Source organism: Lycium barbarum, chromosome 12 (genome assembly GCF_019175385.1).
Source record: "Lycium barbarum isolate Lr01 chromosome 12, ASM1917538v2, whole genome shotgun sequence".
NCBI lineage: Eukaryota > Viridiplantae > Streptophyta > Magnoliopsida > Solanales > Solanaceae > Lycium > Lycium barbarum.
Genome location: NC_083348.1, coordinates 90,875,020 through 90,947,108, shown reverse-complemented (window position 1 = coordinate 90,947,108; position 72,089 = coordinate 90,875,020). Strand labels below are relative to the sequence as shown.

Sequence of the window (72,089 nt, the reverse complement as noted above, 5' to 3'; positions counted from 1 at the left end):
GTTTTGTTAGTGCTCATCTTCTCATTGATGATAGGTAACTAAAATAAGATTGAAAAAGGTACTCATATGCGCATGTTGAGATTTTGTTGCCTTTGCATGGTATATATTGGGGGGCTAGTTTTATTTATGTAACTGGAAGAGGGCAGACACGGAGATAATTTTTTTAAAGTGTCTCTTAAAGGGCGCAGGTTGTTGCTGTCATTAATCGTTTCCACGGACTTTGTTTTGAGTGTAACTCATCATATCTTGAAGAGGCGTGACTAGGTCAGATTATGATAATCTATCACTAGAGGGGCTAGAAAGGTCTTATCAAGTATTTTTGGTGTGCATTCACGGGAATAAATTAGACAGGATATGGCACAGTTTCAGCTCACCGAGGACATGACCTTAGATAGGAGGTTGTGGAGGACTCAGATTAGGATAGAAGGCTAGGTGGCCAATCCTTTCACCTTAGTAGTTGTAGTTTTGCTCATTTGTTTATTGCCATTTGATTTTTGCATTTGATTGCTGCTTATATTTGTTGGGCCGTTGTACTTTGGTGGCCTTAGTTATCTATAGTAGTTAATGCTCCTTTCTTTCCGGACTGTTCTAACATGACTTTCTCGCATTTGTTATTCCTTGATTTCATATTGGTTTTCGATATGCTTGATCCTATCTAACCTTTTTGTCTTGTTTTTCCTCTCTTGTTCTCCTCTCTTGAGCCGAGGGTCTTTCGGAAACAGCCGCCCTACCTTTCAAGGTGGAGGTTAGGTCTGCGTACACTCTACCCTTCCCTTCCCAGACCCCACATGGTGGGATTATACTGGGCTTGTTGTTATTCACGGGAATAAATTGTTCTATGTTTTAATGGTATCTCTACTCCAAACCACTCCATGAAAGCTAGGTGTCTTATGAGTCTCTATTTAGTCAATGCAAACTGTCCCTTGTAAATAACGTTGACCTTTTTTTTTTTTTAAAGATTTGGTAAGCTCCTAGTCTTAGCTTAATCCCCATCTAAGTGAGCTATCAGAATCACTTTTGTACTCTTTGCTTCTTTTTGATGACATCAATGAATACATTTACTTCATCAAAAAGATAGTCCCAAAGCCTGTTTGGCGCTTGAGTTCTATACTACTGCATGATAGTAGTATCTTTTGAAGTCTTAGGGTGTTCGATTAACTTTTCTCTTCTAATTAGCTTTATGTTGCTGAGCGGGCCTTGTCTTCCCTCATTCAGGATTAGAGATAGGCGGTGAGATGAATTTGGCTGCTGGAATCCAGGTAGCCCAGTTAGCTTTGAAGCATAGGCAAAACAAGAAGCAACAACAAAGGATCATTGTTTTTGCTGGCAGGTGATGTCCCGATGCTTTGTCTCTATTGTCTTTGCTGCTGCAACTTTTGATCCTTCTGTTAACATTTCACTTGCTTCAGCCCTGTTAAATACGACAAGAAGGTCTTGGAGATGATTGGGAGAAAGTTGAAGAAGAATAGTGTTGCTCTTGATGTCGTTAATTTTGGGGAAGATGATGAAGGGAAAGCTGAGAAGTTAGAGGCACTAGTTGCTGCGGTTAATAACAACGAGAGTAGTCACATTATTCATGTTCCTCCTGGTCCTAATGCTCTCTCCGATGTGCTTATAAGGTGATCCGTGATATGACCATCTTCTTATCATTAACCATCTCGTTATCATAACTAAATAAGATTTCATAGCATGTACTTGTGAAAAGCAATTCCTTAATAAGTTGTATCTCTCATCTGGCATTGTCAGTACTCCTATTTTCACTGGTGATGGTGAGGGTGGTGGAAGTGGATTTGCTGCTGCAGCTGCAGCGGCTGCCGCTGGTGGAGTATCTGGATATGAATTTGGTGTAGATCCTAATTTGGATCCTGAACTTGCTCTTGCACTCCGAGTGTCAATGGAGGAGGAAAGGGCGAGGCAAGAAGCAGCTGCAAAGAAGGCTGCAGAAGAAGCTGGTAAACAAGAGAAAGGAGAAAGTCAGTCTACTTCCCAGGATGTTGCTATGGCTGAAAATGCCAATGCAGGAACCCCTGAACCCGAAAACAAAGCACCTGATCTAATGGTACGTGTCATATCCATCTTCTTCATATCAGATATCTCTGAGTCAAAGTGGAAAAAAGGATAACTTTTCTTCTTTTGAATGTTGTTTAATTTAGTTAAATATGTTATGTCCTGTCAAGATTGTACTGGTTAGCCAAACCATGGATTGTTACACCTTGGTTTACTGGAATTGCATGAATCCTCTGTTTGCTTGAGCTTTCTTCTGATAAGTCTTATTGAGCCTTCTTAAATACCTTTGTAAGATTTGTTGTGGTATTGCACTTTACATCTATGCGAAAAGATATTGTTTCCTGTAATTTGTATAGGTTTAAATTTTCTTTAATAAAAACAGGTGTTAGCTTGAAGTTTTTGTGATGTCTGGCCTTTTGGAAGCCAAGATGAAATAACACCTTAATCATAATTGGATCCCTTACAGGAAGATGAGAATGCCTTGTTACAGCAAGCCCTTGCAATGTCGATGGATGATTCTTCCTCTAATGTTGCTACACGAGACACTGATATGTCAGAAGCAGCTTCTGAAGATCAAGACTTGGCGCTTGGTACGTTACGATCTCTGCAGGCTTAGAAATAGTTTTAACTGCTACAAACATACCTAACATAGTTTAGTGCATGTCACAATACTATTCCTTGTTTTCTTGCATTTCTCAGCATTTTCTAGTATTTGGTCGATTTATAGACAATATGTGGAGTAGAATGTGCCTAAGTAGTGACGTGGGTGACTGAGCACGGTGTTTAAGAAAGAAAGAAAGACTTTTAAAAACTCGTGGTTTGAAACAAGTCAGAGCCATTTGTGTGGCTATAAATCATCACATTAAGCATATAATGAGAAGTTTAAAGTTAAATTGTTTCTACTTATAGAAATATGTCATTCTTTTTGGACAAATCTAATAGGCAAGTGTGCCACATAAAATGAGACAGAGGGAGTATCATCCTGCGCAAGGATGACACGCTCAAATTGAGAAATGGTCCAAAGTTTTCTTGATATGGGAAGTATTATATTTTGAAAGGATGAAGTTTGAAGAGAGGGCGCTCCCACTCCCCTCCGGCCCAAAATTTTAAAAAACACCCATCTAATCTCCATTTGTTGCCCCTATATGAATGAGTAAGAGGGCTTGCGTAGTAGTTAAGGTTCATATTCTGAAGAAGTGCCTTCTAATCATGCTTTATTTGTCCTTTTTCGTCCTAAAATGGTTCTTTAAATGTCAAAAGGGGTTGTACTAAACTCTATTACTTAGGCTTTAGATGGTGTTGGCTTGGCCTATCAAATTCCTCGATTCTTTGAAATGGTTGACACCTGCACAGAATCCTTTATAGTTAGCCTACAAGGTTCACTCATGACTGTACACTTCTGATTTGCCCTTCGGGTGCTTGCAGCTCTTCAATTGTCTGTGCAGGAGAGTGCCAATGATCAGTCAAATCAGACAGATATGAGTAAGCTGTTGGCAGATCAATCATTTGTGTCATCAATCCTCGCCTCAGTAAGTCTTCTGTACGCAGAACTCTATTATATTACAGCAGAAAGTATGTGCTTTTCCTAAGGATCACACTTCATATCTTCTTTGAGTTCATTTAATTTGTCATTTAATTGACAGCTTCCAGGTGTTGATCCAAACGATCCTTCCGTTAAAGATTTGCTTGCTTCCATGCAAGGCCAGTCGTCTGAGGTCAGTTAATTAGTTTATTGATTACTATGATTTTATCGAAGAGCATGTAGGGTAAGTTCAAGTTTAGTGTCCTTTATAATTGTTTTTCTGTTTATGCATCTGTATTGTACATTTGATGGTCATTTTGTTCATTAAATCCTTGCATGTGCATACAATCTTTTTACCAAAATAGCATGTTTTCTGTTGTTTTTATAAAAAATCTTAGTTTGACAATGATCTAATTTGTCCTGGCAGAAGAAGGACGAGGACAATGATAAGGAACAGAAAGATGACAAGAAGTAAAGATGAGCACAACTATGTGCAGCTCAGGTATATAACTTTTTAACACTTGCGTTTGTGAGGAAGCCACATCTCTCTGAGATGCTCTGCATCTTTTCCACGTTTTGTATACTTCTAATATGCTGCTAATGTGAATGTTATTGTTATTGTTAACCTTTGTAGGCAAAGAAATTCAGAAGGTAATCAAGTATCGTGCTGCTGAAATTGCTCATTGGAATGGGGCTTGTTATGTCTGGGAAAGGACTGTATCCTGTTACTCTGAGGGACTAATTGAATTGTTCTTTAAAATACATTGTTATAAGATTATAAAACTCTTCGGTTAGTTTGATTTGTGGCTTTTAGATGACTTGTATTTATCTCAAAAAAAAAATGACGTAAAAACAGATCCTAGCAAACAAGAACATGGCGTTTATGACCTAACCTTAGGCCACACAGCCTTATCTTCTCTCTTTTCTTTTGTGAAAGATTATGCATGGCCAAAAGTCTATGAAGTGATAAAAGTAAAAAGTTTCGAGGGATCATACATTTTATTCGGCCTCTTGTTAATGTTATTTATTATCTCGGAAAATGAGATTTCAGAGTAGTTCAGGGGCATGGACAGTTTGTTTTATATTAGGTTTTATAGGTATGGACAGATGAACGGTCAGTGATTGTGGAAATTCGAAGTAGCATTAGGCTCACTGTTTGTTTGTGTGCTCTCTTTTGTTGAAAAGAGACAATATTTAACATTAGAGAATTAGTTCAGATTCGGGGTATATATACTTTTTTAGTGCTGAAGTCTGCCTTATATTGAACTTTTTATGCGCACCATTGTAGACTTTGGAGTATGCCATCTTTAGTTAAAAGAATTTAAGCATGTTCTATCATCTAAATGGAAACTGGATTGTCCCAATAAAGCTTCAGTACGTTGTTTCTAGAAAGGCTAAATACTTAGTCCCTTAAACTTGTCATAATTTATAGGTTAAGACACTTAGATAGTGATTAGATAGACTCCTTAACTTGTCTCTAGTGTGTCCTTTGAACAATCAGGTCAGCAAAATCAAGTGCGTGAACATTACTTGCTGATGATGTGTCAAAGAGTGAATGAGATCGAGACATGTGTCATAAGGAAGAAACCAAAAGAAGCATCCCCTAGTTCAAAACCCTTTTTGATCTTCTTCGTTCCAGAAGAATTAAACCTGACCCTCATTCTCCATTATTTGCTTCTGCAAGTTCACATGTCCTATAACAATCAATTAATATATTTTAGTCTTCTTCTCCAATGGATTTTTTTTGCAGTTAATTGTCCCTGCATTTTGTGATTAATTAGTAGGAGAGCCATGCAAATTTTTAAGATGACTAGTACTGTATTGATTGAAAAAAAAAAAAAAATTAAAAATCCTCCGAATACTTCACCTTAAATTTGACATTTTAAAATTGGCTCTGTTTATTATATAATAGCTTCTGAATAATACTTAGGCGTTTATTTGCTTCATTTTGTTGTCAAAGGAATATGAAGATCAAACGATATAAAAAAATATCTGGATTTTTTTAATAAAAGCAGGGCTTGGTTTTAAATGTCAGTCTTCGATTGTATTGTTTATAGATGGAGAAGAGAGTTTTGTGTTGGGGTTTCTTTTAACAATGGTGAAGGTCAAATTGAGGGAGATGAGGGTAAATTTGGGTTGTGAAAGACTTTTTTAGTGCTAAAATAGCTGATTCAACAACTTTAAAAAGATCCACGCGCCCATAATGGACAAAACAACACACAATATGCCATGTAGGATTCGTATGTTTAAAAGAAACACTTTTACTAAGTTCAAGTATCTAACCGGTCACTACGTAAGTTTATATGTCTATTTTACAATAATCTTTTGCGCGGAGAGCCCTTCTTTTGGGTTGGTCTTTATATTTTGCCCCTCATTTATGTCTTCTTTAAATTTTGCCCTTGCCGCCTGTTTAATGAAATTTTTTTGATAAAATTACCGTTATCCCATTAAAATCCTTTTTATTTCGTCATCTGCCCTTTTCTTTTCTTTTTTTGCTTGTTCTTTCCTCCTCTGTTTTGTGTTTGTCTCATCTGTTCTAAAACTAAGGTACGAATTTAGATCTTTTGCTCGTTTCAATATTTGTTTTTATGTTAAATTGTTATTTGTTGAATTGATATCCTTGTCTTCATCGTTTTTTATATTTAATTAATCCTTTTTTATTTAAAATTATAATGTTTTGTTATAGTGTCTGTATGATTTTTTGAACTTTAGTTTCATTCCCCATGTATATATTTTGATTTTTTGAATGTCATATTATGAATGTCGTAATATGTTTTAGTTGATTTTGATATGCGTTTTGGTTTTCTCTTTGTTGAATCGTTGAAGTTTTGCCTGTGAACAACTGTTTTATGTTGTTGCTGCTGTTTTTATTTAATAATTTGGTTTTTCTGAAGAATGTGTTTGTCTGAGGCAACATATGTCGGATCCGGCAGAGTTCTTGGTTTTTGAAACTGAAGTTATGCCGGTTCCGGCATAAAGTTATGCTTGTTCCGGCATAACTTCATGAATTAAGTTAATTTATGTGTGCTTGGTTTTTTGGTGTTGTCTGATTAATAATTTTGGTTTTTATGCAATCTTATGTGTTTTTGGTGTTTTGTTAATAATGTTTTGTTTTGGTTATGAAAAATGAAAGTTTGCCTCTCACGGCATACTTTGTAATTTTGTAAATTGAAGTTATGCCGGTTCCGGCATAAAGTTATGCTTGTTCCGGCATAACTTCATGAATTAAGTTAATTTATGTGTGCTTGGTTTTTTGGTGTTGTCTTGTTAATAATTTTGGTTTTTATGCAATCTTATGTGTTTTTGGTGTTGTTTTGTTAATAATGTTTTTGTTTTGATTATGAAAATGAAAGTTGCCTCTAACAGTATACTTTATTCTTTTGTAAAGTGAACTTCTGCCTCCTCCGGCATACTTTTCTAGTTCTTAACACTTGCGTAAATTTTTGTTTTGCTCATGAAAATAAAAGTTTGCCATTAACAGCATACTTTGTTCTTTTGTAACGTGAACTTCTGCCCCCTCCGGCAGACTTGTCTAATTCTTAACACTTGTGTACTTTTTTATTTTGCTTATGAAAATGAAAGTTGCCTCTAACAGCATACTTTGTTCTTTTGTAAAGTAAACTTCTGCCTCATCCGGCATACTTTTCTAGTTCTTAACACTTGTATACTTGATGTTTTGCTTATGAAAATGAAAGTTTGCCTCTAACAGCATAATTTGTTCTTTTGTAAAGTGAACTTCTTCCTCCTTCGGCAGACTTGTCTAATTCTTAACACTTGGGTACTTTTTTATTTTGCTTATGAAAATGAAAGTTGCATCTAACAGCATACTTTGTTCTTTTGTAAAGTAAACTTCTGCCTCATCCGGCATACTTTTCTAGTTCTTAACACTTGCGTAAATTTTTATTTTGCTCATGAAAATAAAAGTTGCCTCTAACAACATACTTTGTTCTTTTGCAAAGTAAACTTCTGCCTCCTCCGGCATACTTTTCTAGTTCTTAACACTTGTATACTTGATGTTTTGCTTATGAAAATGAAAGTTTGACTCTAGCGGCATACTTTGTTCTTTTGCAAGGTGAACTTCTGCCTCCTCCGGCAGACTTGTCTAATTCTTAACACTTGTGTACTTTTTTATTTTGCTTATGAAAATGAAAGTTGCCTCTAACAGCATAATTTGTTCTTTTGTAAAGTGAACTTCTGCCTCCTCCGGCAGACTTGTCTAATTCTTAACACTTGGGTACTTTTTTATTTTGCTTATGAAAATGAAAGTTGCCTCTAACAGCATACTTTGTTCTTTTGTAAAGTAAATTTCTGCCTCCTCCGGCATACTTTTCTAGTTCTTAACACTTGCGTAAATTTTTGTTTTGCTTATGAAAATAAAAGTTGCCTCTAACAGCATACTTTGTTCTTTTGCAAAGTAAACTTCTGCCTCCTCCGGCATACTTTTCTAGTTCTTAACACTTGTATACTTGATGTTTTGCTTATGAAAATGAAAGTTTGACTCTAGCGGCATACTTTATTTTTTGCAAGGTGAACTTCTGCCTCCTCCGACAGACTTGTCTAATTCTTAACACTCGTGTACTTTTTTATTTTGCTTATGAAAATGAAAGTTGCCTCTAACAGCATACTTTGTTCTTTTGTAAAGTAAATTTCTGCCTCCTCCGGCATACTTTTCTAGTTCTTAACACTTGCGTAAATTTTTGTTTTGCTTATGAAAATAAAAGTTGCCTCTAACAGCATACTTTGTTCTTTTGCAAAGTAAACTTCTGCCTCCTCCGGCATACTTTTCTAGTTCTTAACACTTGTATACTTGATGTTTTGCTTATGAAAATGAAAGTTTGACTCTAGCGGCATACTTTGTTCTTTTGCAAGGTGAACTTTTGCCTTCTCCGGCATACTTGTTCAGAACTTTGCCTGATTATTTTTTGTCAACTGAAGTTACTATAATTTCAAGTCTAAGTCATTGAGCATTGTATACTGATCAAATGGAACGTATAAACTAATCAAAATCAGAACAAAGCAATATATTTGATCAATTCTATGTTGTTGAGTAAAATTATGATTCGCAATGTTGAATCTCAACTGAATATCAGTTGTTTAGTTCATAGAAGACGATTTGTTGTTATTTTCAAATATTAACAAATCTAAACTTAATAAAGCATCAAATTGAGTTGAATTACGTTCAATTGAAACGCTATATATTATGTATTTATCTTTTCCGATGTTGTAGCAGCAAAATCAATGGAGATTTCTCCGGTGAAATGTTGGAACGATTGAAAGGTTTGTTGTTGGAATGATGGATAGGTTTAATTGGATGTTTGGAGTTCGTTACAGACTTTCAGATTTTTATAGGTGATGGGTAGGGATAGTAACGTCTTTTCTTATTATTTTTTAGCTTAGAAGGGCAAATATTAAAGATCACGCATTACGGGGGCAAAAATTAAAGACCAACGCATTTGAAGGGCATTCGCGCGAATTGCCCATTTTACAAAACATGATGAGTTTAATGGGCCATCTAGGTATTAAGCCTTCTGGAAATGTGGTTAAATTTCTACAGAACAGAGAATTGAAAATTTTGGGAACTGCCAGAGTTCTGGATTATATTGAATTGTTGCTTTTCAACCTTAAAATATAACGGTGGCCAGAAATATGGAAAAACTTAATGATAGGTAAAAGTAAAACCTAAATTCTGATAAAGTTTGACATCTTGAGAAATATGAAAACGTCCTTTTCCATGAGCAATTACCTCCCGATTTTCTTTATTCCCCTATCTGATTTCTTAACTGGAAAGTACTTCAAGGGGATAAGAATAGGGTTGGCAGAGGCCCCATATGTTTTTAACCAGAGGTGTTGAATTTTGGTAGGTGCGCATATTCGTTTAATCATTCATTTCTAGAATTTGAGGATGTCCTTGTGTATACTCAATTGAAAAGGCATTAACTGCAGATTAGCTACCAAAGGACAAACCAAGGAATACGTTCACTCTTAAGGAAGTCTTTGCACGAAGTGTTAATATCAATGGGTTGTAATGGGGCCCTGTTCTCATAAATGGGCTAATATAATGGACATCGAATAATTGGAACTACGGACTAAGGGGGGCGGATTTAGCCCTTAGTTATGGTTCACGGGAACCAGTGACTTTTATTCATATCCTGTATTTATAGTATGATAAAATGTTTATAAATTGTTGGTTGTGAACCCATTTATTATTTTATGTCAACTTGAATTCATTATAGGAACCCATAAACACCAAAATTTGGATCCGCCTCTGCGTACTAACATCACAGGAGAACAATGTATTGCTTAACTCAAAATGATTGTTGAATAATGGGAGAAATTCATCACTTGTTGGTTGTTTTGTAGTTCGATTTTATTCACATTCATAAAATGTTAAAAGGACATCGCATACATCCTTTTGACTAGCAGCTACTAAGTTCTTTGTGAATTTATATCAAATTTGGACGTCTCTCAGCGTGTCTTTTATCTTGTCATCAATAATTGCGCTATAATCGGTTGGAACCATTGAAACTGAACTATTATGTGCTTAATATCGATGTTGAACCTTTTGGCGTTATGACACTCGATTATGATTTATGACTATATTAAAAAATCATTAGGTAATTATTGGGTGTGCGAACAAAGTATCACATTAGTAGCTGAAAAGAAAAAAAAGTTACTTATAAGGTGTTGAATACTCTTAATGATATGAGACTTTTTGGATAAAATCGTGCGAGCTTGATCCAAAATGAAATATTTTTGGGCTAAGAGTATCTTTGGCCGTTTAGGTCGAAAAGTAATACTCAATCTGCATGCAACCTACTATACCTCAAAAAGCTATTACTATACAAAAGGTGGCGCCCACGACTTTAAAACAATGGTATAAAGTAGGGGTCTGTGTCACTATGACAAAAATATTTTGTTAGCCTGTCGCCTCATGGTCTAGTTGTGCATGTTGATAAATCTTGAATGGTCCTTCATTGCAGTAAGAAAATATATGTTCTGGCTAATTCACCCTAAAAAATTAAAGATCACAAGATACAAGAAAATAACAATTGTCCCTTACCCTCAACCTATGTGGGATGCTATAGCACCTCCCGAGCGCCTAGGACTAGGCATCTGAAGTGTGGACAATAATAATATCCCGAGAGTGGACAAGATAACATGGAGCCCAACAAAGAAATATGATTTTGAGACTAAATTAATCACAAAGCTAGCTGATGATGAGGTACGGATTTGACCAAGATCATATGAGAAGACAACAAGCCCATTCTCCCTTTTACAGTATTGGTTGTAACTGTAACTAATTGATTCTTGTTTGCTTTTCCATTTTGAGCAATGCCGTTACTGGTTTTCCTCTTTAGAATGACCCAAGTGTGGTAGCTTTTTCAATATTCTCTGAAGCTCTTTAGCTTTTTCCTCAAAAGTCATACTACTATAATATTAGACGTTTCATGGCATATGTAATATGACTAGGGTCTGCTGAATTCTCTACCGTATTGTTGGTTATGAAATAGAAAAAGTATAATTTATGACAGCTCTACTTAACGGTAATTTAACATTTTGGTTTCCTTTCCTCATTGGTTTCTTGCTTTCATAACATGATATATCGTTACTTTATAGTGTTTTTGAATTATTAATGTTTAATTAAATCCATATTAGTACTTAACAATTTATAAATTATTCTGTTATGTATATATAAGTTATATCCATCAAAATGTATTCACACATAATGGGGTTTGTTAAGGCAACTAATATGAGGATCAACACTATTAAAGAAGAGAAAATAACATTTGAAATGAAATAGATGCATGTGTCAAGGTTGAGGGAATGACACTTCAAATAGCCATAGTAATTGACTGTTCAAATGCACCTTTTATTTCTGTATAAGAATCTGGTCTATATAATTGTACCATTCAATTTAACTTTTCGAATTTCTATCTTTTCAGATTAACTAAGAAAGTTAATCTATTAAGGGCCCATTTGTCCATGAGAATTATTCACTTTTTTCGAAAATATTTTTTCACTTTTTCACTTTATGATGTTTGGCCGTAAAAATTTCAAATACAACTTCTAGTTATATTGAAAAATAACCAAAACTTGTTTTTCACTTTTTTCACTTTCAATACATTCAAACAACCAAATATTCTTTATAAAAACTATAACCAAACACAACTGCATCTTCAACTCCAACTCCAAAATACCAAATAAAGTGAAAAATATTTGATTTTCATGGCCAAACGCCTACTAAGTTTTGAAAGATACAATTATATCTCAGCATGAATCTGGTTTATATTATTGAACCATTGAGTGTATCTTTGTAAATTCTATATCTTTTGAAATTATCTAAGAAATCAATGCATCAATTTAATGTAATACAATATGAAGACTGTCAAAAATATCCCAAATAGTGGATATCCAAAATATCCCAAAATATCCCAAAATATCTCAAAATATCTCATGTCCTGTTTCTCTATAAATAGGATGCACAAATGCAATGTTGAAAGAGCAGAAGTAATATAAACTGATATCTCTCTACATATTCTCTCTACATATTTCTTCCGTATATTTACTTTATAGTTATTATTTTATAACACGTTATCAGCACGAGACTCTGTCATCTCGAGCAAATACTTTACAAGCCTCGAAGGTATTGATTTCTTTGTTTTCCATTACTAATGACAAATCTTTCTAGACGTGAATTTGTAGCCTTAGATATATCCGGCAATAGCTATATGTCTTGGATTCTTGATGCCGAGATTCACCTTAATGCGATGGGTCTGGAAGACACCATCAAAGATAAAAACGAGGCATCAAATCAAAACCGTGCTAAGGCAATGATATTCCTCCGCCATCATCTTGATGAGAATTTAAAAATGGAATATCTCACGGTTAAAGATCCTCTTACGCTGTGGAATGATCTGAAAGATAGATATGATCACCTGAAGATGGTCATACTTCCACAAGCACGTTTTGATTGGCTCCATTTAAGGTTCCAAGATTTTAAATCTGTTAAGGCATACAATTCTACTATGTTTAAAATTATTTCTCAATTGAAATTATGTGGTGAAAATATTACTGATCTTGATATGTTGGAGAAAACATTCTCCACTTTTCCTGCCTCGAGTATGCTCCTGCAGCAGCAATACCGAGAGATGAAGTTCAAAAAATATTCTGATCTAATCTCACATCTTCTAGTGGCTGAACAACATAATGAATTACTGATGAAAAATCATGAAAGCCGACCCACTGGTACTGCCCCATTCCCTGAAGTGAATGAGGCAAATTTTCGCCATTCTAGGCGTGGAAGAGGTCGTGGCCCCAGTCGTGGTCATGGTCATGGTCGAGGAAGGAATTTTAATCATGATTCTCGTTTTGCACCATATAATACCCTTCAGCACCAGCAGTGTAAAAGGAAGGATGAAAAGCATGAAGTTGTGCAAAAGAAAAATTCAGAAAATAATTGCTTCCGATGTGGAGGAAGAGGGCACTGGTCACGTACCTGTCGTACGCCAAAGCACCTTGTTGAGCTATATCAAGCCTCCCTCAAAAGGGCAGAAAAGGATGCCGAAGCAAATTTTATTTCTGAAGATAATGTTGAGCCTATGCATCTAGATGTGGCAGATTTCTTTGAACTCCCTGAAGGGAAAATAGATCATCTGATCGGTGATGGATCTGTATTAACTTAGATATTTCATACATGTCATTTGTATTATCTAATGTGGTTATGTTTCCATATATATATATATATATAATAAAGTGTGTGAAATACTTTGTCTAATCAAAATATCTACTTCGATGTTTACTTTGCCTATTCTTTCGTTTTGAAGAATATATGGAAAATCCTCAAATATTATTTGGATCAATGACAAATCATGAAGATATTTGTGTGATTGATAGTGGAACAACGCATGCTATATTCAAAGATGAGAAATACTTTTCTCAATTGCGTAGAAAAAGGGGAAATATTAATACAATTTCTGGCAATTCGAAATTAATTGAAGGCTCCGGAAGAGCTACTATATTTCTACCTAAGGGGACGAAACTTGTTATAGAAGATGCACTATTCTCTTCTAGATCCCCAAGAAACTTGTTGAGTTTCAAAGATATCCGCCGTAATGGGTATCACGTTGAGACATTAAATGAAACAAATGATGAATATCTTATCATTACAAAAAATGTATCCGGCCAGAAATGTGTTTTGGAGAAATTACCAACTTTGTCTTCTGGCCTGTACTATGCAGAAATTAGTACAATGGAAGCACACTCAATCGTAAACCAGAAGTTTAACGATTCAGGAACTTTTGTGCTTTGGCATGACCGAATGGGTCATCCTGGATCAATAATGATAAGACGAATTATTGAAAATTCAAAAGGGCATCCACTTAAGAACCTGAAGATTCTTGAAAGTAGTGAGTTTTCATGTGTCGCTTGTCATCAGGGCAAATTGATAACCAGGCCATCACCAATGAAAGTTGACATTGAATCCCCTGCTTTTCTAGATCGTATACATGGGGATATATGTGGACCTATTCACCCATCTTGTGGGTCATTCAGATATTTTATGGTTCTAATAGATGCGTCTTCGAGATGGTCTCATGTGTGCCTCATATCGTCTCGCAACCTGGCGTTTGCGAAATTATTGGCACAAATAATACGCTTAAGGGCACACTTCCCAGATTATCCTATAAAGGCTATACGTCTTGATAATGCTGGAGAATTTACATCCCAAGCTTTTGATGATTATTGTTTATCAGTTGGGATAAAGGTTGAACATCCTGTAGCACATGTTCATACCCAAAATGGCCTTGCTGAGTCATTTATTAAGCGTGTGCAATTGATAGCAAGACCATTACTTAAGAAAACACGGTTGCCTACAACCGTCTGGGGTCATGCTATTTTACATGCAGCATCTCTTGTTCGTCTTAGACCGACTCATTATAATAAATACTCCCCGTCACAATTAGTATTTGGTCATGAACCAAATATTGCTCATCTCCGAATCTTTGGCTGTGCTGTATATGTACCTGTAGCACCACCACAACGCACTAAGATGGGCCCCCAAAGAAGGTTAGGAATATATGTTGGGTTTGAATCACCCTCCATTATTCGCTATCTTGAGCCATTGACGGGAGATTTATTCACTGCCCGATTTGCAGATTGTCTATTTGATGAAACAAATTTTCCACAATTAGGGGGAGAGAGAAAAGAAATCAAAAGAGAAATTGCGTGGAGAGTTCCATCACTATCTCATTTTGATCCACGTACCCCTATATGTGAGCAGGAGATCCAGAAGATCATCCACTTACAGAAAATAGCAAATCAAATGCCAGACGGATTTACTGATTTGAAAAGAATAACTAAGTCGCATATCCCTGCAGAGAATGTGCCTATTCGAATTGATGTTCCAAAGGGACAATCTACTAGTGTCATAGCCTCTGAATCTCATCCACGCCTGAAGCGTGGTAGGCCATTGGGCTCCAAGGATAAAAATCCAAGAAAAAGAAATACAAACAATGATCAGAATGACACTATGAAAGGATCTCATGAAGAGATTCAAGATCTGATTAATTCTGATATTCCTGAAGAAATCAGCAAACCCGAGACTTCAGTGAGTGAAGAACTATATCGTTCGAAAATTGTGGTGAATAGTGTTTTTGCATATAATGTTGCACTAAATATTATAAAGGGCAGTGAGGATCAGGAACCTCAAACTGTCGGAGAATGTCGACGAAGATATGATTGGCCAAAATGGCAAGAAGCAATTCAATCAGAATTGAATTCACTTGCTAAACGTGAGGTTTTTGGACCTGTAGTCCAAACGCCTAATGGTGTAAAACCAGTTGGTCACAAATGGGTCTTTGTACGGAAAAGAAATGAGAGAAATGAAATTGTGCGATACAAAGCACGCCTTGTTGCACAAGGATTCTCTCAAAGACCCGGCGTCGACTATGAAGAAACATATTCACCAGTTATGGATGCTATAACATTTCGATACCTCATGGGTTTAGCTGTCTATGAAACCCTTGAAATACATCTTATGGATGTGGTTACAGCTTATCTTTATGGTTCACTTGATAATGAAATTTATATGAAAATTCCTGAAGGATATAAAATGCCTGAAGCATTTGGTTTAAAGTCTTGGGAAATGTATTCAATCAGATTACAAAGATCATTATATGGTTTAAAACAATCAGGGCGTATGTGGTATAATCGCCTAAGTGAGTACTTGATAAATGAAGGATATATAAATGATGCCATTTGTCCATGTGTTTTTATTAAGAAAACAAAATCAGGGTTCATTATACTTGCTGTTTATGTTGATGACATAAACCTCATTGGAACTCCAGAAGAGCTCCAAAAGGCGATTGAATATTTGAAGAAAGAATTTGAGATGAAAGATCTCGGAAAGACAAAACTCTGTCTTGGTCTGCAAATTGAACATTTCGCAAAAGGGATCTTTATACATCAATCTGCCTATACTGAGAAAGTTTTAAATCGGTTTTACATGGACAATGCGCATCCTTTAAGTACTCCTATGGTTGTTCGCTCACTTGAAGTGAGCAAAGATCCGTTCCGATCTCAGGAAGAAAACGAAGAGCTACTTGGTCCTGAAGTACCATATCTTAGTGCAATAGGTGCACTTATGTATCTTGCTAATGCTACAAGACCTGACATAGCATTTTCTGTTAATTTGCTAGCAAGATATAGCTCTTCTCCTACACGGAGGCATTGGAACGGGATTAAGCATATATTGCGATATCTGAAGGGAACTAGCGATATGGGTCTGTTTTATACTAACAAAGGTAGTACAGATCTTGTTGGTTATGCAGATGCAGGTTATTTATCTGATCCACATAAAGCTCGATCTCAAACGGGCTATCTGTTTACATGCGGAGGTACTGCTATATCACGGCGATCGACCAAGCAGTCCATTGTTGCTACTTCTTCAAATCATGCTGAGATAATCGCTATTCATGAAGCAAGTAGAGAATGTGTGTGGTTGAGATCAGTGATACATTTCATCAGAGAAAGATGTGGCTTGAAGTGTGATACAAAAATACCAACAGTATTATATGAAAATAATGCTGCATGCATAGCTCAATTAAAAGGAGGTTTCATAAAAGGAGATAGAACAAAGCACATTTCACCAAAGTTATTTTTCACACATGATCTCCAGAAGAATGGTGATATTGATGTGCAACAAATCCGTTCAAGTGACAATCCTGCAGATTTGTTCACTAAATCTTTGCCAACTTCAACTCTTGAGAAGATGATATTCAAGATTGGAATGCGAAGACTCCGACATCTGAATCTTGGTCTTCGTCAGGGGGAGTGAAATACGTGTTGTACTCTTTTTCCCTTAACCAAGTTTTGTCCCATTGGGTTTTCTTGGTAAGGTTTTTAATGAGGCAACTCTCAAAGCGTATTATTAGATATGCGCACTCTTTTTCCTTCATTAGGACTTTTCCCACAGGGTTTTTCTAATAAGGTTTTAACGAGACACATCATCTATTAATGGATATCCAAGGGGGAGTGTCAAAAATATCCCAAATAGTGGATATCCAAAATATCCCAAAATATCTCAAAATATCTCATGTCCTGTTTCTCTATAAATAGGATGCACAAATGCAATGTTGAAAGAGCAGAAGTAATATAAACTGATATCTCTCTACATATTCTCTCTACATATTTCTTCCGTATATTTACTTTATAGTTATTATTTTATAACAAAGACACAATTTTAAAAAGGTTCTTGTTTTGAGTTTTGACAGAGTGGTTTTCTCCATTCTTGATTAATTTACTTTACGTGCTATACAGACCATGTTGTCCCTAGTGTTGATCTCCTTCGCTAGCCCATAAAATTCATACCTATTTATTCACGCTACCAATAGTATTTATTACTCAACCTTTTTGTCTCTGTTTTTCTTTTTTTATTGGAATTAGACGAATCAGGCAGGAATGATTATTGATAAAACATCCATACTACTTGCACGTGAAATCCAAAATATCCCAAAAATCCAAATGTATTAGCAGGACGGCTGGTACATGCCGTGGGAAAAACCAATGCAGTTTTGTCAGCTATTACTTCACTTCTTCATGTTGACTATTCTTTGAGAAATTTTAAGTCTTCTTTCTATATAGTTATAAAAAAATAAACTTGTTTATCATAATTTTAAGAGAAACAATATTCGGCATTCACAATGGGATCTTCAGTTACTATAGCTTCATTTCTTCTGTTCATTTTGTATATTCTTTGTGCTGATGGTGTAAATGGGTACCTAAGGTACAATACTGGAGGTGGTATTGTTGAAGGCAAATTGAATGTTCATTTGGTTGCTCATTCACATGATGATGTTGGCTGGTTAAAGACCATTGATCAGTACTATGTTGGATCAAATAATAGCATTCAGGTCATACTTCTTGTGTAGAAACTGGAAATTATGTTTAATTGTTTATGTGTAGCTGCTAATAAAAATGATTGATCTATTGCAGGGTGCCTGTGTTGAAAATGTGCTGGACTCTGTTGTTATGTCATTACGACGTGACCCGAATAGGAAGTTTGTCTTTGCTGAAATGGTAAAGCTGTTTTATTTTCATTTCTTGATTGATATCAGATGTCTCACTAGAAGAAACAATTGTGTTGTGTTAATTTTTTCGTGCATAAACAACTTTTTTTCTTTTTTCTTTTTTTGTGCATAAGCAACTTGTTTGGTATTGCGGCGCAGTTGTTGTGGTTGTTGTAATCAACAAACGATTCACTATTTTTTATTAGGTATTTTCTGTTAATCCTACTGTAGGCATTTTTCCATCGGTGGTGGATAAGGCAAAGTCCAGAAATTCAAGTAGAAGTGAGAAATCTTGTGGCTTCTGGTCAGCTGGAATTCGTGTATGTTAATTGTTAACTCACTTGCAAGGAACTTTTACCCTTTTTTTTTTGGTGATTTTTGATGAAAAAGAGAATTCTGGAACAGAAATGGTGGTTGGTGTATGCACGATGAAGCGACTTGCCATTACATAGATATGATTGATCAGACAACACTAGGCCATCAATTGATAAAGGATGAATTCAATATCACTCCTCGTGCAGGATGGCAGATCGATCCATTTGGACACTCTGCTGTGCAAGCTTATCTTCTTGGGGCTGAGGTATTTAAGAGAGCGTTAATATGATGTAGTTTAGAGTTTAAGTTCTATAACGATATTTACACAATTAGACAGACAGAGGCGGAACTAGAATTTAAATTTTAGGGGTTCAACGTCTTAAATTTTTAGCACTAAACGATTATATTTCTAAAATTATGGGTTCATATATACTATTTATTGTAATTTTAGTAAAATTTTATGTATAAATTTATATCCCGCATCGAAAGTTTGGGTTCAATTAAACCCTAAGTTATAGTGCTCCATCCGCCTCTGCAATTAGATCACTTATAAGGTAATTAATGTAAATCTGTATTATAATATTACTCCATCCGGTCCAAAATATTTGATGTTTTCGCCTCTAAAAGGTGGTCCAAAATAATCGATGTTTCACAAAACCAAGAAGGTATTTAATTCTTTTTTACTTATTTGGCCTTGACACATTCGTAATCCCCATGATAAATATGTCACAACCAAAAAAGAAAAGAAAATCATTACTAAGGGTATTTTTGTCAAAACCCCTTTTAAAATTTAGGAGTAAGTGAATTTCTAATTCATGTGCCAAGCCCAAAACATCAAACTTGATAAAAATGGTAAGTAAATTGCTGTCACATGTTAAACTAACTACTGAGAGTGTCCCCTCCCCCATTTCCCCTTCCTTATGTAACAAAACAATTTTTTTTTTTTTTTTAAAAAAAACTACTGAGAGTGTAATGAACTTTTATATTGTCGGTGTATATAACTTAAATTCTTACTGAAATGTCTTGAAGTTTATTGATCCTTCTTTAACTTCTCATTCTCCCTGATAACTTTCACAGGTAGGATTTGATTCTGTGCATTTTGCGCGAATTGACTATCAAGACAGAGCAAAACGTAAGGAGGATAAAGCTCTCGAGGTTATATGGCGTGGTTCGAGAACATTTGGTTCTTCCTCCCAGGTTCATGGAGCATTCTTAAGCTTTGTTCATTTATATTATATCATTGCTCACTTGTGGTTAACACCATTTTATCGGTGCTTTGCAGATATTTACCAATGCATTTCCTGTACATTATAGTCCACCAAATGGTTTCCATTTTGAAGTGAATGATGATAATTTTGTTCCAGTCCAGGTTATATCAGAAAGCAAAAATAGGTCTCTCTATGGTTTATTTTAGTATCAAGGGAGAACTAATTTCATATATTTGGGTAAATGAATTGCAGGACGATCCTCTTATCTTTGACTTCAATGTTGATATACGGGTTAATGACTTTATCAATGCTGCAATCACTCAAGTACACCCTGAAATTGCAGTTCCTTTCAGTTGTTCATAATTATTAATTCAGGAAATAGATATACATGTACATGCAATCAATGAAAAGCTGGATGCTGTGATATGCAGGCAAACGTAACACGTACGAATCACATTATGTGGACCATGGGAGATGACTTCCAATACCAATATGCTGAATCGTGGTTCAAGGAAATGGATAAATTAATTCACTATGTCAACAAGGTATTATACATCAGGCTCTCCAGAAAACTTCGATTGTAAATTCCTTGACAAAAATCTATGAACATGTTCTTCTACTGTATGAGTGGTTACTTCAATATGTCTTCTCCTCAGTGATATTTCAAAAGGATCTAATAACTTTATTGCGAAAGAGGAATTCTTAATTAAAAAAAAGATATGAGTCTCTACTTATAAGATATGCTGATGTTTTTACAGTTAAATACTTGCAAAATCATAGAGACTCACCTGCTTTCACTCACTTGCTTTCATTCTTTTTTTGGACAGGATGGTCGAGTTAATGCATTGTACTCTACGCCATCAATTTATGTAGATACAAAACATGCAACAAATGAATCTTGGCCTCTAAAAACTGATGATTACTTTCCGTGAGCACTTGCTTGATATTATATACCTTCTGGTTTATCTTGAATATTTGTTGAGTTCATCTAACACCAATAACTAATTTCAGATATGCTGATAATGAAAATGCTTATTGGACTGGTTTCTTTACCAGTCGACCAGCTTTAAAGCGATATGTTCGTATGCTAAGTGGATATTATCTGGTGAGTCCACTTAATTTCTTATTTCTGGCTCCATGATTCCATATTACATTATCGACATCAAAAGGAACCTGACTGTAGTAAAGAAATTGTGAAACTATGATCTCCAAGTTGCGTATCTAGTTCTTGTGCTAATATTCACCAGTCTATGTGAGAAGCTTAATAAGATATCCTTATTGTTGGAATGTGTGACTATCCGATGTTAATAATTTAAGCTATTAGAGAGATCACACTTTGAATTACTTAATTAGTTTCAACACACTGTGATTGGTGCATAGTTCTTAATTTTGATAACATTGGAGTCTCTGTAGTCGTTACTTCACTTAATCTAGGATGAGTTCATGTGAAATAACAAACTGATTTGAACCAAAATAGGCTGCAGAGGCGGATGCATTACGGGCTAAACGGGTTCAACTAAACACAAAATTTTGTACATGGGACATTCCTAAAATTTCCTCAAATATTAAAATTTGAATCCATATTTGCAAAAGTATAATGGGTTCAAAAGTGAGAATATAGGTTGAATACATCAAATTTAACCCTCGGATTTTCCTTTGACAGGCTGCTCGCCAGCTTGAATTCTTAACTGGGAGGAAATCAAATGGCTTCAACACATTTAGCTTGGGAGATGCTCTAGGAATTACACAACACCATGATGCTGTGACTGGTACTGCTAAACAACATACAACTGATGACTATGCAAAACGCTTGGCTATTGGAGCTTCTGAAGTGGGCTCCTATTCTCAATTTGAACTTGAACTCTTTTTGCCTGAACATTAATTTTCACACTTTAAGATGGTCTTATATTTATAGTTCTTTTCATATGCCCGATTTTCAGTCAGAAGCTGTGGTGAATTCTGCTTTATCATGCCTGGTTAATTCAACATCAGGTCCATGTTCTACCACTTCATCATCATTCAATCAGGTGCATTTTTTATTACTTGTGTCTCCCTTCAGTTTTTCAAGCTTAAAAACTACTAGTAATTGTTACTAAGTTTGTTAAAATTTGCAGAACATTCACATGTAGTTAAATATTGAGTTTCAAAAGTTTCTGTTTGTATAGTTTTTCCTTTCCAAAATGACATGTTTGTTCTAAGAGGATATCCTGTGCCTTAGAAGAAATGAGCTTCAAAGGAAGTTGGAAACTACGAGTTAACTGACATGTCCTTTTCCGTTTTCTTTCATGTCGTGAACAGTGTCAACTGCTGAATATAAGTTATTGTCCACCAACTGAAGAAGATATTACTGAGGGGAAGAATTTGGTATTTTTTCCTTCTGCTTACTAACCTGCTTCATACCTTATGAGTGTGCTGACAAAAATGTTTTTACACCAATACTCCCACTTTCAGGTCGTTGTGGCATACAATCCCCTTGGATGGAATCGAACTGATATCATCAAGATCCCGGTGAATGAATAATCCTTTCTATTTTTCTTTCCTTTGCTCGTTTTAGGACTACTTGGACCTGAATATTATGAATATGGCTTTTTTTAATACAATAGCTGGTTACCCTATATCCAAGAATCCTTTATAAGGTTCCCTATTCCATATATTTGCATTGCATTTTCCTTTCTACTATCCTAAACGATGTCCACTTCAAGTAATCAAATATTCCTGAATTTTAGTTTTATCAGTATGTTTGCTGGAAATTTTCAAATCACTGTGGCTGCTTAATAACCAGTTGAAACTCACTAAACATTCTAATTAGTGAAGGAAGAATTACATATTGAGAAGTTATCTTGTTGGATGGCTGTGTAATTAGATACAATTCAAGTCCAAGCTAATAATTACAGCTGTCCATAACGCTAGCTAATTTCCATTTAAATGTCAGTCCTATAATTCGGACAAATTATATAATGTTTCCCTACTCCTTTTTCTTTCTCTTATGTGGCTTATTCATTTCTTGATGGGTATCCAATTGTATTTGCTTTAACAGGTCAACAGTGTTAATCTTATTGTAAAAGATTCCATGGGAAATCTGGTCGAGGCACAATTGATAGAGTTGGATAATATTACCAGCAACTTGAGAAAGTTTTATGTTGAGGCATATCTAGGAATATCACCTAAACAAGCTCCCAAATATTGGCTCTTCTTTCGAGTGTCCGTGCCACCGCTTGGCTGGAATACTTATTTTATTTCTAAAGCATCGCAGAATGGTAACATGAAATGTTCTTTCTCCATGTCTTTTTTCATCACTAATGTGCTGTATCGATGACTCAAAGATCAGAAGGCATTGCCTGTTTTCAAAAAGTAAAATGATCACAACTTCATCTTCCATCTGCTTCAATGTCTGCTGAAATTATACAGGGAGCTCCACTGGCTATTTTACAAAGATGAACGTTCGGCTGAACGAGACTGTTGAAATTGGACCAGGGAACTTGAAGGCATCCTTGTCCTCAAATACCGGTCAACTTAAACGTCTATATAATTCTAAAACAGGGGTAAGTTCTTAGTTATGTCAGAATCTCAACATGGCAACATATTGAATGCATTATGTTGGTGTTACGATCTTACTGAGGGAAACAGATAGCAGTCCGTCAAGTGGTAGTCTACATATATATACATAAATTCTAAAGGATATTATTTTACTACTATTAGGTTGATGTACCTGTACAACAAAGCTATCTTTGGTATGGATCAAGTGTCAACGTTGATCAGGTATTTGATGATGTTCTTCTAGGTATAATTATATGTTAGAGCGCATTAATAAGGGGGAGACAGTAAGTTTCGATGTTAATTGTATTACCCATTGCAGGATTCTGGTGCCTACATTTTCAGACCTGATGGATCACCGCCAGTCATAGTTGCAAGATCAGTGAGTTACATTTTCTCCGTTTGATTCCTGTTATTTAACAACTAAAAATTATTAGAGCAATTGTGCTTCTACATCTCTCCCTCAATAAATCAATAGTTTTGATTAGCATCCCTTACACGCTATCTAGTTTTGTTCATACCGGAAACTAATTTCCTCTTTGTTAGCAGGTTCCAATAAAGGTTATGCGTGGACCCCTGGTCGATGAAATTCACCAGAAATTCAACTCATGGATATCTCAGGTGGGTGCATGGTTCCTTGACTAACTCACTCTTACTCAGCACCAAAACATTTGGATCTTTTCCAATTTATTGTGTTATAAACTGTATGCGTCGGGTTCTATTATGTCTTAATATGTCAATGTTTCAGGTAATTAGGATTTACAAAGACAAAGAACACGTTGAACTCGAATTCACTGTAAGTCAACTCTGCCCAGTGTCATTTCGCATTGAAGGGTAGTCTAGAAACTGTATATCTGACATACCTCTTCAATTGAAGATTGGTCCCATACCGACAGAAGATAGTGTTGGAAAGGAGGTCATTACCAAAATGACAGCAAATATGGCCACTGATAAAGTGTTCTACACTGACTCTAATGGGAGGGACTTTCTAAAAAGAGTAAGTTTAACATTACAGTCCTCTTTGATTCCTTGCAGTGATTATACACATCTTGAAATAAAATTTTCAGTGTTTTATTCCCATTTATTCAATCTGAAATAGAATTCCTTGATGTTGGCATTCTAGTTGCCTCGCTTTGCTATCTGTTCTATTGCCTCAATATGCGTGTTGCATGTATGAACATTTATTTATTTTGGCAATTTATGAACTAGGAAAACGGTCATCAGGATTTTTCTGTTTGCTTTAGAGCTAATTTGCGCGATGATTTGTTTGCTTATCAGGTTAGAGATCACAGAGCTGATTGGGACCTCCAAGTTACTCAACCGGTTGCAGGGAACTATTATCCAGTAAAGTCCCAACACAGACTTTCTTGAATTGAAATTGCAATTCTGTGATCAAACTCGGTGAAGTCTTATATGAAATTTTGTTGATTATTAATTGCGATGGACTTAGTTCAATTCAATGTGACTAACATAGTGTTGAGATTGAAAAGGATGCATTGGGATGTAGTCCACAGTAACGGTTTGAAATCATCTGTTGCTTCTATATTTTCTCTTTTGTTCTTTTGGTTGAGAATTGAATAAGCGTCATCTTAATTGGAACATATAACCAGAATGTGCTTAAATAATGTTGGAGTTAACAGATATTTCTTTACTGTGAAAACAAAGCCTAAGTTTGCTCTCAATTAATTTGTGTATTTTCTTTGTATATAAGTTGTGTGCGCCAAAAGTTTTCTAGATGTGAATGTAATGGTCTAATCAGTTGCATTTTCCTTCAGAATCCAATACATTAGTCTTCTCAGAAGTTGTTTAACTATTTTCATTTTTCAGGTGAATCTTGGAATGTACATAACAGATAACAAATCAGAATTGTCTGTTTTGGTGGATCGTGCAACAGGTGGAGCCAGCATTAAAGATGGAGAAATAGAACTCATGCTGCATAGGTTCAATAGCATTTGAAGTTTTTTCATTTTAATATGTTCATAAAGATATTTTGCTTAATATGATAATTGGCCTTACAAAGGTAATCGATTTTATTTTTAACCAGGCGCTTGATCTATGATGATAGTAGAGGAGTGGGTGAAGCCCTTGATGAGACTGTTTGTGTGGGGGATACATGTGAGGGACTCACGGTATGTTTCGTATGGCATTCCAAAGAAGTCATAGGCCTCTATAGCTTCTAATTAGGGAAATGTCCTTAAGAAATATAAAATGTAGCAACCTCTGACTTGAATGCTTCTTTTAAACTTCTCTGTTCTCATATCACTTGGTCAGGTTCGAGGGAACTACTATCTAGGGATTCATAAAAATGGCGATGGTTCAAAATGGCGCAGAACAACTGGCCAAGAAATTTATTCACCTCTGGTTTTAGCTTTTGGACATGAGGTAATTTCAACTCACTAAGAAGAGGAAAAAAAATACTGTAGGCCCTTTCCACATTATTAGAGTCCTTGAATTTAAATGATCAATGTAACAATATTACTGCCTGATATTGGGAAATTGTATACTTGATCTTGCAGAATCAGGAAGAATGGAAAGCTTCTCATTTAACCAAAGCCACCACCATGAATCCCAATTATAGTTTACCTCCTAATGTTGCAATGATTACTCTCCAGGTTATTGTATAGATCATGCAGTGATTAGAATGATCCCTTTACTTGAATGAATTAATGTAGTCACTTCTGGTTTTTCTATCTCTAGGAGTTGGATAATGGTGGTGTACTTCTCCGTTTGGCTCATCTATATGAGGTAAAAATAAACTAAGCTGTTCTTGGATAGAAATGAGCATACAAATTGCGGATGAATTGGAAGTTGATGAAAGTCCTATCTCATTTCCTTGTTTCAGCTGTACTTTCACAATAGAACAGCAACCCTACTTTTTTTTTTTCTTTCTTTTAACTGCTTGTGTTTAGTTGAATTCTGAAGCAGAAAATGTAAAATTAAGAGAGTGACACGTGACAACATTATAGGTTGGACCTACGCTTGTGCCTTGTTAACTGATATCACTACTAACCCTTGTGTTTTTTATGTGTTGTGGATGTGGATAGGCTGGTGAAGATGCTGTTTATTCAACGATTACCAAGGTTCAACTGAAGGAGATGTTTGCTGGAAAAAGGGTATGTCTGCGTTTTCTACTCATTAAATATGCTCTTGTAAGCTGATTTCCATTATATTAGATAATTCCTAACCTGGACAGTCTCTGCTCATCTTGTTAGAAAGTAGGAAATGATTCTTCTTTCTCTTATACTTTTTGCACATAAAGTTTCTAAGAACACATCTTTGCGCTGTATTCAGATAAAGGCAATCAAGGAAACAAGCTTATCTGCGAATCAAGGCAAGAATGAGATGAAGAAGATGAGTTGGAATATAGAACATGACAGTGGTAGTGAGTCTGCACCAATAAGAGGAGGTCCAGTAGACATGTCTAGCCTTGAAGTCGAGCTTGGTCCCATGGAGATACGGACTTTTGTTGTTAAATTTTGAAAAGAAAATTACTCTTTTCTACCCAAGAAGTTAAAGAGAACTGGTTCATGGAGCCAATAATAGTTCTTTTCAGTCGATTTCTTCATAAATTTGATGTCTGCTAAAAAAAGCAAATCTGTATTCTGGAAAATAATTGGAGGAAAACATTTTCCTCTGCTATAGAAGGTGATCAAATGGATCATATGCAAAACTTTGATATCCTCTTTATCAATTCTATATTGTTCTCTTCTGCCTGCTATTTATAACTTTATTTTCCAATAAGTAATACCCCATTCTTTGCTAAAAAGATAGTAATAAGTATTACTTCCTCCGTTCACTTTTATTTATCCACTATGGACTTTGCACACCTTTAAGAGATAATAAATGAAGTTCATAATTTACCATGATATTCATATTAATTGGTGCATATTTTTAGTGGATTTGAAAAGAGTAATTGATATTATGGGTAAAACAGGGAAAAAGAAATTATCTTCTCTTGATATGCTAAAAGTGACAACTAAAAGTGAAAAATGTATTTAGAATACTAGACAAGTAAAAGTGAAGGGAGAGAGTAAAACCAAATGAAAAAACGATTTACTACTTCTTTTAATGGAAGGGACAAAAAAGGAAAAAGATTACTTTCGTCCTTTTTTCTTATAGATATCACTACTATGTAATGAAATATAAACATTTTTATGATTTTTCAAAAATATTTCTAAAATTATGATCTAATATAGTTCCTATCGAAACTAAAAAGGAAAAAAGAAAATCCAAATGGACTTGCGCGGGAACTTCCAGACAGTTATATCAGTTATTCATGAAAACAACCTTCCACGTGTCTCTCCCTGTTCGCTTCTTATTCCTCCAAAAAATCCAATCTTTCTTCTTCCTCTTCCTTTATCCACATGTCATTCACAATGATCCAAATCTCCAATCAACCTCTGATTCTCGTCCCAATCTTTATGTTAGAACCCGTATTTTTGTACAGTGGAATAATCTGGATTAATTACGATAAGTTAGGGACAAAATTATTTCGGGATACAAAGTCGGGATTCTTGACCTTCGATTTTATTTTGAGATATAAGTTGTGCATGAATTTATTGGTATGGATCAATTAGGAAAAATTTGGGACCAAAAGTGATAAAATTAGAAGTGGAAAGTCATCCACAAATTCCATGTGGTGCCCACACAATTTGGTGTCATCTTTTAAGTGGTCCAACTCATTTAATGTGGGCCAAGGGACAACAATGCACTTCATATTAGTTAAAAGATGACCATGTATTCATCTTTCTCACTTCCCACAAAAAAAAAATATATCTAAAAGTTGAAGGAGAAAACCCCCAACCTCACGGCCAAGTTGAAAAAAAAATCAAGATCAATTCTAGCCTTCCAAAAATTATTTCTTTGGCACAAATCAACTATATTGAGGTCCCTAAGTAGCGTGGAAGCATTGTGGGAGCGATCAATCCACTATTTCTCATCTTGTGGAAACCCTAGGCTTGTGGAAGTTGAAGATAAAAAGGTAAGATTTGATCTTGTTCTTGTGTTATGATGGTTATATTCATGTTGTAGTATCTTATTATGGTTAAAAATCATGAAATAAAGAATGGTGAAGTGGATGCCATATGTATGAGGGTTGGGCGTGTGATGGGTGTTGTTGTGTTGTGATTGAAATTATGAATTAATGTTTAGTTAGTTGATTATGATCATTGTAAGGTGAAGAACAATTGGGAATCATCCATATATGTGTATGTGTAGTGTTGATTGAAATGGTTCACATTATATGACAATGAGCGAATGAATATCGCTTAATGTTTTAATCGTCGTCGCTTTGAATTTTATGCTGGAAATGAATGTTCATTGGTTCAAATTGAGGTTGTAGATGTTGCGGACTGATTTGGGGGCTTTTGTATATTTAATGTAATTGGTATATGGGCGAGATAGTATTGTTAGAAGGTGAATTGTGAATACAAACCATAATTTGTAAATGAAGAAAAAGTTAGAGGGGCTGTTTCGGTTAGGGGGCTGTTTCGGGTAGCTGGAGAAAAATTTGGATTATTGGAAATGTTGTATGAATTGCTTAGAATGTCCTTAGATATTGTTGGTAGGGGCATGGGTTAGTATGTGAATGTATAAGCGTCGATTTTGGCTTGAAGGTAAGTTGTCGAATTGAATTTATGTAAGTTGTTGAATAGTGGAAAAAGAAAGCTATTGTTGTTGTATTGCTTTCCGAATTAGTTGTTGATGTTGTTAGGTTGGTTGTTGCTGTTGTTGTTGATTGATATGGCCGAGTTAAATTCTCGGGGTAGCCTATTTACAGGGGAAATGCCGCCCAAATTTCCGTAGAGTTAAGGGCGAAATTGGAATTTAATGCCCAAAAAGTCTTTAGCTAATGTTTGGCATTTTATGGCTTGTTTGTAGACCTTGGGCAGCCCGAATCATAGTTTGGACTTAGCTGGAGTTGGATCATATTGGAGAGCGTTTGAGGTATGTAAAGCAACCTTCCTTCTTTTGGCGTGCCTTAGTTTCACATAGGCTAGATTGGAGCTTTAAGGGAATTCCAAATTCGAGATCCGAGCATGTTATGATCCATATATATATATTCTTTGGCACTCTTATGTATGTTTTTATGAAATATGAACCATGATGTATTTGAAGTAATCGCTTTCCGAAATTCGCATGGAAAATGTTCGCTTTAAGGAATTTTGTAATCTCTGAATGCCATATTTTTCGCATAGAGGCTCGGATCGCTCCAATAATTTTTATAGGAGTTTGCTTGATGTATAATGGGTATGTTTTTCATAGGCGGACTCAGTTCGGGTCTATACTCGTCCGTGGGTCCCGCGACGCCCTTTATGTAAATTCGACAACTTTGAATCAAAAAGTGATAATTATTACTCCGATTTCAAATATGACTATTTTACTTATCCTTCGGATTTATAATAATGATTTTATGCATATGATTCCTCACTACTCCGCTCGTGCCTACTATGATATCGTTCGCCGGTTCCCGGGCCGGTTCTGTTGTCGTGCGCTTTTTGATATATTCCGGTGTTATGCTGTGTTTATGGTTCACCGTGCTCCTTGCTCGAGGGCCGGGTTCCACTTATGTTTGGCGTTATGCTGTGTTTGGCGTTATGCTGTGTTGTGATGTGTGACGGGGATTCGGAGATTTGAAACTTTCTGGTGTTATGCTGTGTTGTGGCGCCATCGACAGGCGGGCGACCACATTTTCCAGTGCCCTATGCATAATTTATACTTTGGGAATAAACATTTTGATATGTATTATTTTCTATATATCTGATTCGATTATTATTCAGATTTATTTCTGTACCTTCTGCTTTGCATACTCAGTACATATTTCGTACTGACCCCCTTCTCCGGGGGCTGCGTTTCATGCCCGCAGGTACAGACGCACAGCCTGGTGATCCACCTGTTTAGGACACCCTTTCTGCTATTCGGAGTGCTCCTCTCTTTCCGGAGCTTATACTTTTGGTATATATATTTATTAGTGCATTTGTATATATTCGTTCATGGGTACGGCGGGGCCCTGTCCCGTCATATGATTCTGTCGGTCTGTTTAGAGGTCTGTGGACATGTTTGTGGGTTAGGGTCTTTCTGTATGGATGTATGTACATGTCGTTTGGGTGATCCCATACGCCGAGGCGGCCGGTCCGCATATGTTGTTTGGGCGATCCTATACGCCGAGGCGGCCGGTCCGCATATGTTTATATCTTGCTTGGTTAGCCCTGTGTGGCTTTTGTTGGTATTTTCTGCGTGCAGGGTATATTGGATAGTCCGTAAAACAAAGGAAACTCTGCCGAAATTTTTCTGGAAATTACTTAAATTTGAAATAAAGCCTTGTCGGCTTCCGCCATATACTAGAATGAGTTGATGGAATTTGAGATAATACTTAATAGATGGGTTCGGGTGCTCAGATCGGGCACTAGTCACGGCCTACGGGGTTGGGTCGTGACAGAAGTGGTATCAGAGCGGTTTGTCCTCGGAGTGTCCACAGATCGTGTCTAGTAGAGTCTTGTTTATCGGTGTGTTGTGCACCACATCTATAAACAGGAGGCTACAGGACATTTAGGATGTTGTCTTTTCTTCTGATCTTAGATCGTGCGATAGAACTGTGCTATTAGGATGATTCTGTTTTGATCTGTTGTTGTTTTTCTTTCAGTGATGCCTCCGAAAAAGGCGACGGCCGCCCAGAAGAAAAAGGGCGTAGTAGGAGAGACCAGCCGGGCTCAGAAGGGTACTCGGACCCTTGCTCAGATGATGCGTGATATTACATCCCGGCCAGCCGACTCTGCTACGTCTTCATCGTCAGAGGAGTCTGGAGCAGCTTCACCATTAGCTCCAGGGGCTTCAGCTCCCGCGCCTCCAGCTCCTCAGCAAGGGGCGGAGGACAGGACACTGAGAGAGGCTGTGCAGTTATTGACCACTCTGGTAGCGGGACAGGCTCGCAGACGCGGGCGGAGAGATGATGATGATGACGATAGGCGTGACAGCCTGAGGGTTCGAGAGTTTCTATTATGTGGCCCTCCAGAGTTTTACGGGTCTAAGCCCGACGAGGACCCCCATGACTTTATTCGGGGGATGCGGCGCTCACTAGATTTGGTCAGGGCTTCAGAGACTGAGTCTGTTGAGTTGGCTTCGCATAGACTACGGGATGTTGCTGCTCACTGGTATGAGTCCTGGGAGCTATCCAGGGGTGAGGGTGCTACCCCAGCTACTTGGGACGAGTTCGTGACTGCTTTCACTCACCACTTTTTGCCCCCAGAGTTACGGCGAGCGCGGGTTGACCGATTTTTGCATCTGCAGCAGAGGGGTCGGAGCGTCCGTGAGTATAATATGGAGTTTGATTCTTTGGCCCGGTATGCACCTGCCATAGTAGCAGATATGGCCGATCGGATGCACAGATACGTGATGGGGTTAGACCGCTATTTGATTGATGGCTGTATGGCGGTGGCATTGCAGGCAGACATGGATATTGCCCGACTACAGGCTTATGCCCTAGGTATGGAGGACCGACATAGAGCTGATTATTCTAGCAGAGATCGGGACAGGAGGCCGCCCAAGAGGGCCAGATTCGCAGGTTATTCTGGAGACTCTCGAGGCGGACAGCCTCAGCAGCAGCAGTCAGGCAGACATCCTCCTCCGTCAGGCCGGGGTACACCCCCACAGTTTACCGGCAGGAGATCTGAGGGTGTCGGATATTCAGGGGCAGGCCCGAGCTCCAGGGCTTCAGGTTCACAGTTGAACAGAGGTTCCAGCAGTCAGATGAGGCCACCCAGACCTTTGTGTTCCTACTGTGGGAGACAGCACCCGGGAGAGTGTTTCCGAGCTACGGGTGCATGCTTTGTGTGCGGCCGTCAGGGCCATCAGATGCGAGACTGTCCGGCTAGAGGTGGTACAGGCAGTTCAGCTCAGTCTACCGGGTCAGCCGGTGGTTCATCTTCAGCCTCGGTGGCGATGCGCCCTGCGGGGCGAGGTACTCCAGCACCAGCAGGCCGCGGCAGGGGTCGTGGCGGAGCTTCGGGTTCTAGCGGTCCTTCGAACCGCATTTATGCTTTAGCCAGCAGACAGGACCAGGAGGCTTCGCCTAATGTCGTCACAGGTATATTACTGGTTTTCTCTCGTGATGTGTATGCATTGATTGATCCTGGTTCTACATTATCATTTATATCTCCACTCGTTGCTGATAAAATTGGGATAGAATCCGAACCGATAGAGCCTTTTGAGGTAGCTACACCAGTAGGGGATTCTGTTATAGCCAGTCAGATTTATAGAGATTGTTCCGTGATTATCTGTGGCCGCTGCACTAAGGCGGATTTGGTAGAGTTAGATATGATCGAGTTTGACGTGATTATGGGTATGGATTGGCTAGCTTCTTGCTATGCTAATGTTGACTGTCAAAAGAAGATAGTCCGATTCCAATTCCCAGGGGAGCCAGTTATAGAGTGGGCAGGTAATACAGTATCGCCGAGGGGTAAGTTTATTTCATACCTCAAGGCTGAGAAAATGATCAGAAAGGGGTATATTTATCATCTGGTCCGTGTTCATGATTTAGAGGCAGAGGCACCGACTCTTCAGTCAGTCCCAGTGGTTAATGAATTTGTAGATGTATTCCCAGATGAGCTTCCGGGTCTACCTCCCGAACGGGAGATAGAGTTTGCTATTGATCTGTTGCCAGACACTCAGCCTATCTCTATTCCTCCGTACAGAATGGCACCTGCAGAATTAAAAGAATTGAAAGAGCAGCTGAGAGATTTATTGGAGAAGGGTTTCATTCGGCCTAGTGCGTCACCCTGGGGAGCTCCAGTATTATTTGTGAGGAAGAAAGACGGCTCGCTGCGGATGTGCATTGATTATCGGCAGTTGAATAAGGTAACCATCAAGAATAAATATCCCCTCCCCAGGATTGATGATTTGTTTGATCAGCTGCAGGGTGCCAGGTACTTCTCGAAGATAGACCTGCGATCGGGTTACCATCAGGTACGGGTACGAGAGGCTGATATTCCCAAGACAGCATTCAGGACCCGATATGGGCACTATGAGTTCAGAGTTATGTCTTTTGGGCTGACAAATGCCCCAGCAGTATTTATGGACCTGATGAATCGGGTATTCAGACCGTTCTTGGATATGTTTGTGATCGTATTTATCGATGATATTCTGGTTTATTCTCGGTCAGAAGCAGAGCATGCAGACCATTTGAGGACGGTACTTGGCACACTTCGGCACCAGGAATTATATGCTAAATTTTCTAAGTGTGAATTCTGGTTATCTTCAGTGGCATTTCTGGGACATATTATTGGGGCTGATGGCGTCCGGGTGGATACCCAGAAGATCGAGGCCGTAAAGAATTGGCCTAGACCTACGACGCCGACAGAGGTGCGTAGCTTTCTGGGATTGGCTGGTTATTATCGGAGATTCGTGGAGAAGTTTGCTTCCATTTCAGCGCCTTTGACAAGGCTGACTCAGAAGGGAGCTAAGTTTCAGTGGTCAGATGCTTGCGAGCGTAGCTTCCAGTTGCTGAAAGAGAAGTTGACTACGGCTCCAGTCCTGACTCTTCCGGAGGGTCCAGATGGGTATGTGATTTATTGTGATGCCTCTGGTATTGGTTTGGGATGTGTGTTGATGCAGCATGGCAGGGTGATAGCTTATGCTTCCCGGCAGCTCAGAAAACATGAAAAGAATTATCCTACTCACGATTTGGAGCTGGCCGCGGTCATTCATGCCTTGAAGATGTGGAGACATTACTTATATGGGGTTCACGTTGACATTTATACAGATCATAAGAGCCTTCAGTACATCTTTAGGCAAAAGGAGCTGAACTTGCGGCAGCGGAGGTGGTTAGAGTTGCTGAAAGATTATGATGTTGACATTCTCTACCATCCTGGGAAAGCTAATGTTGTGGCGGATGCACTCAGCCGCAAGTCTATGGGCAGCCTAGTAGACGTGCCATCAGAGAGTAAAGAAATGGTTCGCGATATTCATCAGTTGGCTAGTCTTGGAGTTCGCTTGGCTGATTCTGGAGATGTTGGGGTTTCTGTTCGAGGTATTGCTGAGTCCTCTATTACAGAAGATATTAAGCGGCATCAGTATGAGGATCCTATTCTGGCAAAGTACAGAGACGCAGCGCTGGCACAGGAGAAGACTCCGTTTGAGATTTCACCTAATGGAGTGTTATTTCACAGAGGCAGATTGTGTGTACCTGACGTTGCAGGGTTGCGGCGACAGGTTATGGGCGAGGCACATTACGCCCGATATTCTGTTCACCCAGGGTCGACGAAGATGTACCATGATATCAGATGCCTATATTGGTGGGACGGTATGAAAAGAGATATAGCAGAGTTCGTTGCTCAGTGTCCAAATTGCCAGCAGGTTAAGATTGAGCACCAGAAGCCCGGTGGGCTATTGCAGGAGATGGAGATACCGACGTGGAAGTGGGAGATCATTAATATGGACTTTATTACAGGTCTACCTCGCACTCCACGGAGGTATGATTCTATTTGGGTTATTGTTGATCGGCTGACGAAATCAGCCCATTTTCTTCCGGTTCGGACCACCTATTCAGCTGAGGATTATGCCAGGCTTTATGTCAGGGAGATTGTACGACTTCATGGAGTTCCGGTGTCTGTTATTTCCGATAGAGGTGCCCAGTTTACAGCTAGGTTCTGGAGATCGTTTCAGGAAGGATTGGGAACCCAGGTGAGCCTGAGTACAGCCTTCCATCCCCAGTCTGACGGACAGGCCGAGCGCACTATTCAGACATTGGAAGATATGTTGCGTGCCTGCGTTATTGATTTCAGGGGTAGCTGGGACGACCATTTACCGCTTGTTGAGTTTGCATATAACAACAGCTACCACTCCAGTATTCAGATGGCACCCTATGAGGCTTTGTATGGCAGGAAATGCAGATCTCCGATTGGTTGGTTTGACGTGGGTGAGACTCAGTTCATCGGTCCAGATGTGGTCCAGCAGGCCGTGGATAAGGTGAGACTTATTCGAGAGAGATTGCTAGCGGCCCAGAGTCGACAGAAATCTTATGCTGATAAACGACGTCGACCGTTAGAGTTTCAGATTGGCGATTGGGTGTTCCTGAAAGTGTCGCCTATGAAAGGTGTTATGAGATTCGGCAAGAAAGGGAAGCTCAGTCCGAGATATATTGGGCCGTATCAAATTATTCGTACAATAGGCAAGGTGGCCTATGAATTAGATCTGCCAGCTGATTTGGGAGCGGTACACCCGGTATTTCATGTTTCTATGCTTCGTAAGTGTATTGGTGACCCTTCCAGAGTTTTTCCTGTAGATGATATTCAAGTCACAGAGGAGCTATCTTATGAGGAGCAGCCTATAACCATATTGGATCGTCAGGTAAAAAGGTTGCGGAACAAAGATATGGCTTCTGTTAAAGTGCTGTGGCGGAACAATAACCGAGAGGAAATGACCTGGGAAGCTGAGGAGCATATGAAGAAGAAGTATCCTCATTTATTTTCGGAACCTACAGGTAATCCAATTCTCTATTTGACTTTGTTGTTTGATCAATAAATGTATGGTTGTGATAGTTGAGAAGGAAACTCCCCCAAATTGTTTGTATGACCCGTGAGATAAATCTAACATTCGCGGACGAATGTTCTTAAGGGGGGGAGGATGTTAGAACCCGTATTTTTGTACAGTGGAATAATCTGGATTAATTACGATAAGTTAGGGACAAAATTATTTCGGGATACAAAGTCGGGATTCTTGACCTTCGATTTTATTTTGAGATATAAGTTGTGCATGAATTTATTGGTATGGATCAATTAGGAAAAATTTGGGACCAAAAGTGATAAAATTAGAAGTGGAAAGTCATCCACAAATTCCATGTGGTGCCCACACAATTTGGTGTCATCTTTTAAGTGGTCCAACTCATTTAATGTGGGCCAAGGGACAACAATGCACTTCATATTAGTTAAAAGATGACCATGTATTCATCTTTCTCACTTCCCACAAAAAAAAAATATATCTAAAAGTTGAAGGAGAAAACCCCCAACCTCACGGCCAAGTTGAAAAAAAAATCAAGATCAATTCTAGCCTTCCAAAAATTATTTCTTTGGCACAAATCAACTATATTGAGGTCCCTAAGTAGCGTGGAAGCATTGTGGGAGCGATCAATCCACTATTTCTCATCTTGTGGAAACCCTAGGCTTGTGGAAGTTGAAGATAAAAAGGTAAGATTTGATCTTGTTCTTGTGTTATGATGGTTATATTCATGTTGTAGTATCTTATTATGGTTAAAAATCATGAAATAAAGAATGGTGAAGTGGATGCCATATGTATGAGGGTTGGGCGTGTGATGGGTGTTGTTGTGTTGTGATTGAAATTATGAATTAATGTTTAGTTAGTTGATTATGATCATTGTAAGGTGAAGAACAATTGGGAATCATCCATATATGTGTATGTGTAGTGTTGATTGAAATGGTTCACATTATATGACAATGAGCGAATGAATATCGCTTAATGTTTTAATCGTCGTCGCTTTGAATTTTATGCTGGAAATGAATGTTCATTGGTTCAAATTGAGGTTGTAGATGTTGCGGACTGATTTGGGGGCTTTTGTATATTTAATGTAATTGGTATATGGGCGAGATAGTATTGTTAGAAGGTGAATTGTGAATACAAACCATAATTTGTAAATGAAGAAAAAGTTAGAGGGGCTGTTTCGGTTAGGGGGCTGTTTCGGGTAGCTGGAGAAAAATTTGGATTATTGGAAATGTTGTATGAATTGCTTAGAATGTCCTTAGATATTGTTGGTAGGGGCATGGGTTAGTATGTGAATGTATAAGCGTCGATTTTGGCTTGAAGGTAAGTTGTCGAATTGAATTTATGTAAGTTGTTGAATAGTGGAAAAAGAAAGCTATTGTTGTTGTATTGCTTTCCGAATTAGTTGTTGATGTTGTTAGGTTGGTTGTTGCTGTTGTTGTTGATTGATATGGCCGGGTTAAATTCTCGGGGTAGCCTATTTACAGGGGAAATGCCGCCCAAATTTCCGTAGAGTTAAGGGCGAAATTGGAATTTAATGCCCAAAAAGTCTTTAGCTAATGTTTGGCATTTTATGGCTTGTTTGTAGACCTTGGGCAGCCCGAATCATAGTTTGGACTTAGCTGGAGTTGGATCATATTGGAGAGCGTTTGAGGTATGTAAAGCAACCTTCCTTCTTTTGGCGTGCCTTAGTTTCACATAGGCTAGATTGGAGCTTTAAGGGAATTCCAAATTCGAGATCCGAGCATGTTATGATCCATATATATATATTCTTTGGCACTCTTATGTATGTTTTTATGAAATATGAACCATGATGTATTTGAAGTAATCGCTTTCCGAAATTCGCATGGAAAATGTTCGCTTTAAGGAATTTTGTAATCTCTGAATGCCATATTTTTCGCATAGAGGCTCGGATCGCTCCAATAATTTTTATAGGAGTTTGCTTGATGTATAATGGGTATGTTTTTCATAGGCGGACTCAGTTCGGGTCTATACTCGTCCGTGGGTCCCGCGACGCCCTTTATGTAAATTCGACAACTTTGAATCAAAAAGTGATAATTATTACTCCGATTTCAAATATGACTATTTTACTTATCCTTCGGATTTATAATAATGATTTTATGCATATGATTCCTCACTACTCCGCTCGTGCCTACTATGATATCGTTCGCCGGTTCCCGGGCCGGTTCTGTTGTCGTGCGCTTTTTGATATATTCCGGTGTTATGCTGTGTTTATGGTTCACCGTGCTCCTTGCTCGAGGGCCGGGTTCCACTTATGTTTGGCGTTATGCTGTGTTTGGCGTTATGCTGTGTTGTGATGTGTGACGGGGATTCGGAGATTTGAAACTTTCTGGTGTTATGCTGTGTTGTGGCGCCATCGACAGGCGGGCGACCACATTTTCCAGTGCCCTATGCATAATTTATACTTTGGGAATAAACATTTTGATATGTATTATTTTCTATATATCTGATTCGATTATTATTCAGATTTATTTCTGTACCTTCTGCTTTGCATACTCAGTACATATTTCGTACTGACCCCCTTCTCCGGGGGCTGCGTTTCATGCCCGCAGGTACAGACGCACAGCCTGGTGATCCACCTGTTTAGGACACCCTTTCTGCTATTCGGAGTGCTCCTCTCTTTCCGGAGCTTATACTTTTGGTATATATATTTATTAGTGCATTTGTATATATTCGTTCATGGGTACGGCGGGGCCCTGTCCCGTCATATGATTCTGTCGGTCTGTTTAGAGGTCTGTGGACATGTTTGTGGGTTAGGGTCTTTCTGTATGGATGTATGTACATGTCGTTTGGGTGATCCCATACGCCGAGGCGGCCGGTCCGCATATGTTGTTTGGGCGATCCTATACGCCGAGGCGGCCGGTCCGCATATGTTTATATCTTGCTTGGTTAGCCCTGTGTGGCTTTTGTTGGTATTTTCTGCGTGCAGGGTATATTGGATAGTCCGTAAAACAAAGGAAACTCTGCCGAAATTTTTCTGGAAATTACTTAAATTTGAAATAAAGCCTTGTCGGCTTCCGCCATATACTAGAATGAGTTGATGGAATTTGAGATAATACTTAATAGATGGGTTCGGGTGCTCAGATCGGGCACTAGTCACGGCCTACGGGGTTGGGTCGTGACACTTTATCCAACCATAGACGAAAAGGACCTCACCGACGAAAAACTCATCCCTGACAATTACGAAAACAACCTTCTCGTTATCCCTGGTGTCCTCATCCATTTGATCGATAAACATTACTCCGTTGAGCTAGCCACGGGTGATTTATCTCTGTTTCGTCTGTTGCAAGATAAGAATACCGTTGCTATTCTTGCTCGTGTGGGTGATGAGATCCAATGGCCGTTAACTAAGGACCTGACTGCGGTGAAATTGGATGATTCACATTATTTCTTCTCATTTCAAGCTTTGATAGAGGATCATTTGGATTCCAGTGATGACGAGAAAGAAAAGGGTAAAAAAAAGGAAAGAAAAGGGTAAAAAGGAGAAAGAAAAGGGACCGATGGATGATACGTTGAATTATGGGTTGACGATTGCTTCAAAGGGTCAGGGGAAATTGTTGAAGGAGCTGGATGTTATTTTGAAAAGTTACAGCAGGTTTTCTGTTCAGAAGGTGGAGGAAAAGGCGGCATTGGCAATGGGAGGAACAGTGGCAAGGGAGTTGTCTCCAGAAGACTTGAAATCGGAGAAAAAGAAGGAGATATTGGAAGAGCGATGCGCTCAATACTGGACCACGTTATCCCCCAATGTGAAGGAGTATAGTGGATTAGCTGCAAAATTAGTTGTTCAAGGATCAGGTCAGCTGATCAAGGGGATTTTGTGGTGTGGAGATGTGTCAGTAGAACGATTGAAGCGCGGAAATGATATTTTAAAGCAAAGGATGGCTTCAGGGACGAAGACCGAGACTAGTCCTGAGACATTGAAGAGGATAAAATTTAATTTGACATTTAGTCAGAATTATGTCTATGAATAAATTTTGGTCGATCCTTCACAAGCTATCATCTACTGAGAATATATTTAAGCAACTATGGAATCTCTAGTCTATTGTTGTAAGCTAAAATTGTCACATGAGATTGTTCAATTAGAGAGTAACTACTTTATGTAAGCCCTAAATGTAGCATAATTAATTCATATGTTTTCATTCACTGAAGTAATATATTACTACTAATACTCATCGTTTAGAAGATTGGTTGAGTTAGAAGCACAATTTCTTTTAAAAGTTTAAGATGCCTTGAACTTGAAAATATTGGAGTTGTTGGGTTTAATTATGTGACCAGTGCTAATACTGATTCACATGAGCAGAGAAAACTTATGTCGGTTTTACCAGGGCCTCCAATCGTTTGCTTCAAATGAGAGCCTAGAGCAGCTGCATCGTTTTTTGCTTGTCCTTGGTGTTAGCCATGTATCTTATAGCTTTTTCGCGATTGCCCTGGCAATGATCAAGGTTGGATATCTTCTTCATGATTAACTTCTTATTACATCTCAATACTTTCTTCCCAAATCCATCAAGAAACATGGATTAACCATGCAGATATATAGCTGGAGAAAATGGGAAAACACTGCCAAGTCAATGGCTCTTCAAAGACTGGAAGGTGCTAAAATTTCCAGCCATACTACTATTCTTCATACTTTATTTATCATTTCCGAAACATTTACTTGCAAGTGTAACCTTAGGTTCTGAAGAAGCTGTCCCAAACAACACGAGAATGGGGCGTCTATCAACTTTTACGTTTCACCACACCGCTCACCCATGGAGCCAGCATAGAGCTCTTGTTTGGCTGGTATTTTCACAATAAATCTTGTGTATATGGTTGAGTGAATCATTGTTATATGCAATGCTGCTCCTATCTCAATTTAAGAGAAATTATCTTAGCCCAATGATGAGGTGGCTCAATAGTGGTAAATACAAGATGTCTATTTGATAGATAGAACAATCTGTGTACTGTTTACATTTGTTCTGGACAATGGTTTGGCTTGTAAAAGTGTTAACATCGCAACACAATAAGAAGATAAAAAACTAAAAAGTAATAGAGAATAACAAATTCAGGTGGCTTTTGCTGCTAAAACTATGATTAGAGTGATATTGATCTACAATGTCATTCGGTTCATTCTATGACTATGCAAACCGTCATTGTTCACACAGGTACCAAGTCATAAATCTTAATGATATTTTTAGATCTATGATTAGGTCTTATCGTTTGTTCTAACTTTAATTCATTTATTCAGATTGAATTATTGTAAGCCAGTGCATCTTAAAATTCATTTTGTCGGAGCATATTCCTGTGCCTTGCTTGTATTGACATCAATCAAATTTACCAATTTTCTCTTATCTTTATGAGCTTCTGATGAAATTTTCACCTTCATGCTTTAATCTTCCCTACCTCTTGAGTCTTGACATGTGCTTCAATGAGCCCAGCAATTACAATTATTTTATTCAAGATTACCTTTTTAGCTTTGTTTCAGCCGCCAGGGAGTTCTATAAATGAAGCTGACTACATGGCTTTGCGCTTGGGTTTTATTACTGTGAGTCATCTATTGTTATGCTCCACAAATGCAAATATTTCACTCAATCATCATTAAATTGGAGGTGAAGACTAACAGACTTTCTATGGCAGACTTCATGCTGCCCCATTTAATGCTATTTTCTCTTAATTTAAACAGTTGCAAATCAGTTCACTAATCATATTTGAGTTATGGTCAATTAATGAAAATTACTATTTAAGATAATAACCACTTGATACAATATTCACTTATGTAGATGATGTGAATCAGTTCATAATAAATACAGGTAGGCCTTATTTTAGGTACTTCTATGTAGTTTCACTGATTAAGTTCTCCAATGCATTGCTGAGGGAACAGCTATGATGAGCGGGTCAGATTTATTGATAGAAGCATTTACTAATCCATGGAACAAAGGGCTCACTTTCTATATATACATTGTGACTTTCCCAGTAATGGTCTAAACTGCCAAATGTATCTGTTGTGCTCACTTGGATGGAACCTGTGATACCACGGCTTACACCTCTATGTGTTCCCTCGACAGAAAAACAATTCCATGTCTTTATATTGATCTGGTGTTCTTGCAGAATCATCAGCTACCTTTGACTTATGATTTCCATAAAGTATATGCTTCGAAGCATGGAGGAAGAATTTCGTGATATTGTTGGCATTAGGTACAATGGCATATCCATTTGAAAGTTTAGTTTTCCTTTTGAACACAACTGTTGTGTCACAATGTAATTGTCACGACCCAACTAGGGGCCGCGACGGGTACCCGATACTTGTACCGAGCACCCCTTATCCCGTATCGTACTTTTACTACTAGGTGGGCCGTATAGACTATACCGTATCTTTTTTTTTTCTGTTGCCTAACGCTAACATTAATGGCATAATTGTAGACATGGACTTATAAACTTTGCTAGCACATTATACAACGACGAGGACCACAAAAGTACAAAACATCTGACTGTACATATCTGTCTACGAGCCTCTAAACAAAGTACATCTACATATACAAGAAGGACCGGTTCTACCGTGCCCGAATATGTACACAAAAGTAGTACCAAGAAACTGAGGCTCCGGAACAACTGGAGCGCTGCCACAATACTGCTGATGGAGCTTCTAAGAGTCAAATCTGTCTACCTGTTGACCTGCGCGGCATGAAACGCAGCGTCCACAAGAAGGGACGTCAGTACGAGTAATGTACCGAGTATGTAAGGCATGAATAATAACATAAAAGAGATATAGCGCATGTCATGGAGTAGAAACATAACCTGTACATATAAGTGCACGTTGGCGGATACCATGCATTCTTAGCGCTGCGGAGCGTGCAGCCCGATCCATATGTGCATATACTATAACGTATTGATGCGGCACGTGCAGCCCGATCCATATACATATAATACTTTGCTTTCTTGGAAAACATTTCTTTTCATATATATATAACATAGAACATATCATATTGCCGAGGCGTCGGCTCCGATCCATTTAACCATATATCCCGCGTCCGGGACGATATCATGTACCATACTCCAACTGATCAGGTGGCTATGCGTCTATAGCGCCTTCTCTTTCCCAATCTTCCCCATATACATGTACATATACTTATAACATATAAGCAGCATGCATTAGAGCCCAAAGGAAATCATGTCCGTATCGGAGTGACATAAGGTCGGTAGTCCCCGATTATCTTATGGAATAACCATGGTCACTTTGTCTCGCCTTGGAGGAACTAGTAATATAAGGCAAGACTATAAATAAAGAGTAGTATTAAGAGAAGACATATAATAAGATCACAAACCTCATAAGGTGTCAACTTGTATTCTTGAAGTCTTTAGAAAGTAGAATCATGTTCAAAGAAATAAGATTGAGGATTAGGAACTAACTCTATTTTCTCATGTTCATATCGAGTCCATAATTCGAGATTTTCAACTATGAAATCATGTTCGTCATAATCATCACAAAAATATTCTCATTAGAATAGTTACAATACTTATCGTTCGATAAACGAAACAATTAAGAAAATCCGGGAATAACGGGCCCACCTCGGGTCAAATGAGGTGGCGTACACGATTTACATACGTTACATTTCATGACGTCACTTGTGAGAGTTTTAAGGTAGTCGGGTCCTATTTGTGCAAGTTCTAGATGTTTAGGCAATTTTTCAACATTTCATACAATATTTAATTCAATTCTACTGAATGAAAAAGGGGAAACTTTGGGTGCGGATTTCAGAGAATAGAGTTGTCCCTGAGACTCGTATCCAACTTATTACGTTTAAGACATGCCATAGAAGGAAGGGTGAATCCTTACATACCTTTTCCGCTTCATACACGTCTCCAAAATCAAGTTTCAAGTTCGCCAAAATCTACAATTTAGTCACAATTACCAAATGTTAATTGTAAGGCTTTAAGATTTCAATCTTAACCAATACTTGTCTACAAAAATTTGGGCAGCATCTCCCCTATAAATACACCATCCCCAAAATTCAACTTAGCCAATTTTTTAATCAACAACAATCCGGGAATTCAACCCGGCCAAACTATCAACACAATGACAACAACCATGACTACAAAACACAATATAACACAACTAGTCTTCTTTCCAACATAATGCAATAACTTTCGTTCCAACTTCACATTTCCAAACCAATCTCAATGTTTTTACATTCATTACTAATCAAGATCATTACAATCTAATTCGGAAGCATTTCATATCATTTCTACCAAATATTCACAAGATATACAAAATATACAAACTTTCCACCAAAACCATAATCCATCCAAAACTTCAAATCTTCAATCTACATATTCATAACATATTTCCATCTTCCAATTTCATCAACCATAATCATAATTTGCACCTTAATAATTTCATTTTCATAATTACATAAATCTACCATAAAATCACAAAACTTCTCATAACCACTTAACAACCAATCTTTCATGCCAATATGGACTATTATCCTTCCAAATTCACCAACTAACATAATAATTCACATTTAAAACTCCACTTCTATAATTACATAAAAACTTCATTAAAATCATATAATTTCCTATAACTATTCCCAATAATTTTCCATGCCAACTTGAACCATTTTCTTCCATTTCCAATATAAATTTCACCATAACCACAACTAGAATACAACATAAAATTCAACTCATATTATTTATACAACAATATACATATATGTCCACTTACATATATGCACACCCACTTTGTAAACTTCCATATTTCCATAAATTCTACTCATTTCTACATACTACAACATAAACCAACCTTCCTAACATAATAAAAAGGGATTAATTCTTACCTTTTTCTACAATCTTCTTCACTTGACCAAGTTGTCAACTTGAAGAAACAAGTGTTCTTTCTTCCAAAATAATTACACCAAGTTGTAAAGGACCCTTTAATTAGTAGGAATACCACAAGAAAATAATTTTTGGAACAATATTTCAAAGGGGCAAAAATCCAAGAGCTTGGCCGTATGGCCTTATCTCTTTTGCTCTTGTTTCTTTTGTTTCTCTCTTTCTCAATTGTCTTGAAACTTCTAAATGTTTCAAGACAATTTAATGATCCTTTATATTAATTATCACATGGGAAATTTATTAATTTTGTGGGCTTGGGCCATAAGATGGCCGGCCACCCCTCTCCTTTGGGCCTTAATTCGTTTTTTATTTTTTTGGGCCAACTTGGTTGATCCCGAGTTGGGCCTAGCCCACTGACCTTTCGACCTTAAAACGTCCATATCTCCTTGTACCGATATCACCTGGGAACCCACGACCTATGGTTGGAAAGCTAATTCAATTATCTACAACTTCTATTGCTTGGTATTTTTCCAAATTCCAAACTTATAATACCGGTTTTGCCCCTAGAAGTCAGATCACCCGAAAACGTTTTCTTAAAAATATTCGTTTGGAGGACTTCCACTTTGATTTGACCCAAGGGTCCTTCTTGAGTTGTGTTTAACTTCACATATGTGATTCATATGACTTTTCAGATGTCCCAAAAAAAATCTCGATGTGTGGGCCCCACCTCAGCAAATAATCTGACGTTAAAAAATACGGGATATAACAGTAATATTCGCTACTAGGTCTTTCACATCATGAATCATGCTACAGGATGGCAGAGCAATAATAACTTCCTTTTTTTCTTCTTTATTGCACGATTCCACTGTGGATCCAGTTGTCATCTAAGACACTCTTTTTCTTGTTGCAGTGTTCCGCTATGGATTTTCGTCATACTTTGTGTATTTCTAAGCTTTCATCGTAACTTTATCCACTAGATATTCTCTGGAATGTCTGCCTCAGCATGCATTTTGCACTATAATTTTGATGTACCAGACAGTTTAATTGAATTTTCTTTTAATTATATCTACTGTAATGGCAAATGGATTTAGTTAATTTAGTTCTTTCAGAAAAATGATGGATAATTTTGATTATTATTGTCCAGGCACAAATATCTACTTTTGGATCTCCTTCTTTCCAGCTATTGTAAGTCCTTGTTATTATTTTTTTTTCTTTCTTTTCACTTCAGAAGAATAATTCATTCTCATACTTCTGACTTCTTCAAAAATTGTTATTGGAAGTTAATCCTTCTGGTTGGTACCAAGCTTCATCATGTGGTGGTCAAGCTGGCAGTTGAAATCATGGACAGTAGTCCATTGGAAGGATTTCATCAGTTTAACCTCAGAGATGAGCTCTTCTGGTTTGGGAAGCCTAGGTTTCTGCTGCGGATAATACAATTTATATCATTCCAGGTATGAGCAATAGCATAAATTTTATCCTCGAATTCCGAGGGTAACAAGAAGAGTGTTACAATTAATTTTAGCCGAATGACATAGCATCCTCGGATATGCCTTACTGATTGCTCTTCTCGGTGAATCATATACAGAATGCATTTGAGATGGCAACATACATATGGTCACTGGTAAGAACTTGAGAACTTTGTTCTAATACAGATTTTGCTTTGCCTGTGATGAATTATTTACTGCTAGAAGTTTCTAAATTCTTCACCCATATCATGTTACATCCTTTATACCTTGCCCCGGATGGAATTGGCATTGTGTCTGTTTTATGTTTTTACCTAATCCTTAGACGAGGCAACACAGATATTTGTGTCACTGCATGAATGCAAAATCTTTTCCTTATGTGCATGGGGCTGACAACTAATTTCCTTTTCTGGTGCAGTGGGAAATTAAGGGATCTTCATGTTTCACAGAAAACCACACATTTCTCGTGATTCGCTTGTCATTTGGGTACCTATCTTTGTGGCACTTTCTTATTAACTTGTTACTGAATATACTCATTTCGGCATGACCCTTGTTAACTTGTTGCTGTAGAGTTATTTCTCAATTCTGGTGTAGCTTTGTCACATTTCCACTCTATGTTATCGTTGCTCAGGTAACTAAAAGACAAACACTGTGTAATCTCTTTCTTTTGTCCTGGGTAATCCTTCCACACATTTTATTTTAAGCATTGATTGATGTTTAAGCAGATGGGTTCGAGATACAAGAAGACCACTGTTTCAGATAACGTTAGAAAGTCGCTACATGGATGGCGATACAAGGTGAAACCCAAGCTAGAAGGTTCAGTTGTTTCTCCAGAAATATTGTTAATAACCACATCATTAGACTCCGTGGAGGAGGGTGAGGCAGATCAAATTCATACCATTGATACGATCAGTGTCATACCCCATTTTAACCGGGTTAAATTAGAAGTATGACGTATTGGAGATTCCTGTTTTTTTTGTTTATTTGTTTTAAGGAGTCGTCACCTAATTATTTATGGTGAATTAGGACACCTAAAGTTTATCAAAGTTATTTTCTAAAGTTAGCTCTGTTTAAGGTCTGCGAAACTTAAAATTCTAGGTAAGGATTCAATTAGTCTAAAGGGAATGTATTAGGCATCCTTTAAGACCCATTAACAATGGTTAACCGACCGGACTTGCAATTAATTAGGCTAAGTGTAAATGTAGTATAATAGGAAAGAACATAACTTTGTTATAATAAACATGTAAGAACGCTATTTTAAAACAGAATTTTGTAAGAAATAATAATTTGTATAAAAGAGTAATCCCAATGCTATTTTAAAAATATGATTTATAAATGTTAAGACTTTAAATGAAAGTATAATAGCGTTGTTTAAAGGAATACTTGTAGAGAAGGTTCAATAAACGTGAATTTTAATCAAACGTTATATCGTATGAATATTGCAATGTAGAAAATCTGGGCCTATTTTGTAAATAGGACGCAAAAGGAAATGAGTTTTCTTTTTTCTTTTATTAGCTTTATTTAACTAAAATATGCATAATTCTTAAAAAATGTATTCATAAAATATACTTGAATTTATATTTACATATATCGGAAAATATATTGCATTACAATGTGAGTTCTAGGAAATTGTTTGTAACGTGAACTATAGAGCAAGAACAGACATAGAACATACATTTTTATTTTTTCTTGAAATATTATAAAGACATACTCTTGAAAATCAATAACAAGAAAACAAATGAATCTTATGGAATTGATTGGTTTTCCTTAAATTAACTACCCATTATTAAACTAAACCCACTAATATGCTAAAGTTCATCTAAGTTAGGAAAAATAAAATAAGGTAAGATGTTAGTCATACAAAGCAAATGAAAATACACAACAATAAAATAAGGAAGAGAGTAAAAGAGTAAATGGGTTTGGCCCATTTATTAAGGCCCAATTGCTGCGAACTGTTCATGCTATCGGGCTTCAGCCCAGATTTTTTATGTATTGCTGCGGACAGGGGGCTGATGGGCTGACTCGAGAAGAGAATTCAGTTGGGATTTGGCCCAACACCGAACGCGGGAGATGACGAGTCCCTTGGACTCGTGCGTGATAGTCATGCATAAAAAGACAAATGAAGGAAAGGATGGTTAGTACATGATCAATAATTAAAGTTGCATAATGTAAAATCCAAACGAGCAAATCAACAGCTTCCTTGTTTAGAAACACTTAATAAATGATTAGGACTAGACCAATCATTTACTCAACATCAAAATAGCCAACGTGCCTTAAACTACCCCCTGCCAAACAAGTAAAGGGACAAAGACCCAAGCGAGTAAAGGGCAAACCAATTCAGTAACATTTCTCCATTGAACCAAATATGCATCCTTCTACAGCCAGGTAAAGCATTATTATCGAGAGGTTATCGTACATGGTTTTGAAATAAGGTAACTTCCTATATTCATGTTCTCTATCATAAGCGTAAAGTATATCATAAACAGGCATGTGATGATATTTAGCTTGATTAGGTTCCTGGTTCAACCAATCATACAGATCTTGATACCTAGATCTCAAAGAAACCCAATATGTTCAAGTTCAAGAAATTAGACAGCCTTAGAGTCACAGCCTCAGGAATTCGAATCTGGTCTTAAATAATATAAAGCTTTAACATGCTTATCTGGACGAGAACAGCCAACAAGTTTAGAAGAAAAAAAAAAGAAAAAAAATAGCTTCTTTTAACCAAACTTTAGCCCTTCATTAACAAACAAAGACCAGGAAACTTGAATGAAAGATCTCACAATCCTTATTTATAAGTAGAAACAGGATCTGGTTTCTGAGCTTAGCAAATCCAAATTCGAATCGTTCTATGGAACTGAACCCATACAACAAACATTAAGACCATTCAGGGAATCAACTAAACACAAAGAAAGTAATGTTCAAAATATTTTGATAATCTAACCTTAAATATATTATTGAGACTAATAGATGCAAAATTTAAATTTTCACATATAGCGAAACAACCTATTAGTAGGTCTGATTCAGATCAGAATTTTCTCACAAATCCATTCGAAAACAATAGGCAGATAATATCCTCCTCATCTGAACTCAAACCAAACAGAGCCAAGGCCAAATACATCATATCCTGAGTTCTTTCATATGCGTAGACATTTTACCATTAAAATTTAAAACTGTAAGGCCATGTAAAGAGGATTTGCAGTATTTATCTTTATTTGGAGACATATAATACCAGTTTTAGTTCATTTAACGAACTGCTTGTGTACCCCTTTTTTTTAAAAAAAAAGGGATACCAGCACAGTCAAGCAAATGATAGCACCGAGTTCACAATAAGGTAGCACATTGTCACAATAAGTTCAGGCTCCTCCTAGGTTCATAGAGGTGGGACATATACATTGAACGCAAAAGAGGTTAGGCTCAAGATTGGATTGTGAAAGAGGTAAGCAAGTCAGTCATGTATGATGGTCACAACAAAGTTAAGCAAAAAAAAAATGAAACTAAATTGTATTCACATGTGATAGGACCAGTGAGTTGGTTGGTTTTAAGCAGCTTCAATCATATATCGCAGGACACTCGAACTAGACTATAATTTGCTGACTTAAAACAGGGGGGGATTACCTAGCACATAAGACTCAGACTAGGCAATAGAGGAAAACATAGGAAAGTTTGCAGAGAAAACACAAGCAAGACTGTCTGCAGGTGAAAGCAAAAGAAATGCATATTGATCCCAAAGTGGCAATGCTAGCATGATCAGAGTGAAATGGGCAGCTTTACACAGTTCAAAATAAGTCATGATCAACTAAAGTATACAGGAAAGTGTAAGACTACAAGGGTCATGAATAAAAGATTTCGTCTAACAGATGACTCCAAACAACATTATAAGATTCATCAGAATACTAACACGATACCTAAGATATATACACCATGGTGTGTATACCAAACGTATATCGAATGTATACCCACTGCAGATCTTATATATATTCGGCTTTAAATAGGTTCTAAGTCCTGGAAATCCAGTCTAAGCATTCAAATTACAGTATACGTCAAATTCATTTAGCAGTTAGTATCTATCCTAACAACACCCAAACATCGAACAAATAACGCAACTACAAAGAAACTACATAATCATTAAACATATGGCAGCATAAACAAAATCTTAACCAAAACAGAAAACTGAAGATTGTAAGCAATAAATGTATCGTGTTTTACCTCTTTTGTGTGCAGTGAAGTGGGGATCGTCGAGGTCTCGAATCTACGTTTTGAACGCGACGAACTCAAATTCGACAAACCTTTCAAACCGAGAGCTTCGATATTGACGGAAATAATATACTCGTTAAAGAAAAAGGGAAATTCTGTTTGTCTCCAGAACTTCAACTGTAAGTAGGGTTCGGACTGGATGTTTAAAAAAAAAGTTAAAAGGAAAACCAAGACTTTCAAAAACAATAAAAATCTGGTCAAGATTTGTTGGTGATTCGAATCGTTGGAGGAGTTTTGGGATTCAAGATTTTTTGTTTCTCGATCTGTCTCCTCTTTTTTGTTCGAGTTGATTTTTGGTTTCTGGTCTTTGATTTTTCGATTCCAGATCCTTCGATTCTTTTTCCCTTCTCTTCCCTTTTTTCGATCTCCCTTTCACCGTTCAACTTCGTGTTACATTTATAGGCTTTCGTTTGTGTACAAAAGGGAGTGGGGAGCAGAGGCATGGGTGAGTGGAGTGATGTCGGGTGAGTGGAGGGGAGCGTGTGTGGGGAAAAGGGAAGAGGAGCGGCGGCAGTGGGGAGTGAGACGAGGGAGATGAGGCGGATAAAGAGGAGAAAAGAGAGAGGGAAGGGAGGCGGAGAAAGCAAGAAGAGAGAAAGAGGAGAAGAGAAAGAAGTAGGGTTAGGGAAAGGAATTGGGCCGGACCCGGGTCGGGTAAAAAAATAGAATTGGGCTGGTCCGTTTGGGCTGGCCCATTAATTTAAATATGGGTTGGGTATAGAAATGTGGGTTGTTTTGTTTGGGTAAGAAATAATATTGTATTTGTATTTTAAGCCATTAATTTGCTGAAAATATTGGTCCTTCCTCCGCTATTTTAATTATTTCCGGGCTTCTAATTAACAACTAGTACAATATATAATATATGAAGACAATTAATAATTAATATGTAAAAAAAAATAAGGATTTAACAAAGTGTTGTTCTGTGATTAATTTAACGAGTCCAAACCTGAAAGTGAAATGACGATGAACATTTAAATTTTGTGATAAATTAATACTTGTAATGTTAAAATAAAAGTAGCGAATATAAATAGCAGTGAAAATAAAGTATCTAGCTCGTCAATAAATTTAGACGTCCGAGTGAATAAAATTAAATAAAGGAGGGACAAAATTGGGTGTCAACAATCAGCACAGAGGTGTTTGATGACAGTACCATTGTGTCGGACCAACAAGTCCCTCTTGAACAACAACGTTACACGAATGAAATCTCAGAGTATGATGAGTTACATATTCCACTTTCTCCTCAAAATTAAGGAGAGGTTTGATCAGAAATATGATGATGGGCCAAACAATGATGAGACAATACAAATTTCGCGCCTTATACTACAACAACCACAACCTTAGACCTAGTAATATTGTTCACCTTGCTGTTTTACAAATTTGCCCAGCTATAGATGCATCTAATTTTGCTGTCCATCCATTTCTGGCTATCTATTCAAGAAGATCTTTCGATAAATAATTATAAATTACTATAAGAAAAGAAAACAACAAACAAACAGACTTGTTTTGACAAGTTTTATCCTGTGAAGTTGAAACTTCAGTATGGCAAAAGAATCATTGTGGAAACACCTTTCCATGTCAAGAACAGTGGCGGACCCAGTATTTTTACCTAGGGATTAAAAAATATGAATATGTTATAATACACGAAGAAGCCAAGGGGGTTTACTATCTACTATATATACATAAAAAAAATAACTTTAACCTATTGCAAACAATGTTTTTCGGTCAGACATTCTAAGAACTGCCTATGAACGTGAAGTAAAATTTTATAATGTTCAAACATTAGCATACTTGTATGAACAATTAACAGGTACAAGCCTGGGTTTTATGTAATTGTGTGTGTGTGTATATATGTACATATATGTATATACATACATATATATACATATATACACACACACAAGTACATAGAACCCAGGGGTTGTCCTAAAATGGTCCTTTAAATGTCAAAAGGGGTTGTACTAAACTCCATTACTTAGGCTTTAGATGGCGTTGGCTTGGCCTATCAAATTCCTCGCTTCTTTGAAATGGTTGACACCTGCACAGAATCCTTTATAGTTAGCCTACAAGGTTCACTCAAAACTGTACACTTCTGAGTTGCCCTTCTGGTGCTTGCAGCTCTTCAATTGTCTGTGCAGGAGAGTGCCAATGATCAGTCAAATCAGACAGATATGAGTAAGCTGTTGGCAGATCAATCGTTTGTGTCATCAATCCTTGCCTCGGTAAGTCTTCTGTACGCAGAGCTCTACTATATCACAGCAGAAAGTATGTGCTTTTCCTAAGGATCACACTTCATATCTTGTTTGAGTTCACTTAATTTTTCATTTAATTGACAGCTTCCAGGTGTTGATCCAAACGATCCTTCCGTTAAAGATTTGCTTGCTTCCATGCAAGGCCAGTCGTCTGAGGTGAGTTAATTAGTTTATTGATTACTATGATTTTATCGAAGAGCATGCTGGGTAAGTTTAAGTTTAGTGTCCTTTATAATTGTTTTTCTCGTTTATGCATCTGTATTGTACATTTGATGGTCATTTGTTCATTAAATCCTTGCATGTGCATACAATCTTCTTCAATATTGTGTAATAGTAATGTTGTCAGAGAGTCGCTTGAGGTAAACTTAATCCCTGGAGCCAGGTGCAACATACGCTTTTTGTTTCATCTTGCTTAGGTGGTTTTCAATGTAGACACTAAGGTGCTGAAGCTGTTAAAAACCTTTCTCTTCATCGCTTAAGCCTTAAACCGATGAATCAATGTGAAGCGAGAGGTTATCACGTAATGGATGAAACTATGCACTCAGAGAGGTGTGTGCTTCAGACAAGAGGTGTAAAGCCGACCACACCTACTAATATAGGTTTTACATTCAAGAGACCTCCATCCTAACAGATCCGAGTGGGTTTATAGTATCTTTCCAAGTAAATGGAAGAAGCCAGGGCTGGGGGTCAAAAGTATCAAAAAGAGGAGAATTCTTCTGTATCTGCAATCATGTCATTCTGGATGCTTCTGCTTTCTTTCCTTCCCCTTGTTTCCTGTTCCTTGATCCAAATACCCTTTGCTTTTTGTTAATGGTTATATCCTAAGTTGATGGAGGAAGCCAGGGATAACGTCATCTTTTTACCAAAATAGTATGTTTTCTGTTGTTTTTATGAAAAATCTTAATTTGACAATGATCTAATTTGTCCTAGCAGCAGAAGGACGAGGACAATGATAAGGAACAGAAAGAGGACAAGAAGTAAAGATGAGCACAACTATGTGCAGCTCAGGTATATAACTTTTTAACACTTTCGTTTGTGAAGAAAGCCGCATCTCTCTGAGATGCTCCGCATCTTTTCCACGTTTTGTATACTTCTAATATGCTGCTAATGCGGATGTTATTGTTATTGTTGTAGGCAAAGAAATTCAGAAGGTAATCAAGTATCGTGCTGCTGAAATTGCTCAATGGAATGGGGCTTGTTATGTCTGGGAAAGGACTGTATCCTGTTACTCTTGAGGGATTAATTGAATTGTTCTTTAAAATATATTGTTATAAGATTATGAAACATTTCGGCTAGTTTGATTTGTGGCTTTTAGATGACTTGTATTTATCTCTAAAAAAAAATGACGTAAAAACAGATCCTAGCAAACAAGAAGATGGCGTTTATCTTTGATTCCTAGAAGGAGAAATTTTATGGTGGGTGAGGCATAAATATGACTTGAAATGTGAGGGTGATTATTTTTCTTTTTAAAAAGTGTATGGGTCCCACTTCTATTTACCCTCTCATTCTTGGTGCTATTTCTTTCTCCAGAAGCAGCAACTCCATTTCTTTAATTCTAATAATTCTTCTATCGTCTGGTCTTTTAGATCAATTTTTTTCTTACTTTTTTCAACAATTCTTTTTGTATTTTTTTCAACCAACTCTTTTTGTGTTCATTTATATATTTATCTTCTTCATTTGATACTTGGTACGTGTAGATAGGTTTGATGGTTTTGGGTTTTGTATTTATTAAATTTATCAATTCTATAAAAAAAATTAAATCAATGAGATTCTTGACTTTTTTTTCAAAATTTTCGGGTTCTTCTTGGTCGAATGTGTTTATAACGAAATTAATTTGCTTTTTGTGAAGTACAATGTAAATGCCACACAATTTCATACAATCATACCCAATTCAGTTCATTGTAATCTTACACACAAAAATATCAATCACAACTTCATAAAAGGCGAAAAAGTCATATCATACATGAGAGAACTTTTACAAGATGAGCTCTTTCTAACTTTATAAACCGTATATACTTGAAATTTCTTGATTAAAAGAGATGGATAGCTGTCAGGGACAACGAAAATATCAGGAGTGTAATGGATTCATTGAAGTTAATATATATGGACATTGACATAAAATTGCAAGAACAGACACGGTGTTAAATTGTTAAGAAACAAAAACTATGACAAAGTTAAAAAATATTTACAAAGTAGATTTTAATAAAAATTTTATATAAAAATAATATTTAAAATAAATATATATAATGTCGGCTTGATTTGGTCTTGATTTGACTTTTTTTAGTTAAAACCAAATCAAATCAATTATGATTGAATTTTTTCTTCAGTATCAACCCCTTAGATTATTATGTTTTTCAAATTTAACTCAAGTGAACGGTTTGGTGTGATTTATCATTTTTATGTATATACCTCTACTCGGTACTATGGTAATTCTATGCACATTGTTGGTGGAATGATTAGAAAGTTATTCTAATAGATGTTTATTATTGCACAGATATAACTTAAAAGTAAAATGCAAGATTTTTATATTTTTTAATATCTTCTTCACGGCGAAGGACTTTAATTAATCAATCACGGAAATGCTAATTTCAAAACATTACTAAGAGTCTGTTTGGATGGGCTTAAAAAAAAACAGCTTATAAGCTGGAAACAACTAATAAGCCCAAAAAAAATAAGTTGGGGTAGCCCAACTTTTTTTTTTTTTTGGCTTATAAGCTGTTTTAGATAAGCTAAGCTAAACAGGCCCAATTAATTACTTGGGCTTATTTTAAACATAAAATGGCTTTAAGCTGGCCAGCCAAACACTAAAAAAAAATGAAAACAGATTATAGGCAACTTATAAGCCAATCCAAACGGGCTCTAACTCTTTTCATTGTGTCTTGTTGTGTTTTTTGTAATTAGTGCAATCAGATGGCTTGGGTGAACAAATTCCATAAAAGATAAAAAGTATTTTTGTCAAGCACTGATCAAGCTTAGTGGCGGTCTATGTTACTTGGACTCTTCACTTTCGATGTCGCACCCATGTCTACACGACATGGGTGTGGGATCGGGATTCGTACCCGATCTAGTCAACCGATTTTGGATACTTTGACCAAAATTGACATAGAAATTCTGGATAGATTCAATGATTTCTTTAATCAAAACTAAAGATAAGGTGAAATTGAAGAAAATGGAATGCCCTGTATATAAAAATTTCTATGTCACTCTGTTTTCTTTTATCTCCTTTGAGGATTCTCTTCTTGATCAATGTTTTTTCCTCAAGTTTTCCACATAATATTCCATAATTTAGGTTTTATAACTTTATTTTTAGATATTTGAATTTTTTTAGCCGAATCCCCGCACCCGTATCCATAACTGGATCTGTATCCCCGAATTTTAAAATTTAGATCATGAAGGATCCGACATATAGATCCGCACCCATATCGGACACCCTCACCCGAGTTACTTAGGTGGCGGTTGGTCTAACTAATGTGTAGGAGTGGGATTTTTTTTTGGAGGGAGGGGGGGGGGGGGCGGGGATTTAGGGTATCCAAGGGGGAAGGAAAGAAACAAGGAGTGGACCCTCACACTTAATTAGTAGTGAAGAGAGGGAGACGTTACAATAAAGTGGGACCCATATTGTATACTTGTCAATTAATAAAGACCCTCACACAAATATGACATGGCACATCTCACACGTCCTAAAGTTTTTCTCCTAGAAGACCTAACCTTATGCCACACAGCCTTATCTTCTCTCTCCTATCTTGTGAAAAACTATGCATGGCCTAACGTCTATGAAGTGATAAAAGTAAAAAGTTTCAAGGTATCAAATATTTTATTCAGCCTCTTGTTAATGTTCTTTATTATCTCTGAAAATGAGATTTCAGAGTAGTTCTGGGGCATGGACAGTTTGTTTATATTAGGTTTTAAAGGTATGGACAGATGAACGGTCAGTGATTGTGCAAATTCCAAGTAGCATTAGGCTCACTGTTTGTTTGTGTGGTCTTTTTTGTTAAAAAAGACGATATTCAACATTAGAGAATTAGTTCAGTTTGGGGGTTATATAAACTTTTTTAGTGCTGAAGTCTGCCTTGTATGAACTTTTTATGCGCGCTCTTGTAGACTTTGGAGTATGCTATCTTTGGTTAAAAGAATTTAAGCATGTTCTGTCGTCTAAATGGAACTGGATTGTCCCAATAAAGCTTCAGTACGTTGTTTCTGGAGATGTGCTGAAATTTCTGCAGAAGAGAGAATTGAAAATTTTGGAAACTGCCAGAGTTCTGGATTATTGAATTGTTGCTTTTCAACCTTAAAATATAACGTTGGCCAGAAATATGGAAAAACTTAATGATAGGTGAAAGTAAAACCTAAATTCTGATAAAGTTAGACATCTTGAGAAATATGAAAACGTCCTTCTCCATGAGCAATTACCTCCCGATTTTCTTTATTCCCATAGCTGATTTCTTCACTGGAAAGTACTTAAAGAGGATAAGAAGAGTCCGAACCAAAATGCCTCCAAAAAAATCACTTTGAACCAAAATACTCGAGCAAAAAAAATATATTATAAAACTAACTTTGGCGTAGTAATTTGCTGCGCGAAAGCAGTTCACGGAGATGGAGCCCTTAACTGCTTTAGCGCAATATTTTACTGCGTTATAGAAGCTATTAAAAAAAAAAAAAAAATCTATAACGCAATAAAATACTGCGTTATAGAAACAGTACCCAAAAAAAAAAAAATTGGCCAACTTTATTTTTTGCAACACTTAGTGTTTTTTTCATACTTTGACCAATGATTAGTCGTGTGTCAAGACTCCGAAACGTTAATAGTTTATATAGAACCTGATATTTTTTTCTGCGTACAATAATGTAGGCTCAATACATCAAGGATACGTAAACGTTCGGATCGTTATTTTAGGAGTTGAAAAGGTGCCCGAAGTAAGTATTGTTTGTAAACTTTAGGTTTAAGTGTTCTATATACATAGACGTCCATTTTTGTTTGAAGACTTGTTGTCATTAGCTTAAGGTTTTTTATTTTTAGGGTTTAGATTTATTGAAAATAAAGCCTTTGCCAAAAGGTTTTTAACTGCTTTAGCGCAGTATTTTACTGCGCTAAAGATTTTTTTTTTGGCAACATATTCGAAAGAAAGTTACGCATTAAAAAATATCACAATTAAGGAACTTAGTGTTTTTTTTTTCATAAAAAGATCGCAACATCTTATTTTAATAAATCTTTTCTTTGCAGCGCTTAATGTTTTTTCCATACTTTGACCAACGATTAGTCATGTGTCAAGATTCCGAACGTCAATATTTTATATAGAACCTAATATTTTTTTCTGCATACAATAATGTAGGCTCAATATATCAAGGATACGTAAACGTTCGGATCGTCGTTTTAGGGGTTGAAAAGGTACCCGAAGTAAGTTTTGTTTAAGGTTTAAGTGTTTTATTTTTTAAGGTTTTGATTTAAGCGTATTATTTTTTAATCAATACATAACTTTATTTTGAATATAAATATAATTCTAAAAAATATAGGGAGAAAAACTAGTTGTAAAGTGGTCAAACTTTAGATTGTCATAACTTTGCGCTCGAATGTCCATTTTACGCGTTTTTTTTTTTTGAACTTGTGTATTTTTTGAGATCTATGCGGGCAAACTGCTGTTGACACCCAATTTTTTCCCGCCTCTCCTCCAAAATACCTATTTACGCTTTTAATATTTTTGGGCAAATTAAAAAAAATAATATTTTTACTATAATTATTAGCCTCTTATCAATATCGGCATTTCGATATTCTATTACAGTTACTAGCTATTATTATTATTATTATTATTATTATTATTATTATTATTATTATTATTAGTTCAAATATGAGCCCAATTCACCCCCAATATTTTTGGATTAACCCAAAACAATTTTCATAAAATCAGCCCACATTTTAATTCACCCAGCCCATATTTTCAGCCAACCCAGTCCACTACACCCAATACCCGACCCGACCCGGACGGCCCAATTGTCGGTCCAAAACAAGGGAACCCTTCCCTTCCCATTTTTGCTTCAGCCGCACACCCCAGCCCCTTTCTCCTACTCTTCTCCCTCCTTCGTCTCTCTCTCTTCTCTCTTCCACTTCCCACGTTGCCTCTGTCTCTTCCACCTCCCTTTGTCCCCCCACGCTCACTGCCATCTCCACCTCCTCCTGTTCCCCACTCCTCTGTATTCTCCACCTCCGTCTGTCCCCCCGCTCCTCTCTCTCTTCTCGTCAGATGAAAAGCCCTAAAATTTCCCTATAAGTACTCACTTCTTTGATCGATCTAGGGAGGATTTTTTGGGGGGATCGGTGAAAACCCCCCAAGAACGAGGTTTTTTTTTTATTCATGAAATTCCCCCAAAGCAAATTTTCAGCCGCACAAAATCCCCAAAATATTGAGCTTGTAGTAGTTGTGATAATCCAAAATATTGAGTCAAAATATTAGAATATTTGTTTCCTGTTTTTTTCGTCTGCCTTGTTTGTTGCTGTGAATTCGAGCATCGCAAGCTCTGATTTAGTAGTCTTCGAGGTAGATATCGAAACCTTCGCCTCACTTCGCTGCACCCGAAGAAGGTAATACCCCTTCCATTAGTGATTTTTTTAGCAAATGTTTGAGTGCTTAAACTGCTTACGTGATTCGTTTGATCGTTGATGATTTAGTTCCTGTTTGTGTTCGGTTTTAGTTGTATTACGCGTGTTTGAGCTTAGTTTAATCCTGTGTGTAGTTCTGTAGTTATTCAGTTCTATGTTAGGTATCGATTTGGATTAATCATGTATTTTTTTTTAGGTTCACATTGCTTATTTGTTCTTCATAAGATTAGTTCTGTATATTAGTTTGTGGTTTGCTAACGATGTGTATGGGTTTACTTTTCAGTTTGTTCCGCGATGGTTCATTTTATGTTTTTGTTTTGATCAACCATATGCATCCAGCATATAGCAGTTTAAGTATATTTTGTATGCTCAATAATGTTTGTTCACATATTAGTCCAGGTCTGTAGCTACTTAGCTATGCCATACATGTCCAGCTTTGACTAATCATGGATCAGATAAACCTGTGGTTTACCTGGCTATGGTAATAACATTTAGTTTAGGTTTATTATTATCCCCCATACTAGTTTAGCAGAAGTCCTATCGGCACAATTGCATATGTTTACTCAGATTGTTTTAGTAGTTCAATAAAGAATGTGAATGTTGTTTCAGCTTAGTGTCTCTTTCATATCGGTTTGGCATAAGCATATTGACCTTTTGTGCCTCTGTAGTTGTTTGGTTTGATTTGAACTTTGTTTGGCAGTTGTGTCATGGTAACCTCACTCAGAATATGACAATGGCCTTCCTTATTTGACTAGAATATGTTGTAATAAAAAATGAATGAGTTTCAACATGTTAGACTAAGTCATTAAAAATCTATGTTCTGAATCTCATCTGTTTGCACTAGAAATGCCAGTTTTTGGTTTTGTATTGTTTGAATCCCCTGGGTATGAGTTCATACACTAAGGTCTCTGAGTGTTCTATAAGAATTTGGATAAACATTTGACCTTAGCATAAGTTCATTTTTGTCCGCTTGGTGGAGTGTATATTAGTCCAAATTAAACATTAGCCTATTTCTTTTGTTGCCATTCTTAGTTTGGTTGCTGTTGTAATCTATACCTAGTCTAGATATTAGCATATGGTGTAACTTTAAAATGGTTTTGAAGCCACTGCTGAGACTTCAAACTGATGACAGTTTTAAAAGTGTAACTTTGTTTTTAACATAGTTTGTCTAAATTTCTAGTTTGTAGTTGTTTCTTGGCAAGAATCTGCATTACTGCTGTTAATCTCCAGATCAGCCCTTAGTTGGACTCTAGGATCCAGGATCATATATTGCATCTCAACCATGCATTTGTAGGTCATACTACCCTTAGCATCATTCATTGACTAGTCTCTCCTGTGGGAACACCGTATTAGCTTCATCCTGGTTTATGACCTCTGTGCATGTCACCATTTGCATTGTACCTACACTGTTCTGATTAATCTCCTATATGTTGATGTTGATATATCTTCCTTCCCTGCTATCCTGCCTCTCATCGTAAGCATCCCCTCCATCTCTGTGTATGTTTCCTTACAGTTCATAGCCTACTTGTATCTCTTTGCATCCATTCCCTTTACCAAGTTATGTCATAAAATCTAGGACTTCTTAAACCACCTATTCTATTGACTAACTGCAGTAGTTGTCTCTTGATGATCCTGACAACCTCGTGATCTTGCATCTGTTTTATTTATTTTAATTTAGGTACATGTAATGATCTTGAGAAAAAGAGGTAACTACGACAATTATTTTTTAACTAGATAATGCATTCTTCTTTTCATTTGCTGAAAATATACAAGTAAGTGTTAAGATGATTCAGTATATATAAACTAGTCCATTGAACTTCCACCTGCCTGCTCCCTTACCAGAAAAGTATTTTGTGAGTCAATCATGTATGATGTATGTCTGCGTTTGCAATAGCCGTAACATTATCATATATTACTTGTTTCAAAATGACTTTGAGGCATGGTATTCTACCTGTCTGTGTTATGTCTCTGCCTCAATATTTTGTCTTCCTCTTTATATGTTCATGATAAATGAGAAACTGATTGAATAATGTGAACTGAGAGGCAACGATGTTCTGTTATCGCTCTAGTATTATAAGCTACAGGCAGAGATGATTTTTACTATAACTACTGGTGTCTTGCCTTGTTAATATAAAGATATGAACTGAAATGTGTCTGAATGCCATAAATGTCCCTCCTAAATTCAGTAGATGTTTAGTATACCATGAATCATCCCAAAATCTGCAGACCCTCGTTACTGCTAGTGCTGGGCATATGTTGCCTTAGTATGTATAAATACTCTAATGTTGTTTGCCTTAGCATACTGGGCAGTTTTCTTGCAATATTCACTGTTATTGCTATGTTGATGTTGTTTGCCTTAGCATATTGTATAATTTTTCTTGTAATGTCCACTGCCGTTGCTGGGCAGATTATGTGCCTAAGTACGTTATAAATGCTTTAACGTTGTTAAGGCATTGAGATCGTATACCTATGTATACACGAGGTATACTTCAAATATACATAGAATATACAGATTTGTTTGAGTTTATATTCTACATGTTTGACCTTATTCATCGATTATATACTAATCCTTTTCTTCCGTTTTTGTGCATGAACATCGCATACGAGTCCAAGGGACTCGTTCTTCTTCCGCATTCGGTGTTGGGCTAAAAGCCCAACGTAATCTCCTCGGGTCATCGTCCGTCAATCCTGTCTGCAGCTGTGTATAAAGTTTCTGCTGGGCCGAGGCCCAACAGCAGCAAACAGATCCTAGCAGTTTCAAAATGGGCAGAGCCCATTTAATGTTATTTGCTCCTTATTTTATTTTATGCATTTAATTTGTATTATGCAACTAACTCTTGGTTTGTTTTTGTTTTTCTTAGTTTAGAAGAATACTAATGAATTAGTAGGTTAGTTTTAGTAATGGGTAGTTAGTTAAAGGGAGATCAATAATTAATTCCATAAATTTCATTTTCTTCTTTTTATATTAAAATTATTTATAGTATCCATAATATTCACTTCTAGAATAATTGGTAGTATAAATTCATATTTTCGAATTAAAGGAGTCATATCCTTATTATCTTAATTTCAAAACATCACTAATATGCAAATATAAATTCAAACATATTTTAAATAACTCTTCAAGTTTTGAGTCAATCACGCATATTCTTAATTAAGCATAGTTAATAAAGATAATAAAATGGATAAAGAAAATCTATTAGTTATTTTGTATTTTATTCACACTTCTAAAACTTGAAGTCATTAATACCTCATCGCTTAGTTCGTTTTAAATATTTATTAAAACATTGCATAAACTCGCATCTTCTTCTACTTATATGTAAATTATCATATTTCGTAAATTTCATTTTCATTATGATGCTTCCATTTAAACCATTAGCAACATTTATAAGCTTTATTTTAAATAGCATTTTAAAACCTCCTTTTATGCAAGTTATTATATCTTCTACAAGCCTTATTTTATATAGCATTATTATTTCTTAACATTTATAAGTTTTATTTTAATAGCATTTAAAATCATCTTTTATGCAAGTCATTGTTTTTTGTAAATTTTATTTTAAATAACATTAGTATGTTTTCCTTTAAAACGTTAGCAACATTCTTTAGCCATTTTTCTTAAAACTTTTAAATGCTACATTAATATCTTTAGTCTTAATTAATTAACCTAAGTTTGGCCGGATAACCGTAAGTTAACGGATCTTAAAGGATGCCTAACCCCTTCCCTTTAGGATAATATAGAACCCTTATCTAGAATCACACTGGTTAAGCAGATCATTAACGGAAGTTTAGTTTTAACTTTACCTTAGTTAACATCTAGGTGTCCTAATTCACCGTTAAATTAATTAGGTGGCGACTCCTTCAAGTAAAACAAATAGGAATCACCAATATGTTGTACTCTAAAATAACCCGGTTAAAATGGGGTATAACAACTGCCACAAGGCGGTTTGGCCGAGCCGATTTTTTTTAAAAAAAACACCCTTTATGCCATTCAATTTCAATTTTCCCCCAAATTGGCCTGAAATTTTCAGTTTTATTTACTTATAAAATGATGATACGCAATAGATTTCAACGTAAAAATCCCGGGGTAATGTAGCTGTGAATGTCAATTTCACTTCTGCGGTTTTAATTTTTGAAAATAAAGCTGACTAATTTTCTCTACATATAAAGTTGACTAAAATAACCTTACTGTCAAACACTAAGTTTTTTCAAACAAAACTTACTTCAGGCACCTTTTCAACCCCTAAAATAACGATCCGAACGTATACGTATCCTTGATGTATTGAGCTTACATTATTGTACGCAGAAAAAAATATCAGGTTCTATATAAAATATTGACGTTTCGGAGTCTTGACATACGACTAATCGTTGGTCAAAGTATGAAAAAACACACTAAGTGTTGCAAAATAAAAAAAAATAAAAAAAATTGCCAATTTTTTTTTTTAGTGCTCGCTATTTTACTTGCTATACAAACAAAAAAAAAAATCTTTAGCGCAGTAAAATATTGCGCTAAAGCAGTTAAAAACCTTGTCACACCCCATTTTAACCGGGTTCGATTTAAGGAGTATGACGTATTGGTGATTCCTGTTTATTCTGTTTTAAGGAGTCGCCACCTAATTATTTAACGGTGAATTAGGACACCTAGATGTTAACTAAGGGAAAGTTAAAACTAAACCTCAATTAATAATCTGCTTAACCAGTGTGATTCTAGGTAAGGGCTCTATATTATCTTAAAGGGAAGGGGTTAGGCATCCTTTAGAATCCGTTAACTTACGGTTATCCGACCAAACTTAGGTTAATTAATTGAGAGTAAATATAATGCTTAAAACTTAGAAAATGTTTTTAAGATATTGTTAAAGTTTTAAAAAAAAATGTTAGTTAAAAATAAGATTTACAGAAAATATAATAATTTGTATAAAAGAGACTTTAAATGCCATTTTTTTTAAATAGGACTTATGAATGTTGTTAAGGTTTTAGACGAAAGTATAATAGCGTTGTTTAATAGGTGAGACTTGAAAATATTGATGAAGCCTTAAATGAAAGATAGTATTTAATAAGATTTATAGGAAATGTGATAATTTGCATGAAATAAAACTTACAAGCATTATTAAAATAAAAATGACATTTAAAGAAGACTTATAAATATTGCTAAAGCTTTAAATAAGATGCTATTTAGAAAGAAAACTTGTAAAAGATATTTTGCATTCGAGACTGCTGCTGCTATTCTATTTGGGCTTTGACCCGGAATTCCACTTTTGTTTCTTTGGCTGCGGACAGAGCTGGACAGAGGGGGAAATCGTATTTCGTTGGGCCTTGGCCCAACACCGAATGCGGGAGATGAGTCTCTCGAACTCATACGTGATGGTCATGCAAACAAAATAAACAAAAAGGATTAGTATCTAATTGATAAATGTGGCTAAAACATATAAGACGCAGACTCAAAGCAGACCAGTAGGTTAAATACATACACTGTGTATATGTTCAGCATATATACGCAATTCAGCCAACACGCGTTTATGACATACGAACGGGCGGCACTCGACATAGCCAGAATCAGACACCATGATATTCATTATGCTTAAACGTGTATGAAGTTCAAAACAGAGAACACAGATACCATGATCGTGGTATCAAACAAAAGAAACAGAAGTGAAACTCATCTAACAAGCCAGGCGAAATGTGATAATCAAATGACATGGAAAGACCTTTATAGGGGATTGAATAGTCACAGAATCACCATAACATTCATACAATTTTCTTATACAAATTAAGGGAAAGGAACAGATTCTAGTTTAAGCCTAACACACTCCAAATCACATTATGAAGAAGAAACCAACTTTCCCGAAGTTAGTCGATCCATAATTCTCTGGAAAACCTTAAAAGCATGCTGACTATCAAAATGGAGAAGTGAATCCTCCAGAAAGTTAAACAAATTTTCTTTAAAAGGAGGAAAGGGAACAACCACTTTGCCATATTATCAGGGACAGCATTTCATCTAAGTAAGGCAAAAAAAAATCAACTGGTTGTATTTTACAAATACTAAGACCATACTTTGGAAGAGAACTCAACTTTCTTGGTTTACCTGATTGCCTAATTCGCTGTCCTTAGAAGAAACCACTATTCTAAACGCAAAGGAACTTATCAACCAGCTTGTCAAAGAAGGGAAGAGAGATACTCCATAGTCATATAAGCTTGTATTTGAGAGAGAAAAGGGACTCTACTTTTGGATATAACCATTAGAAGATGGACATTTCAGATGAGAAATATTCTGGCCAAATAATAATCCTAACTTGCTACAGTTTTGAAGCAACTAAGCTGCAACCAATCATTGACACAAAGTAAGAGTATCCTATTCGAACTGCTAGCACAGGGGAGGGAGATTATTGACAAGCAGAAAATGAAGAAGTTTCAAGATAGAATATTATCTATCACACAAAGAGTTCCTTTCATTTTTTTAGTTCCACAAGCCTAATAATTTCTAACTAGTGCTTGAATCATGGACAGACTAGTCATACTGGTGGATTAACGAATGATGGATCATATAATCATTTTTTACTACACATGTAGTACGATAAAGACAACAGTTAAGCAAAGATCGAACTGCACACATCTGAACCACATCTATAAACACATAATTGAACGACACCCAAACTAAACAAATCCGCAAGCACACTAACGATTAATTGACTGATTTCATGAAGAAAAAAACAACAGATTAGCTAACTACTTTGAACAGATGTCGAATAACCAAAACTAGTCTTGATTGAACAGACACTGTTAGCGTTTAGCAATTTTCCAGAGATCCCAATTTTATATATTTGCCAATGAACTAATCAGGCACATTCATATGGACCGAACATTAATGTCGAATAAACCAGTTAATCCACACAATCGTCAACAAACAATAACCTAAAACAGACGCGTTAAGACTAATTGTAGACTAATTTAACAGCTACCATCCCATATACAGACTTACGTACATAGATACCGAATTAAAAGTGTTATGCTTAAAAGAGTGGAGGTTTACCTTCTTCGGACGCAGCGAAGTGAGGCGAGGGTTTTCGATATCCACTCGAACACCACAAATCTACTTCGAAATGCCGCGAATCCCGAATTTATATATCCTCGAATCCAAACAGATGACAAGGGAAAAAATAGAACAAAAATAGTGTGGATTTTGGCTCGATATCAAAACGATAATACTCAAGAACTAATCTTGTCTATGGGGGGAATTTCTGCCATTAATACAACTTGTTCTTGGGGATTTCACGAATCCAAAACAATCCTCCAGGTTCAGGGGAGGGTTTTCGCCGATTAAAAAAACCTTTCTTTTCATTTTCCCCTCCCCTTCTCTTCAAGGAATTTTCTTGATTTTATAGTTTCAATTCTTGGGGGGTTTCGCTTGTCCAGCCCCTCCTTATGGGGCGAACTAATTTTTTATTTAGAGGAGCGGGGAGACAAGGTTGAGTGGGGGTGACAGCGAGCGTGGGTGGAGACAAGGTATGGTGGGAGTGACAGTGGGCGTGGGTGGAGACAAGGTATGGTGGGAGTGACAGTGGGAGTGAGGAACAGCGAGAACGTGGGGGGGTAACGTGAGCGTGGGGAACCGGATGTGGTGGATTTGGCAGAGGAAACGTGGGGCGTCAGGTGAGGCGGCGATGGGGAGGTGGAGAAAAAGGGGGGAAGGGAGAAAGAGATGCGGCGGTGGAGGAAGGAGGAGGTGGAGAAGACGGAGAAGGAGAGGAAATGGAGGAAGGGAGAAGCGGCGGTGATGAGGTGGGAACGAAAATGAGGGGAAACCCTAAAAGGGTTCCCCTTATTTTCACTGAAATGGGTCAAACCCGGTTCATTTATGGACCGGGTCAATTTTTAGACCGGGTATTAAAAAATGGACTAGTGAAATAAAACATGGACTGGTCTGAAAATTGAGATAAAAAATATGGTCTGGTCCAAAAAATATTAGGAGTTAATCGGACTTTGATTTGGGGATCGGTAAGTCAAAATACGGACCGAGTGCAAGAAATAGTTTGGCTTCTAAATTTGAATAAGAGACCTATTTAAGTAACTTGTGTTAAAATATTGATCGACACGAAATATGCAGACATTAATGCTCAGATAAAAAATGGCGTTGTAATAGCCGTGCAATAATATTCCGAAAATCCCCGGTAAGAAAAATACTATTATTTAATTATGCAAAGATAAATGCGATGTGTGTGCGTAAGCTGGTAAAAATACTGAAATGATAAAAAATTGTGAATAATAATAATAATAAAATACGGTAAATAATAATAATTGATAGGATGATACAATGGCGGTATTGATAAGAGGCTAATAATTATAGTAAACATAATATATATATTTTTATTTTTTTCAAAAATATTAGAAGCTTAAAAATAGGTATTTTGGCAAAGAGGCGGGACAAAATTGGGTGTCAACAACTTGTCCCTCTTTGCCCGGTAACGATGAAAAGAGTTGTCGGGCAAAGACGTTGACTCGGTAGCCTATTTTGTCCCGGCTAAAGGAAATTTGAGAGGGTCATGACCGAACTCCGGTCTCTGAGTTGCCTACATATCTAGGGCTATACGAGAATCAGGTCGAGTGTAGTTCTGGGACAACTACGACACTTGAACCCCAATTGGCGCGAAACTTGCAAAATATTGTCTCAGTGCTGAATTATGATAACACTGGGTATTGTGATAGAAACTTGAGAATTCTGAAAATTGAATTGCTGGAACGCAAGAGAATACTTGTAATTAGAGACGAGTGTTCGAGGTAGATCTTTGACCCGTGTCGGGAAGTCTGATTATCCTTCCCGACAAATTGCCCCAGTTCGCTGCCGAAGAAACAGTTCCACGATTTGATGTGTGATGCCAACTTTGATATTGTCAAAAGCCATCAGCTAAAAACAAATGTTAGCAATAAAGAAATATATGTAAATAAGGCAGGGTTGGATAAGTTACACTTGCAACCCCTGCTTCGAAAGTTGAAGCCACATTCGGAGGTGATGCACGAACTGAAATATAAGATACCCGCATTCGGAGGTGGGTGCCTGTACCGCATTCGGAGGTGGCGCCTGAATTGAAATATAAGATACCCGCATTCGGAGGCGGGCGCCTGAACTGAAATATAAGATACCCGAATTCGGAGGTGGGTGCCTGAACTTGAAATATAAGATACCCGCATTCGGAGGTGGGCGCCTGAACTGAAATATAAGATACCCGCATTCGGAGGTGGGTGCCTGAACTTGAAATATAAGATACCCGCATTCGAAGGTGGGTGCCTGAACTGAAATATAAGATACCCGCATTCGGAGGTGGGTGCCTGAACTGAACATTGAAATACCCGCATTCTAAGGTGGGCGCCTAAATTGAAAATTGACATACCCGCATTCTAAGGTGGGTGCCTAATTTGAACATTGAAATACCCGCATTCTAAGGTGGGTGCCTGAATTGAACATTGAAATACCCGCATTCTAAGGTGGGTCCCTGGATTGAAATTGACATACCCGCATTCTAAGGTGGGTGCCTAAATTGAACATTGAAATACCCGCATTCTAAGGTGGGTGCCTAAACTTGAAAATTGACATACCCGCATTCTAAGGTGGGTGCCCAAATTAAATTTTGAAATACCCGCATTCTAAGGTGGGTGCCTAAATTAAAAATCGAAATACCCGCATTCTAAGGTGGGCGCCTAAATTAAAAATCGAAATACCCGCATTCTAAGGTGGGCGCCTATATTGAAAATTGACATACCCGCATTCTAAGGTGGGCGCCTAATCATGTCCACTTCCTATGGTGCAAAAATGTAAATCCATGCCCACTTTTCACGGTACAAAATATAAATCCACGTCGACTTTCACGCCTGTATTATACGGTGCAAAACAAACCTATATCTACTTTCACATCCGTATTATACGGCGCAAAATAAATCCACTTTACTTTCGAAAACGTAAATCTGTATCCACTTTCTACAATTGTAGGTATATTTTCCGTAATATAATTCTATTTTCACTTCCATGCTCGCATCCACAATGTAAATGTAAATCCACGTCCACTTTAGAAATAGTATTGTAAAAAGATATCCACATCTTAATCCCTGTCCCGTTGTGACGGAAATTAAATCTATAATTAACCCCACAATTTGATATACGATGCAATATTTAGATCTTGCTATCTTATTAAAATACCTCATTTTAAAAGAATTTGATAATGATTTGAATATGTATGAAATGATGTCGAAATTGAGGAATTGTAACCGATAACAGGTGATCAAGGTCAGTGTCCATGATTATATGTATTCGATCCATCGATGAATGTCACGAGCTAAAACAATTGTTAGTGATAAGAATAAATAATTGGGTCTGAAAGAATTATACTTACAACCCTTGGATGAAAAGATGAACTTGTGTCCACTGTTGCAATCGAAATTTCGTGATGAGTGGAATGATGTCCGCCGTTCGGCATAAGCTACCTTTGCATCCACGTTGAAGAATATTTGCATTTTGAAGAAAGTTAACTTTTGATTACGCCCATAATTTAACATATGCACCATGTTCATGTTAATTGGACCTGTCTCAACAAAGAAAAATTGTGAGTTTAAAAGAAAATTGGTTGACTTGTGCATATCGGGGAACTTGGCCCTTGAATTGACTTTTGTCTCGGTCGCGTCCACGTTCTTCGATGTCTCACCACATATCTTGCTTTGCCGGGGAGTTTCAGTTATAAAAAAATGTATTTTGAAAATAAAAGTAATGAGATTTGGATGACTTTGAAAGGAAATACTTAGTGGCTCTAATATGTAACATGATTAAGAAGACTCGATTTTTGAATTTACTCACATTTTAGAAATATGGATGGACTTTTGTTTAAAACCACTTTTATGCTACTTCTAAAAATTTGTCCCAGTTTCAGTCTTAGAGATGCTTGATTCTGGACAATTGAAAAATAAGAACTTATAATGAAAGTTTTCGAAAGTGATTTGACCGACTTCGAAATTTGTCCCAGTTTCAAGTCTTGGAAACGCTTGGTTCTAAACGATCGAAAAGTGAGAAAGTTGTAATGAAAAAATTTTGAAAGCGATTTGACCGATTCCAAAAATTTGTCCCAGTTTCAAGATACTAAAACACATGAATTTAAACGGTGGGAAGACCAAGTCTTGTATAAAAATCCTTATGTATTTTATAGGAACCAAAATGTTTGAACAAACTGAAGATAAAAATTTTAAGATAGAAGGGCCGAACCCGCCTCGGGTTGCCTACGTATCCCAAAGGAATCAGGCCAGACGTAGTTCGTGATGAACATAAAGATTTTTGAGTTTGTTTTGTTTTTTAATAAAGGGGCCGAACCCTATGTGGGTTGCCTACGTATCCAAAAGGAAATCAGGCCATACGTAGTTCCACTCATACAACAAAACACTGAAATATTTTGAAAAAGTGGCCGAACCCGATGTGGGCTGCCTACGTATCCAACAGGAAGTCAGGCCAAACGTAGTTCGTTCATACAACAAAACACTGAAATATTTTGAAAAAGTGGCCGAACCCGATGTGGGCTGCCTACGTATCCAACAGGAAGTCAGGCCAAACGTAGTTCGTTACATACAACAAAACACTGAAATATTTTGAAAAAGTGGCCGAACCCGATGTGGGCTGCCTACGTATCCAACAGGAAGTCAGGCCAAACGTAGTTCGTTACAAACAAAATGACAGAATCTTAATTTAAAAAGGCCGTAACAAAACATAGAGGCAACATGACAAAAGGAACTAAATGTTCTAGTTGATGCCTCCGGCCTACTACAAAAGGAAATTTAAACTTAAAATACTGAAACTCCCGGCGAACCGGGGCTGAGATAGAAGTTCAATTTTGCAACTCAGGTCCTGGCTCAGCAGCCTATAAAGTCAATATTTCAGCAAAGTCTTTGATTATCATAGCATGATCATCTTCATCTTCCACAAACAGGTTTTTGACTCCTTCCACGATATCATCATAGGCAACTTCAACAATCAGACCTGAAAGTTTTGAGAAAGTTTGATCAATGGTAGGAATAGGTTTTGGCAATGCAATCTCCTTCATTTTATTTTTTCGTGCTTTCTTCACTTCTTCCTCAGTTGGCTCATATCCCAAACCGAATGTAAACTGTTGCGTAGGGAGAACGACTGGCTCAACCCGCCCATTTAGTGTTTTCCCTAGCCCAAATCCAGGTTGGTACCCATTTCTCACCATTTCTTTTGCAACCATAATTGCGGCGCATGATCTTTTGAACTCTTGAGTTTGACATACTTCACTCTCCTTAGTGACATTCACAACCTCCCAAGCGTGGTAAGCTGCTCCGTCGAAACCTCCTTCTGCCTCGATGAATGGAGTGGATTGCTCTATATAGAAAGACGTGTCTCCTTCTCCATGTATACATATTTGTTGTTGATCCCACTCGAATTTGACAGTTTGGTGCAAAGTAGATGGTACAGCCCCAGCCAGATGAATCCACGGCCTACCTAACAACATATTGTATGACGTGGAAATATCAAGTACTTGAAAGTCCATAATGAATTCAACAGGGCCAATCAACACTTTCAACTCTATTTCCCCAATAGGACGCCTTGGAGCCCCATCAAATGCTCGAATATTCATATCACTGGTCTTGAGCTCGCTAACATTATATCCGATCTTCTTCAGACTTGTTAATGGACAGATGTTGAGTCCAGAACCCCCATCAACTAATACCTTAGCCACAAACATGTTACGACACTTGACAGTTATATGGAGTGCTTTGTTATGCATGCATCCTTCCGGCGGCAATTCTTCATTATCGAAGCTGATTCGATGACTGTCAAGCACGCGCTCAATCATCCCAGCTAACGCCTCACTAGTTGTTTCGCTTGGAACATACGCTTCATTCAAGATCTTCAACAATGCATTCCTGTGCATATCTGAACTCAAAAGCAAAGAGAGAATAGGAATTTGAGCATTGGTCTTTTTCAACTGATCCACAACTGAGTACTCACTAGCCTTGATCTTCCGCAAAAATTCTTCTGCTTCGGTTTCAGTCACGACCCTTTTGGGAGGTACATTGGCTT

General features: G+C 37.0%; 3 protein-coding genes, 1 long non-coding RNA gene and 1 pseudogene across 5 annotated transcripts in view; all 5 read left to right on the top strand.

Annotated features, from left to right (window-relative positions):
- LOC132621678 (26S proteasome non-ATPase regulatory subunit 4 homolog) overlaps positions 1-4,446 on the top strand; it is a 5,312-nt gene extending 866 nt beyond the window's left edge. The window contains exons 4-11 of the mRNA XM_060336020.1: positions 1,216-1,330; positions 1,410-1,619; positions 1,747-2,059; positions 2,474-2,597; positions 3,433-3,536; positions 3,651-3,722; positions 3,957-4,031; positions 4,164-4,446. Of these exons, the coding sequence (XP_060192003.1) occupies positions 1,216-1,330; positions 1,410-1,619; positions 1,747-2,059; positions 2,474-2,597; positions 3,433-3,536; positions 3,651-3,722; positions 3,957-4,004 (986 nt within the window). The 3' untranslated portion in view covers positions 4,005-4,031; positions 4,164-4,446. The remainder of the gene's footprint in view (positions 1-1,215; positions 1,331-1,409; positions 1,620-1,746; positions 2,060-2,473; positions 2,598-3,432; positions 3,537-3,650; positions 3,723-3,956; positions 4,032-4,163) is intronic.
- A 12,765-nt stretch (positions 4,447-17,211) lies between these two features.
- Positions 17,212-26,859, top strand: LOC132625127 (alpha-mannosidase-like). 2 transcript variants are annotated; one of them, XM_060339938.1, is made up of 29 exons: positions 17,212-17,937; positions 18,020-18,103; positions 18,325-18,413; positions 18,499-18,673; positions 19,486-19,605; positions 19,691-19,777; positions 19,869-19,940; positions 20,048-20,161; positions 20,444-20,544; positions 20,628-20,721; positions 21,280-21,447; positions 21,557-21,643; positions 21,915-21,980; positions 22,068-22,124; positions 22,654-22,873; positions 23,025-23,158; positions 23,316-23,375; positions 23,473-23,532; positions 23,697-23,771; positions 23,899-23,946; positions 24,028-24,147; positions 24,429-24,494; positions 24,978-25,090; positions 25,195-25,279; positions 25,422-25,532; positions 25,667-25,762; positions 25,848-25,895; positions 26,195-26,263; positions 26,442-26,859. In XM_060339938.1, exons 1-29 carry the CDS (start codon positions 17,728-17,730, stop codon positions 26,628-26,630), a joined length of 3,018 nt encoding a protein of 1,005 aa, XP_060195921.1. In that variant the 5' UTR covers positions 17,212-17,727; the 3' UTR covers positions 26,631-26,859. The 2 variants fall into 2 exon arrangements, with proteins under 2 accessions (XP_060195921.1, XP_060195922.1); XM_060339939.1 differs by having other exon boundaries at positions 17,215-17,937; positions 23,700-23,771.
- Positions 26,860-38,989: 12,130 nt separating this feature from the next.
- On the top strand, positions 38,990-39,702 carry LOC132623138 (senescence/dehydration-associated protein At3g51250-like). Its single transcript, XM_060337848.1, has one exon. It carries the CDS (start codon positions 39,095-39,097, stop codon positions 39,629-39,631), a length of 537 nt encoding a protein of 178 aa, XP_060193831.1. The 5' UTR covers positions 38,990-39,094; the 3' UTR covers positions 39,632-39,702.
- Positions 39,703-39,812: 110 nt separating this feature from the next.
- LOC132624642 (MLO-like protein 4) lies at positions 39,813-49,678 on the top strand (annotated as a pseudogene).
- A 2,602-nt stretch (positions 49,679-52,280) lies between these two features.
- Positions 52,281-53,706, top strand: LOC132622645 (uncharacterized). Its single transcript, XR_009575955.1, has 4 exons — positions 52,281-52,404; positions 52,519-52,590; positions 53,368-53,442; positions 53,569-53,706. It is a non-coding gene; the product is annotated as an uncharacterized LOC132622645 (long non-coding RNA).
- The last annotated feature ends 18,383 nt before the right edge of the window (positions 53,707-72,089 follow it).

Coding starts and splice junctions, on each gene's coding strand:
- LOC132625127 (XM_060339938.1), top strand. CDS start 17,728: ATGGGATCTTCAGTTACTATAGCTTCATTTCTTCTGTTCATTTTGTAT. Junction 22,874..23,024: donor TTCTAAAGCATCGCAGAATG/GTAACATGAAAT, acceptor GAAATTATACAG/GGAGCTCCACTGGCTATTTT. Junction 25,763..25,847: donor TTGCAATGATTACTCTCCAG/GTTATTGTATAG, acceptor TTCTATCTCTAG/GAGTTGGATAATGGTGGTGT.
- LOC132623138 (XM_060337848.1), top strand. CDS start 39,095: ATGACGAGAAAGAAAAGGGTAAAAAAAAGGAAAGAAAAGGGTAAAAAG.